The following is a 72,089-nucleotide window of genomic DNA, read 5'->3' as shown; positions in this document are numbered from 1 at the left end:
TTTATGTTTAAAAAGAACTTGAGAACCAAGAGAGTTACTTAAAGGCCTTTCTAACCAAAAAATGTCTTCTTTAGCAACATCTTTAGAAGAATAATAAGTGTTTGACCTTCCTAATGATCACATCAGTGTGTTCTGAGTGTGTACCTAGGAGGTGCAGTAAATTATTCTGCTATCCCATACAAATAACTTACCTCGTGCAATTTTATTTTCCACTGTCACTTCATGTATAAATGATCCTCATGGAATGAAGCGGAGGATAGCCAAATTGTGATAGAAGAATGGCAAAAATTGGGGGTGGTAGGAGACTTCATGTAGGAGATAAAATGAGGACAAAGAGTGCCTTCTATTAGCTATTGAAAATCTTGAGGGGAGGGGCCGCCTGGGTGGCTCAGTGGGTTAAAGCCTCTGCCTTCAGCTCAGGTCATGATCCCAGGGTCCTGGGATTGAGCCCCACATTGGGCTCTCTGCTCAGTGGGGAGCCTGCTTCCCCCTCTCTCTGCCTGCCTGTGATCTCTGTCTATCAAATAACTAAAAAAAGAAAAGAAAAGAAAATCCTGAGGGATTTCTAAAACATGAAGAAGGAGAATGGCAAAGATAGATTTTGACTAGATGCAGTTACCTAAAATTTTACCCAGGATATGAATTTAGAAAAAAAAAACTGTATGTACATAGGCAAATTTCTGTTGCCTGTGTTTGCTCACCTTATTTATAGTATATTAAGCAACTATGATCATTTCTAAACAATGACAATTCAGGTGTGGAAATTAATTAGATTCAGAATTTGTGAGAATTGTACGAATTTGATTTTATAGTCATTAGTCTGAAGTACAACTTTAAATTGAAACCAATTTTATTTTCCCCTGAATGTACTGCTGAGTTGAAATGGCTTATTTGAAACTTTATTAGGTTTTTTTTTTTTTTTTTTTGGTCTTGTTTTGTGGATTTTCATTTTTGTTTTGTTTTGTTTTATGGGAGGGTTTTAAAAATTTTATTATTTAAAAGAACATAATATAAATGCTTCAGCTATTTGAATTAGGGAATTTTATACTATTTGTCACTTAGTGGAATGTACCCTTGTATGTACATTGTATGTCATAGAAGCAGGCAGAATTATTGGCTAGGATAAGACAGAAACTGTTTTTCATCAAGGTGGGCTGAACTAGAAATGTGTCTGGTCAAAAGGTGATAAAATGAAAGATCAGAATTAGGACTCTCCTGGAGCTTGGTCATTGGGTCAAAAAAAGGAAATTCTACCTAGGGAAGCAGGAGGAAAGGAGAACTCTGCTGATGGAATGGAATGGAAGCCAAAGTAGGTGAGGCAGCTGCCCAGAAACGGGGGGTGGGGGGGTGGGGGGTAGGCAGCATGGCGTGAGGAAGCTTGGCCGTGTCTTGAGACTTTGTCCTTGATGGCGTTCTCAGTTTTCGTGAGTGGTGTCCGCGGACTGGGCAGGCACATGGATCTGATTTTAACTGACAGCATCAGTCAGCCTTATCCCATATACAGCTTAAGGAATGTTATCTCTTAATGAAATCCACCTGCTTAAAGAGGGGGGTTAAAAAAAAAACAACCCAAAACACCACCACAAAACAAAACAAAAAAATATGTTTATACATATCCCTTCCTTCCAATTAAAAACACACAAATGAAACAAAAAGATGAAGAGATTATTCTTGACAGTCACTAGCTGGATCTCATAATTTTGTGTCATTTCCTGCTCTCCACTCTCCAAACACAGTGAATTATGCCTTGGTGTGAAACAAATGTTTCATGTGTATCTAAAAGAAATAATTGAATTAAAATTGAATTCAATATTTATTATGTAGATGCTGGTTAAGAACAGAGGATTGGAGTCAGACATACCTAGTTTTTAATCTTGTCTGTTAATTTCTAAAATTATACATATTGGTAAAGCTAAGTAAACCCTTTGATCTTCATATCACTTTCTTATTCTTATTAATACTAATTATTGTTTTTATTGAAGTACCGTTGGCATGCAATATTATATTACGTTCAGGTGTACAACACAGTAATTCTATAATTGCATGTGTTACATAGTACCTCTACAGTAAGTATAATCACCACCTGTCACTATATGAATTTATTATAATATCATTGACTATAGTCCTTATGTGTTACTTTTCATCTATGTGACTTTATTTATTTTTATAACTGGAAGTCAGTAACTCTTAATCCCTTTCACCTGTTGTGCCCATCCCCTAGCCCCTTACCTCTGGCAACCACTACTTTGGTCTCTGTATTTATGTGTCCATTTCTTTTTGCTTGTTTTGTTTTTGTTTTTGTTTTTCTTTTTTCTAGATTATAGACTTTACTATATAATTCTGGAATTATATAATATTTGTCTTTCTCTGTCTGACCTGTGTTTCTTACCATCATAGCCTCTAGATCCATCCATGTTGTTTGGAGTGGCCATTCTTTTTATGGCTGAGTACTATTCCTTTGTGTATTTATGCCATATCTTTACCATTCATCTGTTGATACCTAGGTTGCTTTTGTATCTTGGATGTTGTAAATAATGCTGCAGTGAACATAGGGGTGCCTGTATCTTTTTGAATCAGTGATTTTTGTGTTGTTATTGGTCAATATCTAGAAGTAGAATTACTGGGTTATGTGGTATTCTGTTTTTAATTTTTTACAGAATCCCCATACTGTTTTCTACAGTGGCGGCACCAGTTTGCATTCCCACCAACAGTGCACAAAAGTTTCCTTTTCTCCACATCTTTGTCAACACTTGTTATTTGTTGTCCTTTTGATACTAGCCATTCTGGACTAGAGTGAGGTGATATCTCATTTCCCTAAAGATTAGTGATAATAAGCACTCTTGCATAACTCTGTTGACTGTCTCTGTGTCTTCTTTGTAAAAATGACTATCAGGTTCTTCTGTCTGTTTTTTAATTGGATTGATTGATTCATTCATTGATTTTTGGTGTTGAGTGGTATAAATTCTTTAAATTATTACTTACAAGAGGTTATAAGAATCAAAATAAGGTTGTGTGTATCAGACACTCAGGACAGGTCAATATAGAGCATGTTATCAACAAAACATAGATTCAGGTATTACTTTAGTTTTCAGGACAACTGTTCACTGGAGAAAAACTGGGTAGGAAAGGAAGTACTCCTGAGTCTCATTCCCAGAGTGTAGGTTCTACTCCCAACCAATGGTCTGTTTTTGGTTTTGTACCTCAGCCCCAGCAACTTTCTGTGATTTCCTCTCCTCTTGACACTTATGAAGACTTGAACCAAAGTTTTAACTCCCTCAGAGTTACCGAAAAGGCTTTAGGGCTTGTAGTTTTAGGTACTAAACTCATACCTGTTTGGTCTTATTTTTTTTTCCTATCTGATTTTCCTTTATGATAGTGTTCTACTTATATATTTGCTTATTTATATTTATATATCATATGATGTTTTTATTAGTTTTCTATTCTTATGTTAAATTATTTCCATTTTGATTGCTTTAAATTCTTTATCAATGTCAGTCAGAGTTTGGGATTTAGGAAATAAGTTATGTCTTACCTGAAAGTATAGAATATTGATTTTTTAAAAATAAACATTATCTGTAAGTACTGGGAAACAAGATTTACAAAATAGCTTATTTAACTCACTGGCCAACTGAGGATTCATATTTATTATTTGGTTAGCCATCTTGTGGTCTTGCTATATTCTGAGAAACTATAGAATTTAAAATCTACATATGTATATAAAACTCTTGAAGTATTTTATTCACCCATTTAAGGAAACAGTTCCTTCATAACAGCTTTACTTTATTAGTCTGGTTTGTATTCCTTAATAATATAAACTATGAATTTATTAATAATCCCTTCCAGAGTCTGAAATTTCTGTCCTGAATAAGATACTCTTGCCATAGTGAGGCTATGTTGTGTCAATATTGTTTTGCTCTCCTACTTGTGACTGTGCTGTTTGGAAGTTAGACCAGGACAAATGATAGTGATTCAACTTTGCATCAGTCAATGGACGAGTGATGCCAATTTACTGTAGTAATCATGTTGGCTCCTTGACTAACATAGCTGTCAACAATCAATCAAACGTAGAGCTTTCTAAAACTTATGTTTCTAGATCTTAGAAAAATTTCTATGGTTTATACTGACCATATTTCTATATAAAAATAAATAAATAATATTGATGTAAATTTGAGTATGTTTTCCCACTTTATATTAGATTGTTCTAATATATTTATAGAAATCAAGGATTAGTAATTTGATGATATTTCTTTTTTTAATTTTATTTATTTTAGAGAGAGAACATGTGGAAGTGGGGGGGATAGAGAGAGAGAGTGAGCAGACTCTGTGCTGAGCACAAGACCCAATGTGAGACTCGATCTTGTGACCCTGAGATCATGACTTGAGCCAAAACCAAGAATTGAACACTTAACCAACTGAGCCACCCAGGCACCCCAATTGTATTTCAAGTGTACTCAGAAAATTTATCGTTCAAACCATGTTTCAGGCTCTGATTTGTGTGAAATAAAGGCTTAAGAATTTCAAATGTACTTTTAAAGTTTTGTTTCATTATTATTACTTTTGTCAATGGTCTTGCTAGAATTCTGTAACTAAGGGCACACTAGTGTGTTAAAACAAATGTTAGGATACTATTTAAACTATAATGTTAGTTTATAAAAAGGAAAACTAATAATATGTGACGACATTTTGCCCGGAATAATCTTGCATTTGTTGATTAGGAGGTCAAATTACTTCTAGTTCTAAAAATCAGAACCCTTATAGCTAAAAATCTCTTTTTTCTCCAGTAACTAGCTCCGTTTTGTGAAAGGCACACTGGAGAATTTGGTTCACTAGTTCTTTCCTATGTATTTTTTTCCTATTTTTGTTTTTCGTTCACTTGTTTATTTTTACAGTGCAGTACATATGTAGTCTTTAATAAAGACTAGTCTTTATTTTTCTGTTTTCACTAGCTCTTCATACCTTAAAATACATAGGTCATTGTCCATTGAGCACTAATATATCATGAGATAAATTTTAATCATAGGGGCGCCTTGGTGGCTCAGTTGGTTAAGTGGCTGCCTTCAGCTCAGATCATGATCCCAGTGTCCTGGGATCGAGTCCCACATCGGGCTTCGTGCTCTGCGGGGAGCCTGCTCCTCCCTCCCTCTCCTTGCCTCTCTGCCTGCCTGTACTCTCTCTCATCTCTCTGATAAATAAATAAATAAAATCTTTAAAAAAATAAAAATAGAAAAATAAATTTTAATCATAAAATTTGAAGCTTTAGATTTTAGGCAAGAGTCACTACTTCCATGGCAGAATGTTGGATGGTCAGAAAGGTAACTTACCACAAAGTAGGTACCATCTTCTCAGTGTCTGCCCAGAGTTCTGTCATTTTCTGTAGTCACTCCATCACCCAGATAGCTAGAGCCATTGTTGTGTTCCCTAACTACATCATGCTTTCCTTCTAGCTTACTTGTCAAATATTGGGTGATGCCTGGTTCTGATTTTGCTTTCTTAGAATGCTGTTCTCATGGACTCTCCTATTTTTATCAGGTCTGTCCACCTTTACTTATGTTTCTTCAATAAGCTTTCACTACTCATGATTTTATTGAAAAAAGCCAGTCTTCTAAACTTCCATACAGATCCTCCCCATCCTTTATGATGCCTTCAGTTCATGGCCACATCCTTCTCATATGCCTCAGTTATAAACCGTTTTGTACTCTAAATCAATTTCTACTCTAATTGTCTCCTTTCTCTTTATGTCCAACCTCTACTTATTCTAGTGGATTATTCCCGGTAGATTTAAAGTATTTTTAAAACAATATGACACAATAAATAAAAACAACAGAAGTATTTGTTCTGTCTCTCATACCCACACCCCTCCAACTAACTGTGACTATGTCTGTATCTCTCAGGAGATATATGATACACTGTATGTAGCATATGATATATATGATATATTTTATTATGAAAATATATAGCATATCCATATTGCTACTATATACTATTCTGGATATATGGCATACCAAATACTAGAGATTATTTTGTGTTATGAGCCAAAGTGTTGATAAAATTTATCTTGATGGAATAAAAATTTAAAATTATGCATAGTATTAATAATGGAAAGAAGCACTGTTTTTTCCTTTTCTGTTTCAGACTTTATTTTGCTATCTTAGTTGTCTTTTGAATTGATGGAAGATACTTATCCAGTTGTGGGACTAATCTCTGAGATAAATTTCTTTACCTGTAAAAGGATCATTTTTGGTACATAAAAGCTCTATTTTGCTAGGATGATGAGATTTAAACTGTGGCAAGGCAAAATATATTTATGCTTTAATATTTTTGCCATGTACGTATTTTTCAGAAAATAGAGACTCTTCAAAGAGAGAATATGTCTATGTTTTGGGAAAGCATTAGAAAACTTAAGGACATAATTAGTTTATACTCTAGTAACTTCCCTTGGACCAAAGTGTCAGTCATACTGAATCAGGGTGTAGAAGAAATCTTAAGGAATCTTTACTATTTGTTAATTGATTTGTTTAATTCACTGTTTTTAAATTGCATTTAAAGCAACATTTGTAAGGAAATCTGTTAGAAGATTTTTTTATTTATTGAAATATACATATAAAATCATAATCTTAATTGCTGTATTTTAAAATCTAAGGCAAATTTAGATTTAGTTTTAAAGTGAATATTTCATTAGTGTCCAATTTTCAAAAGATAGCTTCTTTTAAACTTGGGTAGTACTTTGGCACTCTCTTCTAATTATAAATATATTAAGAATACTAATTAAAAAAAAACAAGTAGCACATCTGAATTACCCTTGCTGGATGTGTTCTTGTAAGTGAAATAAAACATCAAGTTCAAAAGGAAGTGTGAAAAAAAAAAAAGTTCAGTTATCTAGGTATTTGGAATAAAATGGTTAAGTCTTTATTAGTTGTGAACTGTAGTTTTCTCCTCGAGTCATCAGAGCACATCCTGTCAGAAGAGGGCTGGAGGAAGTCATAATCAATCTGTGATTTTGTATCAACCAAGAGATGACAGATCTGAAATAACTTTCCTTACACAGGGCTTAAGATACAAATATATGTATGCATCATTTTAGTGATAATGAAAACTGACTTCGTGACCTCAAGAAATCCTTCAAGGATATTTCCGTGGAAGTTCAGGAAATTGCAACACTATATAGAATGGGCTAAATGTGCCACATTTCTTTGGTTCATTTTTAGAGAATGGGTTCAGTTATGCTATTTACATTCTTATTTAAATTTTTACTTGAGAATGAGGTCTTGGCATTGGAATGTTACACATCCTATGTGAAATTTAGCCATTTTCTCTCTCAGCTTGACCTTCTGCTATTCTTTCTATTTACTGACTGGACATTTCACCTGTTCCTCTTAGTTTAGTAAAGCTATAAATAGGAAGAAGAAGTAGAAAGGTTAGCCAATCAAAATGCAGTCTCTGGATAAAGGTCAGGGTGGTAGGGCAAGCAATTCTAATTCTCAATATATATCAGACAATAAAAATCTGACACCTCATTCTTGTGGCAAAAATTGTAATAACGGAATTGAAAATACTGTGCAAATTATTTTTCATACAAGACCGTAGAGTTGAAATAGAGTAATGGTATTTGTCCATTTTCATTAAAATTTTAGAATTGTGCTCTGATGCTTATGAAAAAGAAGCCATACATACAAAATAGAAAAACAACAAATGTATATTTCAAAGCTGTAGGTTTTACACACTTCTTCTTTCTTCATTAATGAATTATAATTTGAATTATATATAGGCAAAACAAAGCATAGATGATATAAATCATAGAGACTTAGCAATCCAAAGTTTGAAATAAATGAAACTATGGCAAAGGTGGCTGATTACTAAATAAGTTAATTTTTCTTTTCACATAATTTATAGCATTTGCAGGTAGTTCTTGGCCTTTGTATAAGAGATTAGGAGACATGAAAGCCTGAATAAGGGGATCCCAAAAGATATCCACGTCCTAACACCTGGACCGAAATCTGTGTATATTACCTTATATGAGATAGATAGACACACTTTGCAGGTATGATTAAATTAAGGACCTTGAGATGGGAAGTTTATCACTGATTTTCCAAGTGAACCCTAAATACAATCATAGGTATCTTTATGAAAGGGAGGCAAAAAGAGATTTTACAAGCACACACAGGAAAAGACAATATGATCTTGGAGGCACAGGTCAGAGTGATGTGTCTACAGGCCAAGGAATGCCAGGAACTACCACTAGAAGCTGTTAGAGTCAAGAAATAAATTTTCCTGTAGCCCCTAGAGGGAGGATGGCCCTGAAAACACCTTGATCTAGCCCAGGGAGACTAATTTCAGATTTCTGGCATCCAGAATTATAAGAGAATAAATATATTTTAAGCTCATGATAATTTGTTACAGCAGCTATAGGAAACTGATAGAGGGGCATTCGTGGTAAAGGAGCAGAGCTCCTGGAACAATTTTGCTGAAAGCAAAATTCATCAATTCAATCTCAAACATTTTAGCTTATTTTCATATATATTAATATATTAGATAAGTCATCTGCTGTCTCAGAGTACAATAGCTTGAGGCTCACTCAACATAGTGCAAAAGACTAAGAATGGGTTGGGGAATGAAGAGGCCAGGAGATACATCCTAGCTGACTGAGAGTTTGAACTTTCTTACACCTTCATTTCCCCAACAGTTTAAAGGAGAGGAGTGCTCTATCAAAAGTCTCTTCCAGTAATTCAGGTCATGCATTCTGAAGGAAAGAAGGAATTGGAAAACATCAACATTTGGGAGTGATCAAGGAAGATAAACCTGGTGGGGTACCTTGGGGAGGATAATGGATATAAGAAAACTCTGGCCTTTCAGGAACATGAATGTCTGAATAGTCATTATAGAAGATAAGAGCAAGATGGGGTGGAAATGTGCCCAACACACAATTTTACAGTATTTTAAAGAGTGTGTCTCATTGTTCTTCCTGCCCGTATGCCCCAGGTGTTGTGTTAAAATCTGACAATGAATGAGATACCTAAAAATAGAGAGAAAACAGAAGGGATCTTCATAGTGAGCACTGGGGGTTTGCAACCCTTGAGAAGGAAAGATGCATAGAAAGAGCAAAGGAGACCCAGAGAAAGAGACAGTAAAGTGGAATGAAGGGCAGGAAAGTTATGGTGTCCTGGAAACCCAGTCAAGAAAATGATTCAAAGAAGAAAGACCAATGGTCGAAAGATGATAGGACAAGTAAGGTTAGGATAGATTATTCACCATGGATTTTAGTGAGGCGAGGGGTCACTGGTGACCATCAGGAAAGCAGTTTCAGTAGAATTGTTGCTTGGAGAGTTATTTTATAATGACCCTGAAACATTTTTTCTGAAGTATTTGTACAAACTGCTTTTATGAGATTGATAAGTAGTCCATGAAGTCAGATGGAATTCTGTTGATTGCCTTAAGATGTATCTCTTTCCCAAGACATTTGTTACTTAAAATCAAGACTTAGAGGGGGAATAAAAAGAGAAAGATCACAAAGAATTAGGCGAGACAACAATTTCCAAGAAGTTTTATCCTCAGGGGAAGGACAAAAATGGGGCAATGTCTGGAGGGAAGTCAAGTGAAGAGGTTTCCCCCCAAAATATGGGTGTGATAATAGGATGTTTATGTGACAATGGAAATGGAGTTATGGAAAGGAAAACATAAATAAAGGACCCTTGATACTGAAGAAGTGATGGGAGAGAAAGTGATGGAGCAAACCTTTGAGAAACAGAAAAGGGGGTGGGATCAAGGGCTCTGGAAGTTCACTAAGATCAGGGAACACATCAGCTCTGTAGCTATAACAGCCATCGAGAGTTATGGAAAAAATGGTGTTGCGGTGGGGGGCGGGGTCTGGTGATACCAGAGGCTAGACATTCACGTGTGGAGGGAGAGTGACCCAGATGTTGGTGGATGATCCCCAACCAAGGGTAGAGATGGAATTTGGGTGCCATGAGTCTACTCTGACATTTTTCAGGAAGGAAGAAGGCAGAATGATTTGGAAGAGTCAAATGAGCAAATAAGATAACCAGCTCCCTGAGAAACCAAGTGATATGTAGGTATGTGGGGGCCGAAGGGAACCCACACTAAAATGCAACAGAACTGCAAAGGAAATTGTGTCTACAGGGAAGAGCAAGAGAGTGACAAGAATGATTGGAGAAGATGAGAGTGCAGGTGTTTCATTAGTGACATACTATGAATTCAGAGGACTCATGGGAAGTTTCAGAATTGGAGGTTGGTGAGACATGATGTCTACCAAAGGGAATTAAACCAGATGACCAGGGCTTTGTTTGGTGACAGTCTAATGAATAGCATAGGGCAGAATGAGATGAGCTTCCTTGTTCTCAGTCACTTTGGAGGGCCAAGGCTGTGAGGGATGAGAAGGAAAGGCGAGTTAGGGGCCTATAAAGAGGGGACAGAGTTCTGGGGTATCCACCCGATGCTGCTGGGAAGGTGGAGATCACTAGAGAGGCCATCTTGCTCTGCCCTGGAGGGACTTCTGAGGTCTCTATTAGATCCAGTTAAGGCAGGAATGGAGGTCAGCAAAAAAAATTCATGTGCCTCACATCTCAGAGTTCCTACTCAGTCCCTATTATAAAAGGAGAGGGACTATTGGGGGGGTGATTATATACAAGGTCATTGAGATTCATATTTGTTAATCCTGCATCAGAGCCATGCAATTATGGAAGGTGACTGTGACAATTCTTGATTTATAGAATGGATTTGATTTTTTTTTTAAAGTTCTGTAATCTATTTGTTTTGGCTCGGCCAAGCTATCATGAAACCTGCTTAGGCAGTTATATTTTCTTGTTTACTAACCATGAATGATATTTCTTAGAGCTAAGGACTCTTAAGAATTGAGGAGCAGGGACACCTGGGTGGTTCAGTGGGTTAAAGCCTCTGCCTTCGGCTCAGGTCCTGGTCCCAGGGTCCTGGGATCGAGCTCCACATCGGGCTCTCTGCTCGGCAGGGAGCCTGCTTTCCATCTCTCTCTCTGTCTGCCTCTCTGCCTACTTGTGATATCTGTCTGTCAAATAAATAAATAAAATCTTAAAAAAAAAAAAGAATTGAGGAGCAATGCATAGCTATGCAACCTTGACAAAGGTGGCAGATCTGAAGTTTCACTTAAATGTTTACATCGATTCTAATTGCCAAGTATACTACCTGTGTCGTCAGAAACGCCCTCCAACCGCCCACCACCCAGTAAGCATTAGAAGAAGAGATACATTTAGGATATTCTTTTGTAACACAAAACTTCAACTGAGAAAGTCATTTTAAATAGTAGATATTACCTCCACTATTCCACTTACATGAATTCTGTCATTATGAGAGAAGATCAATCATATTTACTTTTTTTTTTTGGTCAGTTCACATACCCACATCCAGTAGCAGTAGATAACATAAGGCATGGGAACCTATAGTGCTTGACAGCTCTCTAATTCAGTTTGTATGCTATTTTTTGCCAACTGGAATAGCAAAGGGTGAAAATTATTCCTATAGTCAATATGTGGGAAAATCCGAGTGTGTAGGGACAGTCGTATGCAGACTTAAATAGTGGCCCAGTTTTCTTATATAATTTTAAAATATTTTATTCAGTTACAGACACAAAAAAGAGAGACTATTTTTCAACGTCATGCTGGATTATAACATAAAAAACAATGCAGGGTGAGAAAGTTTACCAAGTGCAACTTTGAGTGGTCAGAGAGATTTGGTTCCTAGAGACACAGAGCAACCAAGTGGAATACAGCGGATCAATGTAGCTGGGTGGTCCTTGCTCACGGGAACCCTGTCTGCCTCACAGGATCATCCTGCATAGGAAATGAGAGTCTGGGCAATGCTTTTCAGATTAAATTATTCTGAAAACATACTGAACATTAACCAAATGTGACATCTGTGTCTATATTTTTAAAATGAGGAGTTGCAAGTTAGCAGGGTTTCTCTTTACTGTATTTCACTGGGTCGAAATCATTGACTTATTTTAATTGGAGTATTTAAAGACTGAATACTAACCTGCCTTAAGTTTTGACTAAGGCTGTAGTGTTTTGAATTTGTAAGGGTTTGGCGTTGCCCCTGTCTAGTTAGGGATGCACACAGAAGAAGCAATGAAAGTAGCAAAACACAAATTACAAATGAGGAATTGTCGACTTTGAGAACTGGATAGAAAAGTAACTAAGGACACAAAGGCAAAGAAACCTTCCCTAAAATCAGCGGTTAAACAAACAACCAAACAATGGTTGAAAGCCAAATCGTATCAAATACCAGCCAAGCGATAACTATAGTGCCTTGGCTAAGTCAACAAACTATTGACAATCTAGAAACTCCAAAAGCAGTCCTAATAAGGGAAAGGTATTTCATTATACATTTCAACACCCCCTCCCCACCCAGGCGTTAATAAGAAGAATAAGAAAGGAGGAGAGACAAAATCCTGATGGTCTCATAAAATAACAATCACTAAGATAATAAAAAATACATTCCAAAATTACAGAAACTCATACAGATGTCAAGTCTCAGAGATAGAGAGAAAGCACCACATGGATAATACATTAAATATGCAAATAATGTTTCAGAATATGCATATGACTGAATATATTTTTAATATTTTCACACTTTAATATAAAGGCAATATTATATTTAAAAATTGCTATTATAGTTTCATATAATTGCCTCAAATATTTTTAAGTAGGTGAAGTATAAATAATCAAACGTATATTTAATGAATATATTTATAACATCGCAATCGAGGGATTTATGTAATAGTATGCAAGTAATATGCATATTTGTGTGCCTATTTGATCCCAAATGAAAAGAAAATATTTTTTAGAGCACAGGCTTGCAGACTTTGTCCGTCATTCTATATATTCTACTTTCTCTGTGGCTGTTTATATATATATATATTTTTTTTTAACTTTCATCTTATTTTGTAAATATATTGGAAGAGTTCCAAATCTTAACAGGTTTTGACTAAATACATAGTACTTGTAATTTCATGTGAAGATTTTGATTAGATTTTTAAAAATTGTAAAGATATACAGAGGAATGACTTATAAGGATAAGAAGGAGAAACTAGATTCTTTCGTAATTATATTTGTCGAAATTGTTGACTCAAGGTTAGGTTTACCATACAAAGAGGAATTAAGGAAGTTGAGTGTTCTGCCTCACTGAGGCAGAGAGGAGTGAGTGGGTAAGGAGAAAACTTGTAACAATGTAAGCAAAGTCACCATGTGTAATAAATGAGGTCAAGCATAGGTCAAGTCCTAATTACATTGTAGCTCATGTGTGCTCCATTGGAGACATTTCTCATCCAGTGCCCAGTTGGGGCATGTGTCCAAAAGGACCAAGTAGAGATGGAAGTCTAATATGAGGTTGTTGAGAAGGTAGAGGATTCAGCTTCCTCACCTGATGAGAGAGAACAAAAGAAAGCAAATGTCCAGGCAACACTATCAACTTCTTCAATCTCTTCACACTGGAGACTGAAAAATTTTCCCTGTGTTTGTGTGAGACTATGAACTTCCTTGAACTTTTTTTTTTTTTTTTAGAACTTGACACATCCTTTCATGATTTCCTGACATCACAGTCTCTAATGCCAAAGCTGTGTGGCAGAAATTAAGACAAGAATAGATTTTGCTGCTGTTATGCTAATGATGCTCTCTTTCAAGTTTTGTCAAGTAGGCAAGCAATTTAACTGTAGAGAAAAAAAAAATAATTTTTATAGTTCGAGTCCCAGAATCTGGACCCACTGCCACATATTTTTGCTTTTTCTCTTTGGGGTTGTGTTTGCTTATTTGAACAAAAAGGGCATCTCCTCATGTGTCAGAAATGAAGTGGCAAAGTTAGAATTTGGAAGTGGAGGTTGTACCTCGCTGGGGAAATTTTAATAATCACAAAACAAGTCTACCAACTCTGAGGCATCTGCTTTGTGTGGTCAAATAACTCGTAAGACCTGTGTACTTTCACTGGAGTTGAAAGCTTTTAAAAAATGGAGAAAAAAAAGAAAAAAAGACCTAGAACTTGTAGTGTTCAAACATATCCTATCAAGCCTAGGACTTAAATTCATCTCTGGGAAATTTTATATTCAATTTGTAGCATAAGCATGGAATAGATTACTTGTCAATATTCCATAATAGATAAAGGAAATCCTAAATGAGAACAATAATGGAATTAGCCGTACAGTAAAAATGAGAAAGTCAGACGAAGCTCTATTTGGGATCACTGCAATTTATATTCATTAAAATCACTCTGCTTGATAAGCTAGCTTTCTGAAATACTGTGAATGAGCTGTTAAAGAACGGTCGGTATACTCTTGCCTAGTTAGATAATCAGTTTCTTATTGTGGTAATAGAACTAGCCTCCTGGAATTGATTGAGTATCTGACTTTGTGGCTTGTGTGAGAAGTAATGTTGCAGGGTTCCAAGGGGTTCATTCTTGAATGATTTGGTGCATTCCCATACTTGTGTGGTCCAGAATCCAAACCCAGCCTTGATATAAGTTTCATGGGAGGTTGGGTTAAAGAGTATGGGTTAATTCTGGGGGATGAATTATTTTAAAAACCCATTTTTGACTAACAGTGGAACAGCCTGGCTATCTGTATATAAGACATACTCCATATTTGGCAATTTTTCAATTGCATTTTCTGGTTCCATGTAACTTTTAGATAGAGCAAGCCTAACCCTCATTGCATGGCTATGACTCCTCTTTTATTAGTAGTTGTAGGTACTGGTTCACCATGACACTTCTGAGTGTGAAAGAATTGGGAACTGTATGCATTTGTTCAACTATGAGTTCATTGCTGAATGTTTCCAATTGGCAGTTCTTCTCAGTTTATACTTTTGCATCTACTATGAGGAGGAATTGTTAATGCCCTCATGGGTGAGATAACAGATCTGCCAGAGCTCTCTCATCCAGAATGGAAGAGAGACTCTACCTCAAAATATGTCTTCCCACTTAGCATTTCATTTTCTTTTTTCCTAAAAATACTCTCCCATTTCCCCTTGAAAATAGACTAACTTTTGTGACTTAATCAGAGGAAATTTCCAGCATATGCACAGGGCAGTAAAGCCTAAATGAGCAACATGGAGTGCGTTTATATCCATTTATTCAATCATTTATTTAGCCATCATCCTAGAGACAGGTATTGGTGACTTACTATGTTTTAGACACTGTACTATTTGCTGGTGATTTAAAAACACCTGTTTAAACAGGGTCAACTTCTTTTGAGCTATGGACAAAATAGTTTGGATCCACCTAACATTTTTAACTTTGGATCAAGCCTCATTGATTCCACATAAATTTTAGGATTATTTATTCCATTTCTTTGAAAAAAATTGATGAGATTTTGATAGGGATTGCATTAAACATGTAGATTGCTTTATGCGGAGAAAGGGGAACCCTCCTACACTGTTGGTGGGAATGCAACCTGGTGCAACCACTCTGGAAAACAGCATGGAGGTTCCTCAAAAGGTTGAAAATAGAGCTACCCTATGACCCAGGAATTGCACTACTGGGTATTTACCCTAAAGTGATCCAAAAAGGCATTTGCACCCAAATGTCTATAGCAGCAATGTCCACAATAGCCAAACTAAGGAAAGAACCTAGATACCCATCAGCAGATGAGTGGATAAAGAAGATGTGGTATATATATCCAATGGAATACTATGCAGCCATCAAAAGAAATGAAATCTTGCCATTTGCAATGATGTAGATGGAACTAGAGGGTATTACACTTAGCGAAGTAAGTCAATCAGAGAAAGACAATTACCATATGATCTCCCTGATATGAGCAAGTGGAGAGGCAACATGGGATTTTGGGGGTAGGAAGAGAATAAATGAAACAAGATGGGATCGGGAGGGAGACAAACCATAAGAGACTCTTTATCTCACGAAACAAACTGAGAGTTGCATGGGGAGGGAGGTCCAGAGAGGAGGGTGGGGTTATGGACGTTGGGGAAGGTATGTGCTATGGTGAGTGCTGTGAAGTGTGTAAACCTGGCGATTCACAGACCTGTACTCCTGGGGCTAATAATACATTATATATTAATAAAAAATTAAAAAACAAACACACAAAAAACCCCACCTCATTGAGCATGGAGGAATGTATATGACAGGTTCAGGGAACTACTAGAAACCAAGACATTTGGTAAAATAGTGAATTAGCATGTGTTTAACAGCCATTTATTGGCACGTGTTTTGTTTTGGTCAAGGTGCTAAATGCTAAGGCTAAAAAAATAAATTAAAAATAAAACTGACATGAAAAATTTGCATCATTCCTAAATCTGACCTCTCTGGAAGCTATTTTAGGTAGAAAATGGGTTATGTGCTGTATCCTTAACCACTATTCTCTAAAATTCCTATGTTTCAGTAATAAGTGTGAAAATACTATTAAATATAGTCCAACTGAACAATATGGTTCTACCCTTAATTACTGGCTAACCTTTCTCTCTTCACACATTTCTGGAAATACTTGCACATAGGAAAATTTATTACTAAGACAGAAGTTAGTGTAAAAAGATTTTCCCCTACTGTTCTTTCTCATTGTTTCTGGGAAAAAGCTTCAGTTGACTGTTGTTGAGTTGAGGGTCTTTAACAAATCTTAAGGAAGCCTTAGTAGTAGCAGTTTCCACGCACGAGTAGTGAACAGGAGCTGGGGACAGGCCAACTACAAGAACCTTAATCCTTTCGGGTTGTGTGCACGTGTAGGGAGGGAACGAGGAGGAGTGGCTTCTTGAAGACTTACTACATTTTTACTCTTTGTACTTCACAGGCTTTCCTGCTCTGTGCACATAGAATTTTATTTATATAATTTTATTTATTTCTAATACCAGCTATTGGACTTACAGAATACTTACCAAACTCCATGATTTTCATAATTTTATTTTGCTCTGCCTTTTCAGTTCCAGTTTTATACCCCAAGTGTCACCTTGATTTTTTTAATCAGATCTTAATCTGAAGCTCCATTCCTAGGCCTTTGGAATTTTTTTCAAAGTGCTACTATTGTTAAACTATGAAACTTTACAGAATAAAAGCCTTGGCATCCAGAGCAGAAAGGTCTAAAGAAGATACCACATATGTTTAGTGATAAAGTATACACATAGGGTTACCAGATTTCTTTCTTTCTTTTTTTTTTTTTTTTAGATTTTATTATTTATTTGACAGACAAAGATCACAAGTAGCCAGAGGAGGAGGCAGAGAGAGAGGAGGAAGTAGGCTCACTGCTGAGCAGAGATCCCAGATGCGAGGCTGGATCCTAGGACCCTTAGATCATGACCTGAGCCGAAGGCAGGGGCTTTAACCCACTGAGCCACGCAGATGCCCCGGGTTGCCAGATTTTGCAAATGAAAATATATATTTTATGAGACATAGTTTCACTGAAAAAAAAAATTGTTGTTTATCTGTTATTTAAATTTAAATGGGCATCCTGTGTTTTCTCTGGCAACCATCACTAAGGACCTGAATGAAATACAGACATTCTCCTGACCATATACAAAACTATCAAAAGGAAAGTTACTAATTCATTAGTGAGTTTATTCTTATTTATTGAATCAGATCATGCAACTTAGAGTTGTAACACATCAAAAAAGCATATTCTGAATAGTTTCATGGGGAGATTAACTACTTTAAATTGCTTTTAATGTCAGAAAGGGCAGGACTTGCTCCCATGAAGCTTTCCATATGAAATTAGAAAAAAAAAAATTGTATCACCTGAATGCTTTAAGTAAATAATGTTTCATCCAAATTTTGAAAGATGTGATTCCATTATTAGGGGGAAAAAAAAAGCTGAAACGGTAACTGGTGGAAGGAAGTATAGCCAATTTTTACATTCCTTTTTCATTATTTATTTTCTAAATTTCCTACTTTAAAAATCAAAAATCTAACGAAAAAAGTAAATTAAAAAAGAAAACTTGCATGCTAAGACTTATTTATAGATGCACACATTTAGTTCTAATAGCAATAAACAATTAAGTATTTGTACCCTCTGCATACTTAAATTTTTATCCTTTACTACTTTAAACTTTCATTCTTTAGATCCTTTAGAAACTAAATGTGTCCGTTCAAAAGCAAGAAATTTCAGGCTAGATTGTTTTTTAGATTTTAGTGCTGGCCTTACCACTTCCTTTGTGTATGACCTTGGGCAAGTTAATCACCTTTTGATGCTTGAGTTCCTTTATCTGTCAGGTGGGGATGGTAATATCTAATTCAAAGGGTTGTTTTGAGCAGGAAATGAGGGAGGATAAAGTGCCTGACTCCGAGGAAGGGGCTGCACAGGTGTTAATGGCAGTAATTCCTGTTCTTACCAACGTGTGTTCCTGTGTGCTTGTGTGCAACAGGCTTTCTTCGCTTACTTTGTTTTTGTCCTTAGTCTGTTGATCTGGGGTTGCCTGATGAAGAAGATGAGATACAAAATTTTCTCCTGGCTCACTCTGGAAACAAACCCAGAGAGAAATTGTGGTCGTGGGAAAGCCCTAGAAAAAACAATTCAGAATCACAGCTGTGATTCCAAAAGCTCTTTTTAAAAGATGATGAGAAAATGCCATAACCAGATATTTAACTGACAGTAATGGACTTTATTATTATTTTTTTTAAGTGCACTAATCCCATCATGTGGGCCACGCCCTTCTGACCTCACATAAACCTAGTTATCCTCCTGCTAATACCATCCTGTAGGGAATTAGGGCTTCTACATAGGAATTTTAGCAGCACAGAAAAGTATAGTCCATAATACCAGCCAGTGTCATTTTGTCTAAATGTATTCATGCTAAACACCTTTGTACTCACAGCCTTGACCGGGAATGCCATCCTCAGAAAGAGAGCAGGGTATCTAAAATCTGCACTTCCTTTCTTCAGAAACAATGTCACCCTCAAGTTGAATTTTTTTTTTTTTTTTTGCCTATCTGCCCCTCCCCATTTATTTTCTTCTTAAAATTAAAAGTGAAAAGGAAGAATGATATTCAAAGTGATCGAGAGCAGCAGTTGTGCATTATAACTGAATCTGGTCTGCTGTTACATTCCTCTCTATAATCACATCAATATTGCCTCAAAAAAAATAGCATATGGCAGAGAGAAAAATGACTCACAATTGATATGCAAACCAGCTGTGGGTATGTGCTTTGTCTTCATATGGGGTTAAAAATAAATTCCTGATCAGGTTTAAACTGTATAGAGAAATACGTTTACCAGTGTCCCGGATGCATATATCTATTTTTTTTTCTCTGAACACACATATTCATATATTTTTCTTGGTAGTTACAGAATTTGAAGATTAATAAATAGGTGGGGAAAACAAACTTAATTTAAATTGAAAATAAAATGTTTGCTTTGAAGTTTGATAAAATACTCAATTCATCATATGAATGATGATCTAACAAATTATAATCTGTAACTGAAAACAGAATATTTACCACCCCTTTATAATTGACTTAAGTGACATAATCACAGAATAAAAAGACCAGATGCAAATAAGTGAATGTACTTCTATTAACAACATGCAACTATCAAAAAATATTAAAAGTATATATTGTTTAATTTTTAAGCAGATTATTACTTCTAAAAGGCATTTTTCTAGTGATTTCTATAAAAGGAGCTGTAAGAAGTTCATGAGTATATTTTTATAGGATTACATAATTGAACCTTCAATTTAAAACGTATTTGTAGGGTGCCTGGGTGGTTCAGTGGGTTAAGCCGCTGCCTTCGGCTCAGGTCATGATCTCAGGGTCCTGGGATCGAGTCCCGCATCGGGCTCTCTGCTCAGCAGGGAGCCTGCTTCCCTCTCTCTCTCTCTGCCTGCCTCTCCATCTACTTGTGATTTCTCTCTGTCAAATAAATAAATAAAATCTTTAAAAAAAAAAAAAAACGTATTTGTATTTAGCAAATTATAATGTGTGTGGAATAAAAACGTTTTCTTAGTCTTGAGGAAAATTACTTTTTTTTCTGGTTTGACATATTATGTTTATTTTAACTATCCTTTAAAATATTGAAAAACTAAAATGATACTTTATTAGGAGTAAATATTCAACTGGAAGGTAATTAGATTGAATTTTCTCCTTCATTAAGCATATGGGCAAATCAGATATGCATTTTCATTTCAAAAGTTTATTATGGGGAATATACATAAATGTGATTATAAGCATTCTCATTAATTTATCTTTGATTTCTTGTCATTCTGCATACATGTCCAATTTCACATCTATGCGGGCCATTATCTTGAATCAAAATCAAAATCTATTCGATGCTTTAGGGGATCTGAATCATCATTACATTTGGAAAGCTTTCTGACTTACAAATAGTCACAAAGGTAACATTGATGTTTGTCACCAGCATTTAAAAAAAATAAAGGCAAGTCATGGAGTGAGTGACTTAAAAAGTCCTTTCAAAGGTACTGATTAAGATTTGTAATTTGTCAATGTGAGTCACTCTTAAACATGTGGTGGGGACGACCTTATGACAAGACCTGAGTTACAACCAATTCAAAAGATACTAAGAAAGATGCTTTTTGGGTAAAGTCTGCCAAATATGGTTTCAAAGAGGAGTATCTGATTGCTCCTGGAAAGTGTGTTTACTTGAGGGCCTAGAGTATGTCTTTTACTCTGATCTCAGTACAATTTAATAAAATGTCAGGGTGATGACGTTTAGAATATAAGTGAGGTTCTGTGGGGTGAGGTCCCAAGCCGATGATCAAGAAAGAATTCTTCGACCATCTTTTGTGCAAAATGATGGTTTATTAAAGCACAGGGACAGGACCCGTGGGCAGAAAGACCTGCCGCACTGAGGTTGTGAGGAGTGCGTGCTCCATTATAAACTTGCAAGTTGGGAGGGGGTCAGAGATAGGGTAAGTCTCTAAGGAATTTCGGAAGCCAGGTTTCCAGGACCTTGTGGGGCTAGCTGTTGTTTGGAAAAGATCAATTATTACCGCCTAATAAAACCTTAGTCATGAGACCCTTCAGATGTATATCAGTGGGCCATATGCTCCGGGGTGATTGCCAACGCGTATCTTGGAGGGTTTAGAGATAAAGGAAGCTTCCAAAGTAATTTTTATATGTTAAAGTAGACTTACAGGATCCTGGTTGGGGTAGCAGAGGCAGTCAGGCTAGGATTGCCTCTTGCCCTTAGCAAAATATTAAGGTGGAGGGGGTTGAGTCTCTAGAGGAAAGTCACTCTGCCTGTGCCAAGGACTTGTCAATGGGCTCTAGGTAGTACGGAAATTTGATAGCTTTTCAACTCCTTCTGTTTCCCACATCAAGGGCACAGGATAGATCATTGGTAAATGCTTATTGAAAGAGAAATGCCACAGACTTAAAAATAAATACTGTTTTCCCAAACACTGCTATTAAACTTAGACGAAGTGTGAATTCAGATGATCCATGTCTCATTAATCTGAGAACCCTTTTCTTCCCCAGCAACTGTTCTTTCAGCCAAATACTTTCAACAATGAATAATCAATGAGCAAAACAAATATGGCCACCGTCTTCAAAAAACCTCTTTTAGTGACTTATTAAATAAGTACTTATACTTATAAAATATTACAAGTGCTTTGAGGAAAAAACACGTTCTGTAAGAGGGTATTTTGATACCAATGTCCCGATACTATATGCAAACTTTCAAAAGCAAATCAGAGTGATCTTTGATCCTGGGTATATAAGAGGAAACCATAAATAAAACAACAGTAAAACATGTTAGGTATGGGTATACATTAAAGAAAGCCAGAGCTTGACAGGATTTAAAGTGGTAAAACCAGATTTTATTCAGAAACTACGGTTCTAGGAGAAAAGAGACCTCAGTATACAAACTGAGCCCTGTTCTGCCCACGAAATGGACGGCAGAAGGTTCATAGCCAAGGAACAAGGTGATGATCAGTGGATAGAAAATTACTAAAGGGAAACATCCAGAGTGTTCTGATGAAATCAGCCTGTAAGGATTCTTGCAGATGGCAGGCTGGGGTAATGGGCCATCACCTGAGAGATAATGAGGGCTGAGACATTTTGATCAGAGATTGGGGGTAGAGGATTCTGCCTGAACTAATTCAGTGGGAGTTCTGTGAAAATTGGGCCATGCAAAGACAGACACAACAGTCCAAAGGCTGAGGTCTAGTTAAGAAGAAGGTTGAAAGGAGCTTGACTATCGTTAGGTCAAGGACAGTGTCTTTGTGGCACACTCCAGCCCAGGGTGCTCCTACCTATGGGGATCCCAGGGGAAAGAGGAAAGACATGCAGACTTTGACCTTATCTGTATTTCCAAAATTGTATACAACAGAAAACTGAAGCAGACATCACAAAATGTTAACTTTTGTTAGTAGTAATCTGTTGCCTTATTTAGTGAATCTTGAGACATTTTGTAACATATGAAATCTCTTTGAGAAAAGAAATGTTATTGGAGCTGAGCTCTGAAGATGAGTAGAAAGGACTTTCAAGGAGCGTGGATGAAGGGTGAGGTCCAGAGAGGGTGAAATTACTTAGCTTAAAGCAGGAGCATCAAGCTATTAGAAATAGATGTACCTTAGGTGTATTTATAGGTGCATCTATGTGTGTGAGGGTACCTATCACATTTATATATCATTTCTGATGCGTGTGCTAGCTACTTCTTTCATAAAAGTTTTTGATGAACTACTCAGCTTCAGTGATCAAAGAAATGCTCCCTAAAATGTTTACTGGCACAATAAATCTATATCATTAATTATATGCACTCAAAATTGTGAATGGATTATTTTGCAAGCTTGAATTTAATAAGAAAAAACATTACATTAATTAGAGAAATACCAGCTCTCTACTTTCACAAATTGAAGTATGGAAATCAGAGCATTCCTAGAGTTATTCTTTGTAGTTTATAGTACCTTAATGTTGGTGGAGTTTTCTTTGTTCTATAGTTTCCTTTAAGATGTGGACTGAATTTTTGCCTCCAGTTATCAATATGGTAGTAGAGTCAATGGGTGGAAGACAGTTTCTGAATCAATTATTCTCATTCAACCTTTTACTCTTCACATGGAATTTCTTTCCTCTGGAATGTAGGATTTGTCATGTCTTCAAGATCAACTTGCCACAATCAAAAATGATTTTTAAATAATTATAATAAATCTATCTATAATTGAAAATAGACTACATGAGTATGAGGGTAACCTTTAAATTAGACTGTGTGTCTCACTTATTTTATATATATATACATATATATGTATATGTATTTATTTTCTTAAAAATAAGAAAAAGATATATATAATTACATGTAATGTATAAGGAAATATAGTTCCTTATATACATATGTAAATTTTTAAAATATATTTATATTTTGATATATACTTATATATATATTTATATTTTTTTTCCTTAAAGACATTATTAATCACCCAATTGCAAGTAACCTGTAGGTTTCATCCAGATTCAAAATGGTCCTGTCTTGGATAAAAGCTTTATCAAAGTTGTTATAAACTTTGATGCATACATTTTAAAAGGTGATATGTTACCTACACACTGTTAATGGTTTTCAATGAAAACAAAAATCACTTCCTTACCCTATTAACTCCTAATTGGGTTAGTTAAATGTATTTACAGATCTGAGCTCTACTCATCTGTCTGGTCACCTCAGTTTCCAAATAAAATTCCTAAAATACATACCTTTAAACCCAATAGATGACTTATATTTTATAAGAAAAACAAAAACACTGATATATAGTAATATGAGACAATTTCTCTGGGATTTTATTTTATCAATGCCATGCCCTGGCTTATCCTTAAGCTCTAGTTTTTCTTCATTGCCCGAGGCAGCAGTTGACCTAGTCCAACTTCTAACCTCTTGAAACCCCATATCCACACCTTCAAAATAGGGACCCGCTCCTGCTTCTGTGGGTTGTGATCCCTGTGGGGTCCCTGGGAAGACCTGTATGAATGAGCTATTTCACTCTAGTGCCAGACAGAAAATAGACGTTCAGACAGTGTTGCTTTACTTCCTCTCTCCTGCTTCACATCCTGTCTTTGAAGCAATGCTTACCATAGGTTTTCCTTCAGTGTACTGTCATTGCAGCTTGCAATCCTATGAATCAACAGAAACAAATTGTTTAGGAAAAATGCATCCTGTGCTATACTGTACACTACATACTATACAATACACAGTATACTGAAAGTGTAATGTATATTGAAAATATACAATATTATGGTGATTTTATAATGTCTTGTGAAAATCGGGGCGCCTGGGTGGCTCAGTGGGTTAAAGCCTCTGCCTTCGGCTCAGGTCATGATCCCAGGGTCCTGGGATCGAGTCCCGCATCGGGCTCTCTGCACCATAGGGGGCCTGCTTCCTCCTCTCCCTCTGCCTGCCTCTCTTCCTGCTTGTGATCTCTCTCTCTCTGTCAAATAAATAAATAAAATCTTTAAAACAAAAATGTCTTGTGAAAAAAGCTGTCACATCTTCTATGCATGTTGTGTATCAGCTGAATGACATGCCTCTCTTCCTTCAGTCCACCAATTTCCAAGCATCTACATTGACGGCAGAGGAGCTAGTGAATCAGATGTACTCGTGCCTTTGGGGCTGGTTCCTCATTTCTTCAGTCTAAAACAATGATCCGGTTAAAACAGCACACTGAAGGAAACCCAAGACATACAGGCAGAAAGTATTAGCATATCATCATGTCTTACAGATTTACTTTATGACAATTATCACCTTAGTGAATTTGGTAGCTGAGTTAAAAAAAAAAATTAAATAACACATAGCAAGTACTAACAATGTTAAAGTTATTTTTAGTAGGAGGAGTTGAATATTCTAAATAGTATTAGAAATGAGAAGGAATGCAGAGGCTTCAGCGATGGAAGGGGATATTTTATTCATTATTCAGAGAAGAGTGAGAGATAAAAATGAAGGAAGTTTTAAAACATAAATAGAATTTCTATATGATCCAGCAGCCCCACTTCTAGTTACATACTCAGAAAAAGGAAAGAAGGGATGGAACAGATTCTTGGACATTAGTGTTTATAGCAGGATCGGGACCAGTGGTTAAAGGGTGGAAACAACCCAGATATCCACCGAACAGATGAAAGGATCGATAAAACGTGGTCTCTGCATACTACTGGACATGATTCAGCCCTAAAAAGAATGCGATTCTGCTACATGGTGCAATAGAGAGGAACCTTGAAAACAGTATGCTAAGTAAAATCAGAGACACAAAAGGAGAGATACTGTATGATTCCACTTGTGCAAGATATCTATTATGGGCAAATCCGCAGAGACCAAAGGAGAGTAAAGGTTAAAAGAGCCAGAGGCAGGGGAGAAAAACAATTTCTTGTGAAACCTGGACAATGTTTCTGTTTGGAATGTTGAGAAAAACCTGAAAATCTAATATGATGGTTGCACAACACTGTGAGTACTTAAAGTCATTGACTTATATACTAAAAAAATGGTTAAATTCATTTAAAAAAGAGAGAGAGAGAATTAGGCAAATCAAACATTTAAATTTGCCTGATGATAACCTTCAAGACGAATGCTATAACCAGAGTATGATTTCCGCACGTAAGAATGGAGGTGTGGAGTGTGAGAGGGTATCAGACTACATCCTTTTACATGTGTCCACACATTAGCAAAAGAATCATTATTCAAACAGTTGATACATTAAAGTGCATCCGTTTTAGGAATATGTTCATACCAGACAGGCGAAGATTCACATCCTACTCTATTTACTCAGACACTTTGTGACGTTGAACAAGTTGTTCTTGTTCTTGTTCTTGACATTGAATAAGTTATTCAAGTTTGTTTCTTTGTTTGAGAAAGAGAAAGAGAGAGACCACAAGCAAGGGAGTGGGTAATGAGGAGCAGAGGGAAAGGGACAAGCAGACCCCACACTGAGCGGGGAGCATGATGCAGGGCTGGATCCCATGACCCTGAGCTGATCATGACCTAACCTGAAATCAGGAGATGGAGGCTTAACTGACTGAGCCACCCAGACCCCAGTGACTCAAGTTCTCTCATTTCAGTTTCTTCATTTGGATGATAGAATAAACATAGGACCTACCTTGAGGTTATTGCAAAGAAGAAATGAGACAATGGTTTCCATTGTACGTATTTGGCATCTCTAGACAGATGAGGTTTGCAAGGAGCTAGTGTTACATTGCAGGGATGTGAGTTCTGAGTCTTTTCAGAGGTGGTGCTGATTAAAAACCACACGGCCAGTTTCAGGGTGAAACAAACATGTGCCTGTGCACACACTTTTCTGGAAAGAAGATGCACAGTGATGAGATACTTAAAATAGTTTAGAATAGTTTAAAATAGAATAGAATAGTTAAATAGAAATAGAAATAGAATAGAATAGAATAGAATAGAATAGAATAGAATAGAATAGAAATGTTATTCTATAAAATAGAATAGAATAGAATAGTTTAGAACTTTAAGTAGATACAGGTTGAATGCCTTTGCTTAATTAGTTAGGGCAACTCTGCTTATGGTATAATATGACTGAATGTGTGCATTTTTGTAATAACCAGACAACATAATGCATGATTCAGTGAGCCAGCAGTGAATCATATCATTTGAAATACTTTCTGTTTCCTGAACACCTTCTTTCTCCTCCAGATAGGGCACATGGCTACTCATTTCCATCTTGATCCTCGGTATCAAGCTCTGTAAACTCACAGGGAACCCATCAAATATTTGGGCAGCTTATATAAATTAAAATCTTCCAGCAAGCTCTGGGACATAGTAGGAAGCAGGAAAGTCTAAATTCAGAGCTGCTTGGAAGGAGGTTTGTGCAAATGTGGAAGGGTGCAGCTCCCCATGGCTGAACGAGGTCCCTGGTTGTTGTTTTTTTGTTTTGGTTTTTTTTTTTTTTTTGGTTCTTCTGGATTTAGTAAACCAGCACAGGACTCCATGGATTTCATAGTTTGTGCCTTACACGGAAGTTCACAGGTACAAGCTACTAGAACAACAATATTGTTAACTTCTGATTCAATATTTTACTCCGGTAATGAATAAATGTCAATATACAAAACTGAAAATAAATAAGTGTCATAAAAGATAAATACAGACATGGAATCTAATATTATCTGATTTGACATAGGGAAAAAGTTCTTCTACCTAGATCATGTGACTTTGGGTATATTATTTTACTTCTTTTTTTTTAAGATTTTTTTTTATTCATTTGACAGACAGAGATCTCAAGTAGGCAGAGAGGCAGGCAGAGAGAGAGAAAGAGGAGGAAGCAGGGCGGGAAGCAGGCTCCCTGCTGACCAGAGGGTCCGATGCGGGGCTTGATCCCAGGACCCTGGGATCATGACCTGTGCGGAAGGCAGAGGCTTTAACACACTGAGCCACCCAGGCGCCCCTATTATTTGACTTCTTTTGGCCTCATTTGTATAAGAAATTGGAGCAAAGCAATGCTTTTAAAAAGATTATTGGCTGTGAAACTCTTCAATCAAGGAAGAGCTGACAGGGAAGACGGATCTATAAAACCTACAAAACTAGATCCTTTCTGCTTGTGACTTCCTTCTTTGTTCATACTCCTCCACCTACATTCACCCTGTGGGGAATTTTTTAATGAAACATGTTTGGAAAACTCTTGGACTACAGAAATTTAAAGCAACTATTAAGGTTCTAAAATTTTGTGAAATTTAGTTTTTGGTTGTTTAGAGTTATAAATGGTACTCAGTAACAATTGGAACAAGAATTATAATAAACTGAAGAGCCATAGCATTTTGTAATCTAGATATCTATTTAAATCTCTATGTGAAAACACTCTTTTAAATTTGGGAATTTGGGGTTCAAACTGCACTCAAACTACTACTTTTTTTTTCCTTAAGATTTTATTTATTTATTTGAGATAGAGTGAGAGTGAGAGAGAGAGTGCAAGCAGGGAGAGAGGCAGAGGCAGAGGGAGAAGGAGACTCCCCACTGAGCAGAGAGCCTGATGCGGGGCTCCATCTCAGGACTCCGCGATCATGATTTGAGCCGAAAGCAGACACTTAACTGACTGAGCCACTCAGGCGCCCCTCAAACTATTTCCTGTTAGAAGTCTTACCAAATCATTGGAAGCTCTACTATACTATGTAGCATTAGACTCTACATATGAAAACCAGCTGGGTTACAAGGTACAAATTGGTTCTTTCAATAGTATATACTGGAACAGACAGTCTTAGAACAGAGAAATGAGTTATATAATTGTAATAAAATATCTTAAGTGCTTTAAAAATGAAAGAAGCTGCCTAGGCTGGCAAACAGGAGGACAGGAGATGACTCACGCTATAGGCAAGAATATGTTTAACAAGGATGGATATTTAAGCTCGTGTTTTTCTCACTGAAGCCTCTGATACACTTATCCTAAATATAGACAAGGTATTTGTTTTTATGGTTATCAGGAAGGGTGAAGACATAATCATTGTGCAATACTGTTCTACCTCTAAACCTATTCCTCCATGAAGCCCCTAGGTAAGCCTGTTACTTATAAATACTTGATAGTTTTCCCTTTAAAGAAGCATTTGTGATTATACAAAATACCATCTTCACTTTGAGCACTGAGATGTGGTATAATTTTCTCCTTGTTCATACAAAGGTAACCTATTAGCTCTGGGAATATGGAGAATATGGACATGGTAACATAATCATTTAACTGATGGGCGTGAAGCAAACTTAACATCCACAGAAACAGTGTTGGAAACAAGGAAATAAGACACTCTATTTCAGACTCTTGATGCAGTAATTTCTATATATATAACAATGCCTAATAAAATAACCAGCCTAATATTTCTACAAGAACTCTTCAAAAACAGCATGATACAGAGGCATGTAGGTGGCACAATTAGTTAAGCTTCTGACTTTTGACCAGTGGTGAGCTCAGGGTCATGAGTTTGAGCCCCACGTCAGTGCCAAGCTAAGCTCAGAGTTAGCTTAAGATTCTCTCTCCTTCTCCCACTTCCCCCGCCCTCCCCAAGATAGATATATAAATAAATAAATACAACATGATATAACCAAACCTGTTATTTAAAATACAAGAATAACTGCTATGCCAAAGTTATGAACTCGATGTGCATTTCTTGCTGAGAAGTATTCATGTAACAAATGTTCAGCTTTGGCTTTATTTAGTCTATTTTTCTAACAGTTTGAACACTTTTAACAATCTCCCTTTATTAAATCCCCTGTGTTGCCTTGCAGTTTACCAACCCTTTTTTTTTTTTAAAATGACAGATGTTTTATGAGTCTATTTTCCTGTACCTAGTGTATTTAAACAGTGCTTTTTTTAAAAAAACAAACTAGAACCACTGACTAAAATAAAAACAATATTTTGTTAGAATGCTTTGTATTTATACACTTACAGATTAGACCTTTTGGCAAACTGATAAAACCTATGGACGGACCCTTTCTTAGAAATATACAAATGGGGGCGCCTGGGTGGCTCAGTGGATTAAGCCTCTGCCTTCGGCTCAGGTCATGATCTCAGGGTTCTAGAATCAAGCCCCGCATCGGGCTCTCTGCTTGGCGGGGAGCCTGCTTCCCCCTTTCTCTCTGCCTGCCTGTCTGCCTACTTGTGATCACTCTCTCTAGCAAATAAATAAACAAAGTCTTTAAAAAAAAAAAAAAGAAATGTATAAATGCACAAGACCCTCAAAATTTTGCATATAATTTTAAGGTGTTCACGTATCCTAGGTTAAAGAAAACTAGAGTACATTTAATTTTTGATGTAACATTTTGCACATTTCTATGCTTTATTATTGCCCATTTGCATTAACTATTAAGAAGAGTGTTAGCGTTTGTATAACTCCTATGAAATTACTTTAATAATTTTATTTCTTATGAAGTGAATTTTCAGTCATTCCAATAATTATCTTGTCTGTATAATGTGCCTGTTGACCTATGTCTGTTCACTGTCTTAAACTGTTTCAGAAGAAAGATTAAATAGATTGTCTGTAAGTGCAAGTATTTATCTAACATCATGTGGTATAAATTAATCATAAAGATTTTCCTTGTGTAGCATATGCATATTTATGACACTGAGGTATGAAATCATAACTATTTCTCTGTCACTTCATCAGACCAATTGGAGTGTCTCAAGTGTTTATTTATCCTAGAAAACATCTTGCTTCTACAGGTCATTTTGTTTTCATTGTCATCTATGGTAGAGCTAAGAGATAGGGCTGCCTAGTTAATTATTTGCAGATGAAAATAACTATGTGAAAATACACCAGAGTTATTCTCGTTATGACCCAAGGTTCTAAACAGTTTAAACAACTACAAGGCAAGAGCAGATGGTACCTTCATTTTTTGGAAGTAATAAACATAAAGAAAGGTACTCCTAAGGAATATAGTCCCCCCGAAAGTGAACCGTGTGCATTGTCAGCATTGGGAAGAAGCCCAGTTCCCAAAACATTTTAAAAGTGGAAGATTGCTATGAATTGAACTATACTGACACCTTCAATCTATTTGTAATAAATAACTGAAATGCATTTGTCATTAAGAACCTGGGGGAAAGTGCAGAGAGAAGGAATTACAGCATGCCCATCTGTTTCTCGGTTAACTAAATTTTCTTAAGAATAATCCTCCTAAATGGATGCAGATATAAAAGGGAGATACTGTAAAGGTGTTGGGTACTTTAATGGCCTTTAGAACATACTGAGACTAAATTAAGCAAGCAGTCTTTTTCATTTTCCGCACTTTGATCCTTGGTTAGCGTTGTTTTCAGCAAGAAGGAATGATAATCCTGTGTTCTATTACTCTTTTAACCTCAAATGTGAGGCCCCATGGCAAAAAAAAATGCAGAAGTAATGTGAGAGTTCCTGCTTCTTTCTTTGCTATCTGCTTTTGATTATATATTAAAATGAATGTCTAAGAATATTTCAACAAAGCAATATTAAACAAATGAGCATTTCCTCATTAGTGAGAAGGCAATCATTTGTATTATTTTGGGGAAGTTTAATTTTTTTCAGCTCACTGAAATTGAAAACAGTAGGAACGAGAAAAACTTATCTCTGACCAATCTGTACTCATATTAATGGCAGTTAAACCTATCCACTTGCTGGTTTAAGGATAGGAACTTTGTTTTTTGTTTGTTTGTTTGTTTTTGGCGTTCTATTTGCTGCCTCTTTCTCTTTTCATATTTTCTGTCTTTGCATTCCTCAATAAGAACTTTGTTATTTCCATTATTATCCAAGCCACAAAGCTAAGTTACCTAATTAAATAAATCTTCTGTAAGGTTGTTATAAGAACAAAGTGTTGACCACCTATAACTGTAACCAACCCAGAAGAACCCTCCATTCATGCCTGTTCTTTTTTTTCTTCTTGTCTTGCATCCTCTGGCCAGATGCATTATTTAATGTCTGCATGTCTACTAATAATTCTGTTCAAATTAAATCTGGGATATGCTGCTGTCAGGAAGGTTGGGGATCACAATCACTCTTCAGCATTCTAAGACCTCTCTGGGCATATAAGATTCTCCTCAACACCATGGTTTTTTCTTCTGGGCTTTGGTTCTGCTGGTTTGGGCCTATAAACTTTGTCCTCTTGGGCTAAATCTGGCATCTGGTATACATATGGAAGAGATAGAAATGACTCTGGGGATATGATCCACCATATACCCTATGTGAGTGGTACCCCCTGGAGCTGTGCTCTTGAGTTGTTCTGTGCACCAGCTGAACAGCTGTGTGCTTAGTCCTGAAATCTTCTTGGTCAAAGGGCCGAGAGACCCAGTCTAATTGCTGACATTTTTAATTAAATGTGTATTTGAATGCCTGTCCATTGGTGGTGCCCATATATAGTGTAAAGTAGAGGGGCATCAGAAACTCTTCTGGAGCATGTTAAGGGACCTGATACGCACGACAAATAGAAAAATCCATGATTCCAATAAGAAGCGTCATTAGACTTCCATATTTCTAGGGAGGAATGTTGTAAATGTTCCTGTGCAATATGTTTATGTTTTAAAGTTTAGATGCCTGTTTTCTATGAAGAAGACTATTATGGAAACAAGCATGGTAAATTGCTATTTATTCCTCATAGCGAAACATGTTGGAAGAGCACAGGACTAAGATTATGAATGCAATTTCAAGAAATCATGCAGCAGCAAATGAAATATTCCTCAACAAATTGGGAAATCGGATTGACTATATCATAAAATACGGTAGTTTTGTGGCAGCTTGAAGATTTTAAAATGTGCTGTTTTTACACTTTGCTAATTATGCTTTGATATGCTTATAATTTGTTTCTGACATGTGGGCACCCAGAGTTATTGAAATTTAAAGTTGTTGCAAATGTGTGTTTCTGAGAGTATATCACCAGACAGAGCTAGGCTGGGCTGAGCAGGGTGGGGAACAACTTTTCCTGAGCAGTTACTTAGGATTTTACAGGCTGGAGTTATGACCCTACTCTGAAATTTCATGCATACATTCATGAAAGAAAAAAAAAATGTTAACATTCAAAGTCCTCTCAAGTAGCTAATGAACAAAATGTATTTCTGAAAAATAGCTTTTTGGAGAAGAATCTCTACCTTTTAACACAAATCTGAGGCATTCCATTGAACCTCTGAATATCCAGATAGGCAAAGGGAACAGTCCTTGGATAAATCTGACTACAAAGCTATCATGTCCCACAGCTCCAGTCAGGTAACGAAAACATTAGGAAATGAAAAGCTCACATAGGTGTTCAGGTTTTCCATGGTAGAATCATCAGAGAAAGCAATTTAAAATCTAGTAATTATGTTCTCTCAGAGTTATCAAACATGTGAGGACTAGTCCAAGTTTCAGGATGGACTAGTGAGTTCATCTAACTTAGTACCTTGTCTTCATAGAGAATCAGGGCTGTCATTACTCACAGACGTGTTTCTCTTCTGTGTATAACAGCCTTTTTGGAAGAAGATTCTAGAATTCTACAATAATTTATCAAAGCAACACTGCAAGTCTACTTAGAAAGATCACACAAACCTATTGCAGAAAATCCTGAAAACACATGTAAACTAAAATAGAAAAAATTAAATATGAAGCACCCATCAATCTCTACGCAGAGATAAATATTGTTAAGATATCTTGTGTAATGTTTTATACTCTGTAGTTTTTGTATCTCTTTTTTCCCATTTAGCAATACATTGCGAACACTTCTGTGATTTTAAATATTCTTCTGTTATGTTGAGGTGTTGAGGGGGTAATATAGAGCACGTCTCTTCCTTGTCCAATTTCTGAAAATGGCGGCATAAGACAAAATATTGGCAGAAAAGGACCAAAATTTCATCTTTAATATTGATATAGATGAGTTTGGGAGATGTAGTTTATAAGAAGGGTACATTTTAATACTGACCCCAAATTTAAACAGCATACCCACAGTCTCCAATACTCCTATCTAGATAATTTTACGTAAGAGTAAGCTGCCGCTTGTTACCTGCAGGAAAGTTCACGTCCAAGAGGAAATGGCAGGGTCCTCATACCCTTTCCCTGTCCCCAAATTCACAAATCAGATTCAGTCATTTCTCCATGACGAGATGTGACAAGATGTAGAGAAGGCAGGAGTGTCCACTAATTAAATTACCTGGAAGGAAACAGAACCAAGAATGGAAATTGCCCTGATACCTCCGCAAAAATATAGCGCTGCTTTTAATGGCTGTGTAGTATTTTGGTATGCAAATATAAGGTCGGTGTCTAAATTAATCCTTTCTTGTGGAATACTTCAGCTGTTTCCAAACATTCATGACTAAAGACAGTATTCTGATCTGTATCTTCATATGTATATTTTTACATTTCTTCATTATTTCATGAAGATTAATTACTAGACACTGATTGCTAAATATTCATAATTCTTCTTCCAGAGTGGCAGCCAACATGCAAATGCCCATAAGTATTTAAAATAACCCACTTATGAGACATTTTTAGATTCCTAGTAACCTCTGTACTGCACTATAGTCATAATCTTAATCAGTTTATTGAACAGAGAGGACCTGATGTAATTTCTTTACTCATTACTTGATTACTGTTGATATTTAACATTATATTTAATGGTCCTTTACATGTCTTCTTTTGTGAATTACCTGTTTGCGTTAACCTTCCTTTTCTTTAAATAGTTAATATACTGTTTATTTGCTAAAATTTTCATTATATAAAACACTATATAGTAATGAGTCTTGCAAGATGTGAAATAGCATATAAATATTCCATTTCAAAACTGACTCAGAGAAATTGTTACATTTTCTTTTAAGTGCAATATGTTCAGTTTCCCTTTTTCTTTTTTTTTAAAGATTTATTTATTTATCAGAGAGAGAGGGAGAGAAAGCGAGCACAGGCAGACAGAGAGGCAGGCAGAGGCAGAGGGAGAAGCAGGTTCCCTGCCAAGCAAGGAGCCCGATGTAGGACTTGATCCCAGGACACTGAGATCATGACCTGAGCCGAAGGCAGCTTCTTAACCAACTGAGCCACCCAGGCGTCCCATATGTTCAGTTTCCAACCTGAGTGCTAAAGGTGCTTATTTACATGTTGTCACTTCTAAAATTCTCAAACTAAGTTGTGTTTTGTATTTTTTTTGTTGTTGTTGTTTTTTCTGAAATAGATCTGGAACCTATTAGAAACCAAACTTTTCAGTAAGATTGATTTTATAAACAGCCCGTGCTAATTTTTAATGAATTAAAATACACAACGTTGTACTCCATTTAAAGTTTTTAGCTGTCTATAACTTTCTTTTAATGCCTCGAACACCAGTGTTTAGTTCCTCTTATCTGAGAATTTCTCCCAAGAACTAAAGTCAATTTCAACATATGAAATCTGGGCGATGTATTACACCACCATCAGAAAATACTGTGATCTCTTCACCTGGTCCTTGAACTTTGAGGTGATATAGCTTGTGGGAAGAGTATTTTCGCTTTCTAATCCTTTGTGGGAAAATCTTATTTATGGCTTCCATCAACCAGAATGCTCTGGTTCTATTTCCTTTCACATCAGAAATAAATATTTCTCAAAGCATTGCCTATCATTGAGTTGAGTCCCCTTTGGCTACCATGGAAAATAATGTCGCCATATCTATTATACGTGATCCGGCATGACCTTCCTGCATTAATGCACGGCCTCATTACAAACGCTAAGCATTTTGTTTCCTCTTTAATTCTCAGTGGGGCACAAATATATTAACCCGTGACATTTTTCGTAATAGAGATGAGAGAACGAAAGCAATGCGTTGAGCCTTACATTAGCGTTCCGTGCGCCGCTTGGCTTCCGAAAGGCAAGTCATTATTTTATAGTAGTCTGTTGTTGTTAGTGTTGTTTGAAATTTGTCCCTAGAAAATGAAATTATGCAAATCAATACCTAAGTTTGGTACCATTGGTGTTTGTGTAATATGATCACTAATCATCCAGTTTCAGAGGAGTCTTTGAGCTCCGGGTCAGGTCCCAGCAATGGCGCTCCCCTGCAGACCAAAGGGATGTTGCTGATGTGGACGCAGCCCAGAAGCATATTCCAAGCAAGCCCACCTCAGATCAGTGAGTTTATGGATAAGGCAGAAAATAATGTAGAACGGCGTGAACACGATTTGGATACCAAACAATTCAGGAGGACAGAGCTGCAGTTATCTATGATCACCTTCAGAGGTCTTGGCTTTGAAATACTGTCCCATTTCTTTTTCCCTCTCAGTCACTAGCTGAGCTACCAGGAGGAAAGTAATACTCATCTCTCCGAGGCCTCTGGGGCTTATTCATTCTTTTAAAAGTGGGAGCTTTGGAGGAAAATCATTAGTCATTGCCTGGATTCTAAAGAGAGGAAACCCCATCCGCTACACAATGACCATTTTGCCTGTTTGCAATGAACCATTCAATGGGGATTTTTTTGTTGTTGTTTCTTTGAGCTGAATGAGGTTCTTCATCCCTTTATCTGCCCCCAGGGCTAGTGACTTGGGAGCTTGCTGAATAAAAGAAAAGAAACAGAAAAGAGGGCGGGGAGAGTGTGGTATTTTCACCAGCCTCCTAATTACAATGATTTGTGAGTTACTAAACAGAAGCAGTATCAAATATGTGTGCCACATGAATCAGTATATTAGTTTGGAGGTATATTGGACTCTGTGTAGATGAACTTTGGTCTTCTAAGGGATGGCTATGCTCCAACGGTTTCCCATTCAGCTTGAAGTATAATGACTCCCTCACCCTCACGGTGGTTACAGAGCTCTGTGTAATCGGGCCCCTTGCCTCATATCTCAGCGTTCCAGTCACACCACCTTTTCTGCCCCTGGAATACACCAACTTGGGTCTTTTCGGAAACCGCTTCCCCCTTTGAAATTTGCATGTGGGGAAGAAAAATAAGAAGAAATTTGCATGTGTCGATCCATGCTGTGGGATCGCAAACACAGTTCCTCCATTCCTTGGGCAGGCAGGAAAAGCCTTCCCTGACCCTTCCCCATGGAAATGTTCCTCTCCCAGATGCTCTATCATCATACCCGGTCTTCGTTTCCTTAGAGGACCTTTACTTATCAGAAATGATCTTCTTGTTGTTTCACTTCATTTTGTTTTGTTTCTGTGTGTACTTGTTCATTGTCTCCCTAAGGACTATGTAAGATCAGAGTGAGATCCTACCCGCCCCCCCAAACCAGCACCTGGAAGAGTGTTTGGCGTGTAGTTGGGCCTCGGCGCAGAACTGCTGAATGAAGTAGTCCTCGCTTAACCTGTACAACAGCATAATTGTTTTATCCAGATCTCATCCACTATTGGAAGACTACCCCTGATACATTCAAGCGACCTAGGACAAATAATCCCTCTGTCTGTAACCACACCAACACCAACACGTCCGATCTAAGATTGAGGTGACATCCTGAGATTCAGGGTCGAATCCCTTCCTTCTGTTCATTCATTCATTCATTCATTCATTCCTGCAAGATTTTATTTATTTATTTATACAAGATCTCATTTATTTATTTATTTATTTATTTATGCGCGATTTTATTTATTTATTTGACAGATCACAAGTAGGCAGAGAGACGGGGGGGGGGGGAAGCAGGCTCCCTGCTGAGCAGAGAGCCCAATGTGGGGCTCCATCCCAGGACCCTGGCACCATGACCTGAGCCGAAGGCAGAGGCTTTAACCCACTGAGCCACCCAGGCGCCCCCCCCCTTCCTTCTTTTAACAATTTATGTTAAGTTGAGTATTTACATATGCTAGGCTCTGGAGGCCCAGTAATGAATAAGACAAACATGTTCTTTGACTTAAGAGTGCTTAGAATCCTATTAGGAGCAGAGATATAATTAAGCAAACAAATATAATGCAATGCGTTTTTAAAAGTTCTGTAGCCGGAGCACCCAGGGCAGTTCTGGGAGATTGGTAAAGACTTCTTGGAAGAAGTACCTGTAGTCACTTATTTATTTATTTATTTATTTATTTATTTATTTAAGATCTATTTATTTGAGAGAATGCATACATGGAAGGAATGTCAGAGGGAGAGAGAATCACAACCAGACTCCTTGCTGAGCTGAGGAGCCCATGCAGGGCTGGATCCCAGGACCCCAAGATCATGTACCTAAGCTGAAATCAAGAGTTGGACTCTTAACCAACTCAGCCACCCAGGTGCCCCTCTAAGCAGACACTTTGAATAGATAAAGAAGTCAGGGAAAGACAAGGCTGAAAAAAAAAAAAAAAACATTAGAAGCATGGGAAAGGAACACTACAGACACTGCAGGGAAATGAACCCTGCAGACTTTTAAGTTGGGGGATGGATAGATTTGTATTTTAAAGACATCACCTAACTGCATTATTACAAACAAATTTACTGAAGTTAGACCTGAAGTAGCAAGTTAGAAGCAGTTGTATTGATCCAGGAAGGGACAGTGAGAAGAGGTGGCGTGTTCTTTTAGAAAAATTATCAGTGGGGCTTTGTTATGGATTAGATGTTGGCATTTAAAGGGGGATAGAGCTTAAAACACACCCCAGTTTCTGATGTTGCCACCGGGTGGTGGTACTTTCCAGTCTTTGGTTCAGTAAATATTTTCTAAACACTGACAAGCATGAGCCAATGCAAAGGTCCTGAGGCTCAGAATGTTTGAGGAACAGCCAGGTTGGCATGGCACATCAGAGGAAGCAAGAAACCAGTATTTTAAGCTAAAAAAGATAACATTAGAGACTAAGCAAGAGCCTGATGATGATGAGACATTCCTTGAGTTGCCTAACATTTCAACAATCAGCAAAGCATTCAACCACCAGGTCAATGACATCTTCATAGAGATGTTGTAGAAGTCCATAGACTATATTTCTGGAATCATTGATCTTTACTCCTACAAACTCTGTGATTCTATAATGCTATTATTCCCAGTCAAGCCCAACCTTCATGAAGCCCATTTGTGGGCATCCTGCGTTTGCATTCCTTCCTTCAAGGAGAGGCAGGTTTCTGTAGACAGACCCATCTGAGGGAGTGCGATGCCTTTGTGACCTAGACTAGCTGAATAATTAGTGTCAGGTTCTCAGGCACTATCAAAATTATTTTATGATATATTAATATTAGTATTCCTTAATAATAACAATGTGAGCTTTACTGCTTAAAATAAGTGAATGAATGAATGAATGAATGAATGAATATATGGATAGTAGGTGAGTAGACCAATATGGTATTAGCTCAAAGCTAGCCTTAAGCAAAACCAAGAAGCAGGAAGAGATTTTTCTTGAACGTTTTTCTTTCCTTCTGATGCACCTTCTTTTTTTCCCACTTTAGACAGCGCTCCGAGTGTTTGAAGCCCCCAGCCCAGAGCTGACCGCTCTCTCTACACATGCCCCATGCCCACCAGTACAACACAAACCTACCCATTCAGTTCCCTCTGGATATTGTCACTTTCCAACGTGAAAGCCAGCTGATCTGATAAATTTATCTGTATGGTTTTGCTAATGGAAAGGCTAGCTCACTGTCTTTACTTCTGTGTATTATATCAACAACCCATAGTTACCTTTTCCAGAAATCGCATCTTGGGTTTATTTTTTCGGGCTTACAGTTGATAGTTCAAGATATTTAGGGCAGATGGGGTCATGTGATGTCTTAAGTAAAAAGTACAAAGGTATCCATTCACAGTGACTACTAACAGAATTTACCTTTTCTAGAGACATATTTTCAGCCTTTTAATAGAACATATAATGAACTCAAGGCAAATAGCAGGAGAAGAGAAAGAATTAGACTCTTGTGCTAAGAAACCATGACATGATCAGGATCTGGCCTGTGGATGAAACTCCAAAAGACTTTCCTGTGTCCTAGAGAGGCTCCATGACAGATTTTCTATTGGATGTTACCCAACAGTCACATCATTACTTGAACAGATCCAAGTGCTTACTTAGCCTCCTTAACCAAAAGAATGAAATAAATACATAAACAAAAATAAACATAAATAAAAAATAAAAATCCAATTAAACATTTTTATCAGTCTTCATAGAGCCTAGATGGTAAATAAGCTATGATAGTTAAATCCTATGTACATGAAATATGAACTATAACTTTATGGTATGGCATTGGTTAAACCTGTTATTCTCTTTAATGAGGAGTTGGGCTGTTGATATACTTAATTAATAAATTTTTTGTTTTTATGTGCATTCCCAAAGGCCTTAAGGCAATGAGTACATTTTTAATAAATTGCATTTGAAATAAATAAATAATAGTGGTTCATTACACTAGGATTTTTTTCATCATAGAATCAAAGTGAATTGATATTTAACATTGTTTTAAGTCATTTAAACACGAATTTATGGGTTCTTTTTCTCCTAAAAATGCCAATACATATTATGAAATGTTCCTTTTAGAAGGCTAATTTTAGATATTCAGTTGAGAGTAACATTTAAGTAGAAAAATTTTCTGAGACCACTTTTTTCCAAATTATTTATGTGTGAAAATCCACTACCACTTATTTATATTTGTGTCTATTGTAAGTTTTAAGCCAAAAATTCCAATATTTTTCTAATTTATCCAATAAAAATATCCAGTGTATATATAATACAACACATTAGAATTTTCATGAGATTAAAGATAGGTATTCGAATTACTAAAGATTAAAAAGTTAGCCCCAGTTTTTACAAAATTGTTCTTTTAGACGTCAGCAACTTTTTTATTCTCTTTCAAGATAATATGTATGCTTCTTACATCCCCACCACCTTTAGAGAAATAAGTTTTGCATAGTTCCTAGAGTAAGAATGAAGTAGATATAATGTGTATTCTAAAACATTAAGATGAGGGGGGGCACCTGAGTGCCTCAGTGGGTTAGTCCTCTGCCTTCTGCTCCAGTCATGATCTCAGGATCCTGGGATCGAGCCCCACATCGGGCTCTCTGCTCAGCACAGAGCCTGCTTCCCCCCACTCTCTGCCTGCCTCTCTGCCTACTTGTGATCTCTCTCTCTCTGTGTCAAATAAATAAATAAAATCTTAAAAAAAAAAAAAGTTAAAACACTAAGATGGGCATATCTTCAGCAAATGGATTTGGTATCTGAATACCAAGATACTTCAGTTGCTTATTAACAACATTTTAAACCATGTGATTAGTACATATTTTAAAATTATTTTTAAAATCATTTTTATGATTAAAAAAACACTATAATTGTCCACTTAAGATCTATCTGGTAACATTGGGTATACATTTTAAATAGACTTATCCTTTGAAATAGAATATACTCTATATTATATCCATATATAATAAAGAAGTCCCAATACTAAATATGGGCAAAATTGGAAAATGTGCTCCTTTTCTGCTTTAGCAACTATTAAATCATTCATTGTAGGTATGTGTGCCTCTGCAGTGCTAATTTGGAATACCTTTATCATATATCCATGAAAGCCATATATTTCCCCTTATAAGGAGCACAGACATATAATTTCCAGTGCTTGCAAAGTTAGGTTTTGCTATAGAATTTTAGAATTCCTTATCGTAGACTTTTGACTAGATGCTCAATTGTCTTCAAATTTGAATCCTTACAAGCAGAAAGAATCTTTTCTTATTGATACATAAAAATTACTGGAGTTAGATTCTTAAAGAATTTCTGGGAAGTGTCACCTTTTTTTTTTTTAGAATTTTTGTCCACATAGATCCATGCAAGTTGGACAAAAACTGTTGACCATCACTCATAAGTCATTGATGTTTATGGAGTAATCCCTGCGTGCAGAACTGTAGGGATTGGTCAGCAAGTCATGGGACTGGTCGCTGCCTACTTTATGTGGTGAGTCTGGACACAGCATGCAACTGCAGTTCGTCACTGAAGGACATTTAAATCTACCCAGAGTTTTGTAGAGTGGGGGAAGCAGAGGAAGGCTGTGGAATCAGATGGCCTGTCAGTCCTGTTCACTATCACTTTGTGTTGTAAATTATGAATGGGGTATTTTTTCTCGCCGTGCCTCAGTTTCCTCTTATATAAAATGAAGATGGTAGTGTATATGGAAGTGGTAGTTGTGAGTTTTGAATAATTCAATTCATGGAATCGGTATTCAGTAACTATGATCATCTTTCTAGGTGCCCTTAAATATTTGGGTGAGGAATATAAAGATTTATTAAAATAGTTGAGTAAACTAGGAAAATTATTTTAAAGTAAATGAGCTAAACAGACAAAAAAGGTAAGATGGCATGATTCTCATAGACCCTTAGATTAATAGGAAGGTAGAGTTTGACTTCAATTTGCAAAGAATAAGAAAGCTTGGTCAACCATTTTTCTATAGATATTGATGAGGTCATGAAAGGTATAACCCAAAGTCTCCTTGATAAAGCTGCTTATTAGTCCTGGGACATTCTGTGGTCTTGAGGCAGCTGGGGAAGGGCTTGTCTCAGAAGGAACCCTCTGAGTCTTGTGGACCCCCCGCCCCACCCACGTCCACAGAGAACAGAGTCAGAGTGGAGGAGAGACATTCTCAGTCGGGATAAGAACAGTTGTGAGAATTAAATAAAACAGTGCAATTAAATCTCTTAGTGCTGGTGTAAGATAAACAATCCATGTTGACTGGTATAGCTACTATCTTTGTCATTTACCTTACAAATTGCAGTAGAAATTAGAACAGAAAGACACGCAAGAAAGACACTTGTCTCAGCATTCCTGAAGGACAGACAAGTGATGTCAAGTAAGATTTTCCAGAAAAGATAAGAACTTAGTTGAATGGTGTAGAACTAGTTCAAGTCACATCATTAAGATACAGAAGCATATTCTGGGCCTGGGAGCAAAGTCTAAAGCCCCCCACCTTGCTGAGTTTTTTGTGGCTTGCTGATTTCTATGATGCCTTACCCAGGACGAGAGCTCAGCAGAGCGAGCAGAGGTCTGAGTGGATACATTCCCTGGAACGGAGAATGAGTTTTGACCTATGAGTCCTGTTATCCTTTCTGAGAGCCAGTGAAGTTTCAGGAGCTACTTCCCTTGTGGAGACAGGAAGGGAATACCGCCTGGCAAGCACAGCTGGTTTTCAGGCTGGTTGTTCCCTTAGATCCCCAGGCACCCAAACTGCTCCCTATAAATGTTATCGTGTGAGCAGCCATCTTAGCCCACGGCCCATGAGTAGCGTTGGCTACATTGTGGTTATCGTATATTAATTGTTGTCTGTAAAGACCCATGATTCTGAAAGGTGGGAAACCCCTGATAGCCTTGGAAAGTCTGTTTCATTATATTGGATACTTTAGAAGAGTGATTCTAACATTAGTATTCTTATGACTCATTTTAATGTCTGCGTTTTCCCTTTGTAAATTTATTGAGATATGAATGTCTGCTTCTATAGCATTTATTTTAAACTTTGTAATATCAGAATGGACCCTTGCTGCACTAGAGGAACTGCCTCTGGCTGTATTCCAGTCATCTGATTTTTTTTTTCTTTCTCAGCTGCTGGACTATCGATCTGGTCACCTAAGGTGATGAAAAAAAAACAAGCTCAACAAAAATTGTATTCAAAGCTCCTGTGATCACTTTTTCCCCTTTCGTGGCCGCAGGAGGGCAGCGGGGGAGGGGATATTTCTCCCTCTTGTGGGAGAAAATGAGAAAATCACAGCCACACACAATTTATGTAGGTCATGCTACTCCTGAAAGGAGAAAAGTCTATATCCATTTCCTATAAAAAGAAAGCAAAATTGGCCCACTCCAAAATTTAGCCTTTTGTCTATTTCAAACACACTCTCTATAACCGAAAATCAAGCTCTTGCTGTCATGTTGTACTGAACAGTAGTATTTGCACAAATGAAACAAGAAAATTATGTAAAATAGACAAGTAGTTTACAGTTCCGTGGCCAAATTTCTTGGCAAGTGAAGGCGTCATTGGCATGGGTTGCCACTGATTTTGAATAAATCAAAGTTACAAAGCGATGAGAAAAATAAAAACATTTGACAATTACCTAAAGCTATAATTACCAAATACACTATGATGAGATAGTTTTGGAAAGTGAATTTTAACCCTCATAGATTAATTTGTGTCGTTTAATATCTTACCACTCTTTCATGTAAATACAACATTCATCAAGCGCTCACTAATAACACATTCACGACAAAAATTAGAAACATTATTCTTATGGCATTTTGGCTTTATTTTGTGAAGCACCGCCTCTGTGTATTTCTTTTTCCTTGATATAAGCTATTTTGGATAAAACAAGATTATTTTCATTCGCTTCAAGTGGGATCTTTAGCTTTCTCTCAGACAGCGGGGTTGGAGGTCATGGCAGAAGACAGTGGAGAAATATATATGTGAGTGGAAAGCACCAGAGGGGAAAGCCAGGGAGACAAAGGGCAGGAAATTAGGGTGGTCAGAGGCGCAGAAGCAGACAGAGAAGGGCAGGGGATTAAAACGGATAGCACCCAAGTGACCCGAGAGCTCAGGCATGAGACAGGATGGGTCAAAGAGCACCTCAGGAGGGCGAAGGACACCACACAGAAGCTCTGACTTAGAACCCGAAAAAGAATTCTAAGGAGAAGCAAAAAAGAGAACTTCTCTTACAAACTCCCAATGACGCCCACTTACCTGTCATTCTTACCAAATGCCCTCTGCCCTCTCCGACTTTGCGGGAGATATAAAGGCCCCTAGGAGTCAAGATGCTCTCAGCTTCAGGAATACAGTTTCCCCAGCTTTTCCCCAAACCTCAAACAGGTCTACCCACCAGTTCCCCCGTCTCTGTCAGCTGTCTCTCTGTCTTGCGCTGTTAGTCCCATTGGCGCCTGTTGTCTCCGTGGTTTTATTCCCTTGATCTTGGGGTCTTTTTTTCTACTGTTGATGTTTTCCTCCCTCACCTGCTCTGTTAGCATAGAAACATGATCAAATCGCACAGAACAGTAGTTAAAAGAACCAAACACAAAAGCACAATGTTACCGAGTTGCTGTGTGTCATTCCCCTTTAGCTGCTAACGATTGTGAGCTCTTCTGCTGCGTGGTCATGAGGGGACCCTCCTGGTTGCCTACACAACCTACTGTCCCTCCCTCATCTTCTCTGATAGAAACTAACTTTGTTCAACCGCCCACCTGACCCAACCTCAGGTAAATTTTGTTTGACACCACCTTGATTTTTTTTGCCCATTATTTTTATCAGTCCAGGATACCTTTTGTGTCTAAGTTTGCCTAATAAAATGGACAGATGTGACCTTTCGTGCATGCTAGTAGGCGGGCTTCTCTCTCTTCTCTTTCTGGAATGTAAACATACAAAGGTGCACCTATAGTCTGTGATCAAGCTACAGGAGAACCAGTCTGGGGATGAAGCTTGCTGAAGATGGCCGAGACCAAAGCAAAGAGAAATCCCCTGATTACTTTCAGTTACTGACTTAAGTAATCCTGGAGCCTGTTTTCCCTCTGAATTTCTGTTATGAAATATCGTAAGTCAGTTTAGACAAAAGCTGATTTGACTTGGGTTTCTGTTGCTTTCATCACTAGTTTCAGCATCCTAGTTTGATGGTAGGTCTGTTGGACCTGATTTTTCATTTCTTAATCAGTCGACTGCCTGTGCTCCCAAAGAAACAGTCCTGGCTAAGACGACCGGTGAATTTTTGGTAGGCCCCACACAGACCATCTCCTTCTTTTATTAACTGATTCCTCATTGACGCTCCTTGCTTCTTGAAATATTACTTTCTATTGGGATTTTTAACAATATTTTCCTGGTATTTTCTTAACCTTAAAATGATTATTTCCTTTAAGCTATTCTGTAGTACGGCACTCCTACCAAAGTCCTATAGTTCAGAATTTCCATTGGATATCTCCCTTTGGATGGTTTTTAGTACCTTAAAGTCGTCTTGTCCAACGTGGTATTTTCCATGCTCCTGCTCCTCACCCTGCGTCTCGGATTTTGTCCTTCCGTGTTAATGGTTTAACTGACCACTCGGTTTCTCATGGCACAAACCTGTCAACCTAGATTCTTTCTTCCATTCCAGGTGTGTACTAGATATCTAAGTTAATTAAAAGCTTCTCTGCTTCTCTGTTAATCCGTTCCTCTTCATCCCTACTATTTCTGCCCAAGCTGAAACTGTATCTCTTCTCTAGATGGTTACAGTAACTTCTGACATATTCCCAGCCTCTGTTCTTATTTCCCTGATAGGGATCTTTCATGAACTTGCCAATGAATTTTAAAAATTAAAATCTGATTATGTTAGCTCCTCTTCCTCGAACACTCTTTACTAAATGCCACTTCCTACAGTACAGCGGAATGACTCCCCCGATGTCCTACAACTCTGGCTATCACTTTTGACTAGGCTTCATTTCTGTCCCTCGTATGCTGTGTTGCTGTCATATTAGCAATACCAAATTATGCATCTGGATGCGTTACTCTTAGGTATTGTCTATATATACTCACTTCCTTTTGGCCCAATTAATTAATTGTTTCTCATATCTAATGTTAATTCTGTGAAGTCTTCTGCTGTTTGTTCTCTCTTCTGATCATCTCTTCATTGAAATGTATATGGCAGAGCATTTCACGTGCCATGTCGCATGGGGCTTTTTACCCGTCTTCTCCCATACGTCAGGTTCCTTCAGGAAAACGGCCGTCTTACTCATTGCTGATCTCCCCAATTTTTAAAAATAAGTGGTAAAAGAGTACAGTTTCTTTTCCCACAACTGTTCCATTAATCTCAGTAATTTCAAAGTGTCTACCTGCAATATCTTCCAAAGGGAAGAGAAAGGGCTTATCTCACAGACCAATTTTAATCAATGTACAGTAGCCACTTGGAATGTGTATAGAGAAATGCTCTGAAACTCTACCCAAGGTCAGCTTGAGGGGGTTCTGGTAAATTAGCACAGGCATGAGAACTCTTCTGTTGTATAGCTTTTACTCCATAAGGATAGTTAATGTTTTATATAGACTGCCTGTCTCTAATGAGAATTAAGTTAAATATTAGAATCAGGAGGGACACGCAATTGCCTTGAATGTTGAGTTAGAACAACTTTAGAGATCATGATTTTGTTTTATATTAAAGGAATCTCAAGAGCAATGTGGGGGAAGTATTTTTCCTGGAGTGATACAGTTAGTTTAGAACTCAGTTTTTCTAATGTCCAACTGACGCTTATGCTACAGTTGCCCATGAAAGAAAGAAGAAAGAAAGGAAGGAAGGAAGGAAGGAAGGAAGGAAGAAAAGAAAAGAAAAGAAAAGAAAAGAAAAGGAAAGAAAGACAGTATCCTGTTGGAATCCCCAAAACCTCAAACATGCATCATATTCTTAGGGTTGAAAAAGTGCATAGGTATTTGCATCTGAATGTAGAAATATCGAACAGTCCTATTTCTTTTTCAAGCAGAGACATAACTGCTCTACCTTCTAGTGTGATATGTATGAATTACAGGGTTGCTAATGACTACACGAATAGCATCTGTGGTAGAGGAGAACAATGTACAGTTCATTAGATGTAACTCAGAGCGGCTAAGACAAGCTCTTAGTTTAGCTTCATGGATAAGGATTTATTTGACCTTGGGGACAGTTCCTCATTTCTTTTTGCTTCGGTTTTCTACCTGAAAAGTCCTATCTCATAGGCTTGTTGGCTTCTTGTTTATCTTCTGAAAACACATGCAACAGACTTGTAAAGAAACCTTAGTTAAAAATATCAGCTAAGGGGCGCCTGGGTGGCTCAGTGGGTTAAGCCTCTGCCTTCGGCTCAGGTCATGATCCCAGGGTCCTGAGATTGAGCCCTGCATCGGGCTCTCTGCTCAGCAGGGAGCCTGCTTCCCTTACTCTCTCCCTGCCTGCCTCTTGGCTTACTTGTGATCTTTCTCTGTCAAATAAATAAGTAAAAATCTTTAATATATATATATATATATATATATATATATATATATATATATATATATCAGCTAATGACCTGATTTTAAGAGACCATTCTCCATGGGTTTATTGTGTCTCTGCCCGTCTTGTAAGCCAACGTCACCTGTGTTGGTTCTGGATTAACTTTTCTAGGATGGTCCATAGGTCAGGGGTCTTGGAAACCTGAGATCACGTCTCCAGGTAGAGCAGAAGACAGGTTTGCTTACTTCCCATTGTAAAAGATTCAGGTTCCCTAAGTTCAGGGATTCTTTCTAGGAATACAGCATCTGAACATGGAGAGGGCAGTAGGCCTTCTCTCCATTTTCCATCCCCCTGTGAGAATTTGGGTTCAGGGAACCAGATCAGATGTTGATACATAAGCTACTGCTGTTCTTATGAGTGATAAGCTGTCCTTTGTTTCTGACCCGGAGGCCTGTCTTTCTGATCACTGCCTGTAAGCCCTAGCTCACTGACCTCTTAGTTTGCAGGGGTGGTGAGGTCTCAGACCCTTCACATTTCTGGACATCTGAATTCTGTTTATGTTACTGACGTTAACTGTAAACCTCTGTTGATTTTAAGGAGTTGGTTTTTCTCCCCCCCCCCGCTTCAACTGAATGAATATTTTTTCCCAGGATAATGATCATTAATTTGAATTTGAAAATGAGCAGATTTAAGAGCAAAGACCCAGGGTCAGCCAAAGATTACACAGACGTTTTTAGTCCAATTATTGGTTCTTGATTAAATGGGGTGATGTTTAGAAGCTAATTCAGCTATTTTGAATTTTCATTTCTGTTGTAGATGTTAAGTACCATGACAAATTATATTAATAAATGTCTCTACTTTGTGGAATGTCCTTCTTCAAACTATGTATTGATTTAAGCACTACTCTTCAGGCTCAACTCCTCTGTGCACATAAGGCTTTCCAGATGCATGGTAAACATACCATTCTGTGACATTTTGTTTAATCATCCGAGTTACTCATTAAGAACTTGCCATACGGTTTCGTATGTTCTCTATACCGTTTCTTAAATCACAGGGTACAGAAGAATAAGGGACATTTAAAAACAAATACAAATCACATCTATAATTCTAACACATTCTAGGCAATCGATGATGAATATTATAAACATGTTCACTCTAAATGATATGATTATCTATGGTTATGTGCTTTTACTTTAAAAAAAAACAACTAAAATTTAAGAGTTGGACACAATTTAAAAATCTGGCTATTTTTCCTTAAGATTATAATTCCAAAATCATTCTATAAAAATATGAATGCAGAAAGAATAAAAATAACATACTCAACTCCTTGATTTAATTACTTTTGAATGCTTACTCATCACAAGTGAGAATCACGATAAAGGTCACCATTCAGTAAAATAGGAGAAGAAAATATCTTTATTCTAAACTCGGTTGCACTCTTAGGTTTACTATGGATGAAAGACTGCCTATAAAACTGGTGCTAAGACCCTGGGGCAATAAAAACTCTAGAGGCTGCTTAGAGGAAACTCCATGAAGCTAGAGTTTTATTAACTTAAGAAGTAGACAATGACACTTTGCCCCAAGCTGCTGCCCTGAGGCTACTCTTTTGGCTATGTTGTAATGAGAACACCTTCCTATCTAAAACCAGGAGCTGGGAAGCTCTCAACTCTGTCCCTTACAAGTATTTCTCACTGGAAGATAAACATAACCCTAGGCCTTTCTCATAAGGGGTATGTCACAGTAGGAGACACTGATACCATGCCCTACTCCCATGTCTACCGAATGATGGTTTCAGAGTCTAAGATGTGAAGGGAAATCTAGATCAGTAATTAGATTCTAAATAGGAGTCTTCAAAGACTGTGATGAGGACAAAGCAGAAACTGGCACCCTATACCCCCCATACAACCACCCCACCCCTGCCTTGTGATATGTGTGACATTCCTCAGGCTCTCCTGGCTTCCCTACAGGAAGAACAGATGGTTAACAGACAGAGATCACAGTCCTGCAGGACAGAAGTCTCCCTCAGTTTACAGATGTCCCAGTGATTTTCAGTAGCCTGACTTCCAGAAGACTCTCAACCATTTTCATGTTGGTCCCTCATTAGAGAGAAAACAAACAAAAAAAGCCTTGCTTGACAGAAACTCAGACTCCATTATCCTGAGTGTCTTCTTTAGCATATGAGAGCCCTTCTAAGCACCCCCTTTGTCCTCACCTCCCCAACTCCTGAGTATATAATCAACCACTCCTTGGGATCACAGGGCAGCAGCTCTCTCTGCCCAGGGCTCCTGTCCCCCCCTGCTTTAATAAAATCACCTTTTTGCACCAGAGACATTTTAAGAATTCTTTCTTGGTCCTCAGCTCCAGACCTCACTTAAATTCTAAAACGTTATCAGTGTCGAGCAGTTTTCTTAAATTCATGAAACAGTAACTCTGCCCTCATTGTTCTATTCCAGATAATATATGTTCTTACGAGCTTGATATGCAAAGATAGAGATTCTGAAGAGTTCATAATCCCCCATTGTCTGGTTTTCTTATCAATCTTTATCAAATTTTTATCAAATAATTTTTTTTAAGATTTTATTATCTATTTGACAGAGAGAGAGAGAGAGATCACAAGTAGGCAGAGAGGCAGGCAGAGAGAGAGAGGGGGAAGCAGGCTCCCTGCTGAGCAGAGAGCCCGATGCAGGGCTTGATCCCATGACCTTGGGATCATCACCCGAGCCACAGGCAGAGGCTTTAACCCACTGAGCCACCCAGGTGCCCCTCCAATAAATTTTTTTTGTAAAGACTTCTACAGAATCTACCTAGGTATAATGTTATAGCTGAGGTATCTTTCCTTTAAAAAGAAGTGACATTATAATCAGTGTCAATAAATCGAAGCAAACCTCAAACCTGTGCCACACTCCTTATGAAGGGGAGGTGTGGCAAAAATCTTCCCAGAAAATAAAGACTAAGAGAGATGCCTTTAAATATTGTGGAGGGAACATTATGTGAAAACATCCTGAAAAGTTAATTACTAAAGGAATTGGGTGCATTAAGATGATCAAAATATATATTAAAATTTATTTACTTATCATCTCCATGTTTAATGTGATGACTTCACAGAAATATTACTGAAAACAAAACAAAACAATGAATTCAGTAGTAGCAGTTTGAAAACTGGTATCTCTTACCCACCAGGACACCTAGAGTGGAGCTACATAATGGACACTTGATAGTGGGTGATCATAATTAGCACCTAAAGACCTACCAATGTGGGAAAAATGCCAAGTTAACAACAATTAGCAGGTGAACTTGACTCAATGAGCAGTGAAAATTCTCAGCAAAATGGTCCCGTTCCCTATCATTGATTTTCACTGTCTGTTGAGCCATGCATTAAATTTATTTTCTGTTGCATTTTCCTGGTTGTGGGTAGGTCCCTTCATCCAGCAGATTCTGTGTTGCTCTCAATTCCTCAATTACTCCAAAATTCTGGAGAACTACTGAGGGATGTTCTGAGATTCTGTATGTATATATATGCTTGTATGTATGTATGTGTACACACACACACACACACACACACACACACACACACACAGATGGACTGGCGCTAAATCTGGGGAAGAACTCTCCTTGGAGGTCCCAGAGCTCATACTGCCATTATGAGGACTATTTCAAATGGAGATATGTTTATTTTATGTTCTGGAGCTAGCATATTTTAACATCATATAATACTAACTGGATTTTATTTTGTTTTCTCATAAAAACAAAATATGTTTCTATTGCTATTCTCACCAAAAGGTCCTAGAGGTCCTTAGGTAGCTCTAAATATTGCCAATTCATTGATCACCAAAGAGAAGAGCGAGTGTATATCTAGGAGCTGGGGTAGAAAGGAAGGGAACATTTGAAACATTTCATTTTGGTACATGGAATGAAATTGGAAAAAGTATAGAAAAAAAAACAATAAACAGAAGAGGAAGTGGCTGCCATCTTTAAGTAAACATTACTAATGATCTTAAATTAGAAGATAGTTATGCTGACATCACAATGATTATCTGTACCTCTAGGCTATAAATTCTACAGGGTAGTGATTTTTCCATATTTTTTCCAGTGGACACGAGTAGTGAGCACAAAACCCAGAACATGGTTCTTTCTCAATTCATTCTATTTGAACACATTAAAAAAAAAAAAAAATCCCACTAATCTATGCAGGTATGATTGGACCAGAGTCAAATTTGAAAATGTAAATCCCTTTGAAACATTATTTATAGGTAATGACAAAAGCAACAGAAAAGGCAAAGTCAGCTGAGTTATTGATATTGCAATACATATTATCCCAGTTAATAAGCATTGATTTAGTGCTGAGTTTTTGCCCAGACATCTCTTGGAACTGTTAGGGAACAGACTGGATCCTGGAGGAAGAACCAAGTGGCACTTGGAGACTTTGGAGGTTCGGAGGTTTATTTAACACCGGCGGGCCCAGAGGAGATCGTTCTCCTCTTTATACACTTCTGCTTCTGCATACTTGATACTTTTGTGGCATGCAGGAAAAGGGGTAGGAAGGAAGAATCTGGAAGGGCTTTGAGACAGGGACTGGAGTTCCCTTGATTTGGCTGGCCATCTTAGAGTACAGTCGTTCCCCTATCAGAACCACGAGAAACTCACAGATATTCCCTCAAGCAAATACTCATGCACACACGTGCACACGTGTAGATGACGCTTAGGTTTTGCTTTTGTAGTTTTACATCTCACCAGGTATTTTTTATTTAAATCCTCTCATTGATGAATTGAGTTCTTTTCACACATTTACATTTCTTCATTATGCCAAACAGATGTAGTCTTACCCCAAATCACATTTGCTCAATAAATCAGAACATCACAAAAATTTAGACCTGATAATGCTTCAGACTTTTTTTTTTAATGCTTAAAGTTTTTTGTTCTTTATAGGCTTATACCTTAAAGTCATGTTGATAGGAATTGTTACACTCACAAGGGAGACATTATGTACACTTTTGTTAATTAAACAGGCACCCATACCCTTTGCTTTTATGTTTTAAATGGTGTCACTTACTCAGTTTTTATTTATGCCCATGAGCTTAGAAAGGTGACGTGAATGGAATCTTAAAATATAATATAGAATTTGGTATAGAATGGAGGATTGACTTGACTATAGTAGAAGTGAAGGAAAAAAGACAGGGGGTGTGATTTTATTATATTTGTCTGAATTTTAGAAATGTAGTAATTATAATACACCCTAATGAAGTTGGTGTTCAGATAGAGGGAAAATTCCCACGAATTCTCTGTTAATAAAGCGTATACCTAAGAATTATCTGTGCTCAGTGCATACCTGGTTAATAGTCTCAATCAGTGATTTTTGACCAGAAGACATTGGCAATGAGCTAATGAATGGAGGCTAGATAGGCTGCTAAGCAACCTGCAACGTGTAGCAGAGTTTTCTACAGCAAAGAAATATCCCCCCTGAAATGTGAATCATGCCGAAGATGAGAAATGTTTGTCTAGAACAGAGGGTGGCAAAATACAGCTCTCTGGCCAAATCTGACCGTTTCCTGTTTTGATAAGACCCGGGAGCTAATGATTTTATTAGTTTTAGATGGCTGAAAGAATTATTTTTTTTTTGTCAAGTACTACTTATGACACATGAAAACTATATAAATACAAATTTCGGTTTCTATAAATAAAGTCGAATTTTAACATAGCCATACAGATGATCTGTGGCTACATTTTGCTACAACAGCAGAGTTAAGACATTTCAGCAGAAACGCTATGGCCCACACAGCTTAAAATATATTTACTGTCTGGCCCTTTACAAAGTAAATTTATTAACCCATCTTTTAGTAAATGCAGGGAAGAAAAAGAAGGGATGAAGGGAGAGGGGGAGGGTAAGAGAAAGACAATGTATTCATTGTCAAGTGACCAGAATACTTAGAGGTCTGGAAACTATGAGATAGTGCGGTGTCTTATTGCTTTTACTTCATCATTAGTTTTATTGATAAAGTAAAAATGAAACTTTGTTTTCTATATCCATACTTTCTTCAGTTCATTTTTTAAAGATTAATTAATTTATTTATTTGAGAGAAAGGAGCACAGGACAGGTGCACGGACAGGTGTGGGAGGAAGGGGCAGACGGAGAGAGTCTCAAGCAGACTCTGCATTGAACATAGAGTCCGATGTGTGACTCGGTCCCACAACCCCGAGATCAAAATCCTGAGATCATGATCTAAGCCAAAACCAAGAGTCAGCTGCTCAACCCACTGCACCACCCAAATGTTCCCTTTCTTCTTTACTTTTAGTTTTCTGTGCAAATGAGGTTGATGTTCACAACTAGTGTTGAGGTGGTGGCCTTTGGTTCTATGCATGACCTGGTGTTTCAAGAACGGCTCATGGGTATCACCGTACCTTGTTGTTGTGTTTTTCCTGTTATGTTTGCAACAATCTGATTGCTGTCCCTGCTACTTTTGGTTAGATAAAATATTACCACATCACACTTTCTGACTGAAGTGTTATGCCAAACTCATGGTAACCTGATTCTTCTCCCCAACCCCATCCTTTGTGAGCAACGTGTTTTCCATACAGGAATGAATAAATGTATTTATTCATTAATCCTTGAGGTGAAATAAATTACCTCACAGATTGCTGTTGTTCATTGTTCTATTGAAAAGTTCCCTACTATAATGCATAACTGTGATCTTCACATCCACTTTTCTCTGGATTTCATGAAAATGTTCATTTCTTATACTTTTGATTACTATTTTCTTCCTTCTTCTAGTGTTTGTACTTCAAGGACACCACTTCTTCTGTTTCAGCCTCTTCATTCTCTGTTTCTATTATATATTTTGTGGTTGCTTTAGTTCTGTGGCTTTCCTCTTCATTGACTTGGATTTTAGGCTCTCCTTTCCAGGATTCCAGTTACCACACATCTCTATCATATTTCTGGTGTTTCTAAATCACAGGTTCTCAATCCTGGCTGCACATACGAATCACCTTTAAAGATTTAAAAAATCTCAAGACCCAGGCTGCACCTCAGAACTACTAAATCAATAAATACTGAGGCAACCAAAACATTAGTATCTTTATACTCCTGACATAGTTTCAGTGAGAATCACCATTTTATTCTCTTTGATGTTATGTTTGCTTATGTTATTTCATTTTAAGTAAGCTCTACACCCAGTGTGTGGCTTAAACTCATGACCCTGAGATCAAGAGTTATATCTTCCACTGACTGAGCCAGCCAGGCTTCCAAAGAGATCCACTATTTTCATGAAATCAGATACATGAAGATTTTACTTGTGTTTTATCTGTGCTTTGCAATCTCTTATTTCCTCTTCTTTGGTGTTGTCTCATCCTTTATCCCTTCTTATTACATTTGTATTGCTGTTAAACCCTTCCAGAGCTCAAAGCTCACCTGGATAATTTCTTTCTTTCTTTTTTTTTTTTTTTTTTTTTGATAGATTTTTCCTTCCAGAATAGGAAGTATTTTGCTTGCTGTGTTTGTCTTTTCTGTTCTCTCTTCTTTCCTTCACTTCTTCTAGTCGTACCATTTCTCTTTGGTTGTGCCTTACTGGGTCATATCTGCTGTGCTTCTTCTTGTTGACGAGGGCAACATTACCCAGATTTTCAATCTGATATAATAGATAATAGGTGCCCTTTTCCCTGAGCCTTATTATTACTATTTATTATTATTATTATTATTTTAAGAATAATTGGTTTCTTAATTCTAGTGTGTCTTCGCAGTCTGGGTTTGGTTTTCCATCTATTTTTCTGACCTGTGGCGATGGAGATATGGACTGGGTCTACTGAGTTCAGCCCTTGGCCATAGAGGTTTGGATTCTGCTGTGCCTTCTAGCCAATGCTAATGACCAAATGCTCCGCTCCATCCACTCAGGAATGTGTCCCATTGTGGTTGATTTTGTTATCATTCTTCCCCTCCATGGACACCTCCCAGTGGACCGTAATGTCTTCAGAAACTTTTACTGTTTTTTTTTCATTGGTGCTGATGTCCTAGGGAGGTACCTATAGATTTTCTCTCAGAAATTCCCTCTTGACTCTCAAGGCTGCATAGTTATTCCTCAATCCACATCTTTCTAAATTGGAGAGAAAATGATTCATTAAATTCTTAGGATTTCAGGAACTCACTTGTGTTCCTCCATTCTGTGTTCCGGGCTGGGGCTGGGTAAACGGATGGGGGAACTGGTTGGGAATTGTAGGGCATAGAGTTAGAATTTTGTGTCTCTTCACTTGCTGACCTTCCTTTGTCCTCTTCACTTCAACATCTTTGCCTGAAGTATTTGACTTTTGAGACACCCTTTGCAGTATAACTTTGTAAATCCTTCAGAACAGAAGTGTTCTTGCAAATACTTAGCTTGAAACAGTTGCCAATTAGCTTGTCAAAACAATGGCATTGAAAGTTCAAGCAGAATCATTGTGTTGCATCAATCAATAAGTCTGTGCTTAGCAGCCTTCTTGTTAGTGGCTGTTAAGCCTTAATGTTCTCTGGGAATTATTTGGGGTTCTTATTAGGAATTCTAATTTCTATGACTCAAGTGGTCTAGAATGAAACTTAGTAACCTAAACTTTGAACAACATATTAGATGGTTCAGGTGGAGGTGTTCCATGAATTACACTTTGAGAAAAAAAAAAAAAAAAAAGCTTGTGTGCTTAACATTCTGCTTACAAATATGAGGGAAATAAAATAAGTATATAGTTTGGTTTCAGCTCTTAGGATACTTATAGACCTGTCCTTTGTTGCATGTGTGTAATGATTCTAGGACAATAGAAAACATACTATAGAAAAAGGTCAAATATCTGTAGAACTATTAAAAGTCCTTCGTAAAAGTTGTATCACTACTAAAATCCAAACTCACATTGAAAAAAATAAGTTTTTGAGTCTGTGTATTTTAAAATGCACTACCAGAATGGACTCATTTTAGGAATCTTTCCAGGTCCCACAAAAATTACACCTACTCCATGAGACCTACTTGGTATGCTTTTCTACTACTACAACCTATACAACATGTCAAGTAATCCTAACATTCTTTTATGTTCTTTTGTCACTCATTGTTCTTTCTCTTGTGTTTCTACCAATTTAAGCACTGAGTTTATATTCCACCAGAGAGCACATAATTCTACTGGAAAGTTCGGGACGTTATTTGTCTTTTCTTTTTCTTTTTTTTTTAATTATTTCAAAGAAAAACAAATGGCTCTTCGCAAATGGTAGATCCTCAACTGAAGTTTGTAATAGTAAAGAGAAAAAAGTCCAACAAAAATCAATGTATGTCATAACAATGACTCGCATACAATATTGTATATTCTCTGTGAACTGTTTCAAGTTTCTCATGACCGATAGTATTTGTGCCTTTGGGAGCTCTGTATTTCTAATTGTTCTGTGATAACTAAGAATAGGGGTAAAGGTAATATTTATTTTTTATAAAGAATTTAGTGAGCATGTAGAATGCATTAAAAAAAATAGATATTTTTTCAAGACACATAGGGCATGTCCCCTCTCTTAAAAAAAAAAATGCCAAAAGCAAAGTGTTTAAATAGAGTTAAAAGGAGGAAAATATAAAGCACATATTATTAGTTTGAACATAGAGCAAAGAATTTATTAATATAAAATAACTCGATCAATGAAAAGTGTTCTTGGGGGAGACTTTTTAACTCAGATTTTAAGAAAAATTATTGACAGGCAATGGTGGTAAAGAAACAGAGATTCCCTCCAGGTGGTAGAAAAAACTGTGAGAAAAGATTTCGATGGGAAGGATCATTATTAATAAACTAGTAGCTGTGCACTGATTATATTTGGGGATTGTAGGAAGCCTACTGGTCTACCCAAACTGTGTGTACTATCTATGAGAAAGTCCTCTTCCTGGCACCCAAAGGTCGATGGAGGTTTAGATAATAGTCTCGACTCTATAGGAGGGTCAACCTACTTAGGAGAAAGGATATTCAAAACAGGGAGAGAAAAGGGTGAAGTCAGGGTTTCAAAGGAATATTTGGTAGCTTAAGTATCAAACTTGGATGATCATACAATGAAGTAATCACAAGAAATAGGTAAGTTGGAGGGAAGTAGCACTGGGGACAGATAGGTACTATTTTAAAAATGTTTCAAAGTGAATGGCAGCAAATATCAATATGGTAATACTGATATTACTATATTGAACAAATAGAGCATTGGAGGTTGTATCACATCTATTGGTACAGATTTGAGGTTTATCAGTCTTGCTTATTTTGAAGCTCAGATGAGACCAATTGAAAAAAAGAGCATACAGAAGAATTGTGTTTTTGTTTTGTTTCATTTTTTCCCCACCTGTCTCTTCTTTCCATAGTCAAGATGTTTTTGTTTATTTGTTTGTTTGTTTTTATTCAACTTTTGTACCCTAACTTTTGGTATCCTTAGCCATCAAGGGACTTAACAATACCAGACCTGTTCAGTGATGAAGTAATTGACAGGCACACACGCATGTGCACACACTGATGCACACATCTGCTTGCACATATATTTTTATTCTAAACACAGGCCCGCTTTATTGAGAAACTTCATGTGATATGCAAAGGGGAAAAGTGAATTTAGAATCTTACCTTCCCCACTTACTGGGTTTATAGAAGTCAGCAAGACACTATTCTCTCTACGTCTATTTTTGTGCTTGGAAAAATATCCATATCTATCACACCCAGAAGTGAAGAAGCTGAAAAGGTTTATAGGAAGTGTTTTTCCAGCTGTAAAGTTATAAGCATAAGATGGCTGTTGTGAGTCACACAAGAGTACCATCAGACATCAATCAATCCATTTTTCACTTTAGGCTCTTCCCTCCTGTACCAATAACAGTAGTTGATTTAAATCTCATTTTCTGCAGTTCCTTTGTCTTTTGTTCTACTGAGCCAAAATAATTACAAAGATCTAAGAACATCAATAGGAGACCTCTAGATTTATAAATCAGAAACCCAGACCTTTTCTAAATGAGTAAATGCACAAAGTATATTAGGTTTTTTTTTTTTTTTTAATTTGACAGAGAGAAATCACAAGTAGTCGGAGAGGCAGGCAGAGAGAGAGAGAGAGAGGGAAGCAGGCTCCCTGCTGAGCAGAGAGCCCGATGCGGGACTCGATCCCAGGACCCTGAGATCACGACCTGAGCCGAAGGCAGCGGCTTAACCCACTGAGCCACCGAGGTGCACAAGTATATTAGTTTTATTAAAAAATAATTATAAACATCACTTACAATCTTTTGTGACTAGATACTGGGAAACCACATTTATTTTATGACTGTTCTATCAGGAGACATATATGCTTCTTATTGGATAAAGCTTCAAACTGACAAAACATTTTTATTTATGGAGCATTTTACATACTATTTCCCTTTATGACTTTAATCCCTTTCCATTAGCTACTTTCTCTTATGTGGATGTTCTCTTAACTAATAATGATTGAGTGACATCCACTATGGCCAACTCTTGGAATACAGACTCTGGAGAAACAAAGAAAATAAGTAGGACTTCTACACTTAGGAAAATTTTATTATGTTAATTTCTTAATTGTTTATTGAAATCATTTGTATTTATTTGGGACCTACTTGGAGTTGTTATATTTAAAAGACATTATATTGCTATAAATATTCAAATGTCTAAGAATTTTTAAAAATCAATATTTCCAATAAACTATGTTTCTGGTTTTTTTCCACTAAAATTGATAAGCAGGTTTATTCAATTAAATATCAGGCATTCTGGGGCGCCTGGGTGGCTCAGTGGGTTAAGCCGCTGCCTTCGGCTCAGGTCATGATCTCAGGGTCCTGGGATTGAGTCCCGCATTGGGCTCTCTGCTCAGCGGGAAGCCTGCTTCCTCCTCTCTCTCTCTCTCTCTGCCTGCCTCTCTGCCTACTTGTGATCTCTCTCTGTCAAATAAATAAATAAAATCTTTAAAAAAAAAATCAGGCATTCTATGTTATCCTATTTTTTTTTCCTTAAAATAATGTAATTGCATGTGGGATTTTATTATGTCCTAACTTAGGTCACATTAGATTTTGTTCGGTTTAAGAATTATCTATAAGAAAATAAAAGACAGTATTTCCTATCTTTAGTTGGTTTAAATGGAGAAAGCGACTACCATTTCTGAAGAAGGGAAGCTCTATACATTATAAGTTTTATGATTTAACATTTTTGTAAATGAACCCTGGGATGGTAAACAGTATAAACAGTTATTTTAAAAGATTCGTGGATCTTTGGTGGGGGGAAGAGGGAATAGATATTTTATCTGATTTCTTATCTTGGCTTTTGTGCTTACCTAAATTATTAAATATACAACTTAACATAAACCAGAGAAGTGCTTAAAATTGCATAGGCATGCTAATCATGGGAAAAAAAATACCTTTCAAGGCTGAGACAATAAACACAATATTTGAGAATTGCTTTTTAAAATTTTATGTCACATTTCTCATAACCAGTGTTGTAATGAAGCTTTTATTACTAAAACTTAAAACAGAATTAGGTCATTCATATATAAATCCATTGCAATTAATGTTTCAAGACATAATCAAAATGAAAATCTGTGGTTCTTTTAATAAATACCCAAAGTATAAAATATTTCTACTCTAACTCTATTCTTAATGACAAAATCTGTTATATGTCTACAAACAACTATCTCAGTAATATTTGGATTATTATATAAAAGCTATATTTATTCAAATTTCATACATATTTTTCCTATAAAATCTCTTGGATAACTAAAGTAAAAAAAATAACATTTATACTTACTCAGCATTTAATTAAAAATGTACTAGATTGTAAAATACTGAATAACCAAATCATCCCTGTTTCTTCTACAAGTAGAATACCAGAGATATTTTGTCTTGAGATAATGTTTTTGGATGAATGAATGAAACAAATGAAAAAAGATATGCATCTATTACCAACAGATGAAAGGAATTTATTGGTATAATTATAGGACATGCATTCATTTTTCAACTGGAAGGCCAATCTACAAGTTGCATATTTTTAAAAATGTTATGAACACTAGTCTGATAAGCAACTCTAATTTCCAGTTGTATGATAAAATTTTCCTTGAATCAGAAAAAGAAATATCATACCATTTTAAAAAGTTTTTCCAACCCACATTTTTGATATCCATATAAAAAGTAATTTAAGGGTGCTTGGGTGGCTCAGTTGGTTAAACGACTGCCTTTGGCTCAGGCCATGACCCTGGAGTCCCAGGATCAAGTCCTGCATTAGGCTCCCTGCTCAGCGGGGAGTCTGCTTCTTCCTCTGACCCTCCCTCTTCTCATTCTCTCACTCTCTCTATATATATCACAAATAAATAAATAAAATCTTTACAAAATGTAATTTCAGTATCTAGATCAGTAAGGTCAATAACTTTGTCTTCATGGATCAAATTTTGCAGTGTTAGTATATTTTCTAATCATATTTCATCTTATCAATTTTTTAAAGCTTTTACTTATTTATTTGAGAGAGAGAGACCATGAGCAGGGGAAGAGCCAGAGGGAGAGGAATAAGCTCAGCAGAGATTCCAATGGGTAGCTCCATCCTTAGGACCCTGAGATCATGCCCTGAGATAAAAGCAAATGCTTGACTGACTGAGCCACCCAGGCATCCATCATTTTTTTTTTTCCTTTTATTTAAACTATAACATTGCTCTGCTTCAGAGTTCCCAATAGTTGGAATTGGAATGCCAGGTAAGAAAAGCAATCTCTGGGATCATCTATATATACAGTAAAAGCCAATTTTGGGATCTAACTTATAGAAAAAAAATGTTAAAGCATGAAGGATTTTATGGACTATAAAGAAGATTCCTAAGACCAAAAAGAGACTTTTTAGAAGTCAACATTTTAAATAGAAAGAACCAGAAGAAAAATTATCTGAAATATATCATAAGCAAAATATCCTCTCTTGGCTTGTTTCCTCAGGGGAGAGCACTGAGATAATAACTGCGGTGCACAGCCAGCTGGGTGGCTCAGTTGGTTAAGCGTTAGACTCCGGGTTTTAGCTTCGCTGGTGGTCTCAGGGTCCTGAAATGGAGCCCTGCTTGGGGTCCACACACAGTGGGAAGTCTGCTTGTGATTCTCTGTCACCCTTTTCCTTGGTCCCTCCCTTGACTTGTACTTGTGCTCACAGTCTCTCTCAAACAAATGTCTTTAAAAAAAGAAGAATTGAGGGGTGCCTGGATGGCTCAGTCCTTTAATCAGCACCTTTGTCTCAGATCCTGATCCCAGAGTCCTGAAATCAAGTCTTGAGTCAGGCTCCCTGCTCCAGGCGGAGCCTCCTTCTCCCTCTGCCTCTGCCTCTTTCTCTCTCTGTCTCTCATGAATAAATAAATAAAATATTTTTTAAAAATATATGTGACCCTGGGAATTAACAGTGTAGGAGGAGAGTAAGGGAGGAGAAGGTAGCAAAGGGTATGCTATCAACCAGGATGCCCTTGTAGACAACTGGGGTCTGTCTGGATAGGAGGACAAGGTAGAACACACCTCAGAGACTGAGTGTAAAAAAGCCACAACCAGTGGGGGCATTTATGCACAGATTCACATCCACGCTTGTTCAGAGCTGCTTCTGCAGGCATTAACATTCTGGCAGAGTTGACTGGTGCTTTAGCAGCCAGGAACACAAAACAAAACAGAAACAATGGACCTGGGAAGCATCGCAAGTGTCACATTGGACATCTTCCTTGTGTAGAAGGGGCGGGGCGAGGCGCTGACCAGGGTACTGACTGCATACATCTTCAAAACCTCCTCTGGCTGATTGCATGACCATCTTCCGGGTCTCCAGCTTCAAACAGTCTGGGGGAAAAGTGGTATCACATGTTTTCTCATATGAGCAAGTTCTGTATCCTTGATTATCCTTTCTACCTTTTTTTTGGTGATCGTTTATCTTTTAGCAGATTCAGTTAAAGGGTATTTTGGCATGGAGTTAAAGTTTTTGTTTTGTTTTGTTTTGTTTAAATTTTGAAGGAATAATTTAGATTACATATCTTACTTTGGAACCTTAGAAGGATGGACAGTTCAGCATACTTATTTTATATGTGTTAGCTGAAACAAATTTGTTGTGCTCAAATGTATCAGATTGGATTTCCCTACCCCAATTTAAAACACAAGAGGGCTGGCCTCTTTCATTGGCTGAGTGTAAAACGGCTGGGAGGGAAATCTAGGAAGGACTTAATTCCTGCTCTCAATAAGTCTACAATTCAGTTTTTGGGAGAAAACTCCCATTCATTCAACTGAGAAGTAGTACAGTATGTGCTAGGCACATGTTAGCAAGGAAAAATGTGCTGTGAGAAGTTGGACGCAATTTCTCACTGTAAAATCAAGGAAGAGCTTAATTCAGAAAGTAATGTTTGATCTTAGTCTTCAAGAATAGGTAGAAATGAAATATATACTGGGGAAAGGCTTTCCAAGGAGAGACAATAGAATAAACAAATCATGGATATTTACTTGAGGAGATGTTCACGGTTAAGCCCGAAGAACTAATATCATTTTCAGTTCCTCCCTTCAAATTTATCATAACAGAGTTTTATTGTGGTTGCTATTGTTTGATTTTGTTTTGTTTAAGAATTTCTTCTTCTTCTTCTTCTTTTTTTTTTTATCAAGGGTTTCTTCATTAAAGTGATTTAAGTTTGAACGAAAATAAGTAAATCAAATAATGAATAAAACCTCTCCAGTAATAAATATAGAGGTCAAAACTGCACATAAAATTATCATGACATACTCAGAGAATGCTGTACTTGTCAGTAGACCTAAATTCTAGTCCTAACTCAGACACTAATTAACTTAACCCTCTGGTCTCAGCTTTCAGTTGTAGAAGATTAGAATGGCTGTGTATCAGGAAAGTCCACTAAATCTCCAAATCACTGAGAAACTGGGAGGTATTTCAGAACATATAAAGAAAACAAATACAGAGGTATTTCTATTCACTACATATCAAAATGTTTGATCAGAACATTTGTCTAAATGGCAAGAACTAAGAAACACAAAGTTATGTCAATACAGAAAAGTTGAAGTTTCAACATGTAAGGAATAAATATAGAAAACATGGAAGAAATTGTGAATGGTATTTATATTAATCTGTCATTTATGGTTCATGTATCATGGTTTTCCTACTAAAATTGTTTTTAATTTTGTATTTACTTCAGCACTCTATGTGTGTGTGTGTGTGTGTGTGTGCATGTGCACACATGTGTAAAAGAAAAATCCTCATACACATACACATTTCTAATGTGGTCATTCTAATTTTAGTAGTGATGTAGGGGAAGATAATTGGAAGAGAAGCCTGTTATTCTTATTATAAATTTTACTTATACCCTATACATTAAAAATACCATTCCTTAAAATAATTATTCATTGAAAATATTATATACAGCATGCTATGATGTATGATTCCATATTAATCAACATTACAGATATATAATCCACACTTTCTTAAGTAGATACGGGTTTTTAAAGCTGGGGAGTTATATTTTGTTACAGACAAAGAGAACAGACTAAGAGAATATGAAAGCTATTACTTGAACATGTTTCTTACAAGAATTCTGTGTTTGGTATTTTATTCGTAAGAGACCTATACTATTTTTGCATTGCATTTGAAGTTTAGACAATGCCAGTCAACACTAGAAAAAAATTCAGTATGGAAGCTGACTAGAAAAAAATTCAGTATGGAAGCTGTAAGAGACGTGGCCACTGCCTTCAAAATCAAGTTTCGGAGCTGGAATGGTACAGTGAGGGTAAATCCCTCGATTTAGGAAGGAGGAGTGAGGGCCTATGCGCTCTCATTCACCAGTGTAGCAGCCTTGCAAACTGAGCTGAATTGCTCTAATTCTCATTAGCCTAAATGGTGAAGAAAGAAATCTGGATAGCATCTAAGGTGTGCCTGGATGGCTCAGGCAGTTAAGCCTCTTAATCTTGGTTTCAGCTCAGGTCATGATTTCAGAGTCCTGGCATCTAGCCTTGGTGTGGGATCCATGTTCAGTGGGGAATCTGTACGTCTACCTCCCTGTACCTCTCCCTCCCCCTCTGCTCCTCTCCCTGCTGGTACACTTGCTCTCTCTCTCTCTCTCTCAAATAAATAACTAAATAAAATATTTGGGGGCACCTGGGTGGCTAAGTCAGTTAAGTGTCTGCCTTTGACTCAGGTCTTGATTTCAGGTCTGGGGATTGAGCCCCATGTCAGGCTTCCTACTCAGTGGGGAGTCTACTTCTTCCTCTCCTTCTGGCCCCTACCTTTCACCCCTGCTCCTGCCCCTGAGCTCTCTCTCTCTCTCTCTTTCTCTGTCTTAAATAAATTAAAAAAAAAAAATCCTTAAAAAAAAAAAAAGAAATTTGGATGACATCTAAAATTCCATTCAGCTTGAATATGTTATGGAATGTTTCACTATATCTAAAACAACTTTGGGGTCACCAACTTGGAATCCATATACCGTATGCCAAATTTAACATTGTTTTACATATGGGGACTTATGCATTTAAAGTGGTGACAGTTTGAATCTTGCTCCATTGTACATAGAGATAAATATCCAAACTGTTTTCAGTGTCTACAAAGAGACGCCTGACAATACCACTCAGAATCCCCCTGCCTGTTGCCCACCACCCACAAAAATTTCAAAATGTCATATTTTTTTTCAAGAGAAGCTAAACCCTTTTATTTTTTTTAAAGATTTTATTTATTTATTTGACAGGCAGAGATTACAAGTAGGCTGAGAGGCAGGCAGAGAGAGAGGAGGAAGCAGGCTCCCTGCTGAGCAGAGAGCCCGATGCGGGGCTCAATCCCAGGACGCTGGGATCATGACCTGAGCTGAAGGCAGAGGCTTTAACCCACTGAGCCACCCACGTGCCCCAGAACGTCATATTTTGATAAAAGAAAAGTCAGCTACCCTCTTGCCTGTAATTATGGCACACCTTGCTTTTCGGTTATGTCATGTTGAGCTGGAGCTGTGCCCTGCTTTATGCAGACAAGATCACATTTTTCCCTTACAGCCATATTGTAGGTACTTAATTATCTTCATCTTATACACAAGAAATGGAGGCTGAGAGGTGTGTAATAAGTCGCCTCTAATCACAGAACCGATTTGTCTGTTTCCCAAATCTCCTGATCTTTTGAGGAAAGGACTTAAGGATCACTCGCGTTTTAAGCCTAAGTAATTAGAAAGATGGCCATGTCATTAACAATTTACAGGGAGTGCCAGGTTTCAAATGGGGCATTTTGGTTTCTGTTACACATGTTGAAACACAGCTGCTGATAGCGTGTTCAAGAGAAGAACTCTTAGAGTAACTCGGAAATAAAGAATTTGGTTGTAACTAGAGAAGCAATCAGTTTACATACAATTTTCAATCCATTCTTATCACCGGGATCAAATACATCTGGGTGCGATTGCTAGGTTTTATTAACGATTCTGTTCATAAGTTTATGCATACATACATAAAATAAAGAACAATGAATTACAGCTCTTATCCTTGGTAAATGACGATGGCTTGCCAAATTGAATAAAATTTTATTTTATCAAGGAATCTATTCCTCAGTTTCAGAGGCTGAAAATCTTGATTATATCCACACAATGAAAAGTCCCATCACTCAAAACTGAAGAGACTGATAGATACACTGGCATAATAAATTATTGATTTTAATTGACCCCTGTCTGTCATATGCATTTTATCATACATATAGGAGCTTCCTGGTATATATTTTCCTTTTGGGCCAAATGACATGGAAAATCAAATTTTATAAATTAGATAGTTGTTGGGTTAGTATGGTATTAAAGCAAGGACTGCCAACCAGATGATCCAAATATTTAATAACTCTGTTTTCATTTCCACAAGGCAACATACGTGTCACAGTGTCCTAAGTGCTAAAGTCCATTTGTTAGGACGGCCATTTTCCTTCAAGAGTTCTGAACTGGACATCGGAAAAGCACTCTTCATGAACCCTCACATTCAGGTCTTGGATATTTTCAGGGTCCATGCAGAGCTGTGTTTCCTTATTTTCCATTAACTGAAGAGTTCCCTTTGGCAATTTCCTTCCTTTGAACCAAGAATCTGGTCTCTTGGGGGAATAACCTAGACTAGCCATAGTAGGCAACTGTGATCTCCATCGTAAAGTGGGCAATGGATGATTATAGCCAGATAGCTTTCCAGGCATACACTTTGATTCTTGTTTTTCTCTTTTGTTTTTTTTTTTTTTCCTAAGTCAAGAGGACGAAGGTGCTCACGTGCTTAGCGCATTTCTCAGTTACTGTTAATAGTAGTAAAAATAGGGATTTTCTTTTTCTCAATTCTTACTCTTACTTGTTATTCATTCTGTCTGTAATACTACAGTTTGAAAATTTATGATCTGGGGCGTGTGTGTGTGTGTGTGTGTGCATACATGTGTATTATTAGACTGTGAGAAGATCAATAGTTCTCTTTATTCCCATACCTGGACGAGTACTATATCATAGTCACATCCTTGTCCATACCAGAAACTGTCCAAATACTAAGAAAAACTAAGTGGTGATACCAAATCTTGAATTCATGTAAAAGAATCTGCTGACCTTTTGGAGTGTCCATTCATTCTTGTTAAATGAAATACATGCTTATGTAAAATTTAAGGAGAAAATGTTTAGATTTGTTCATACTTTGTTTCACATCTTGTTGAAAAATATTTTTAAAAAAGTCTGCGATGCATCTATCATGTCAACAAGCATTCTAGAAATCATGGGATAAAAATAAGAAAAATAAATATATCAAAATTATGTTTAAGGAGTTCTCTCTGTGTTAAAGACAAATATGAACAGAAGGACAGGAAATGCAATGTGGGCTCTAGCTGTGCATGTAAATAATTGCAGAAAAAAGGAAAAGTTTAGTAAATTGAAAGTGGGAGGGGGCGCCTGGGTGGCTCAGTGGGTTAAGCCGCTGCCTTTGGCTCAGGTCATGATCTCAAGGTCCTGGGATCAAGTCCCGCATGGGGCTCTCTGCTCAGCAGGGAGCCTGCTTCCTCCTCTCTCTCTGCCTGCCTCTCCAACTACTTGTGATTTCTCTCTGTCAAATGAATAAATAAAATCTTAAAAAAAAAAATAAAGTGGGAGGGAATGCCTGCGTCAGAATTGTCAGGGAAGCCCTAATGGGTAAAGGGAAATGATGTTCTTGCTCTTTGAATTCTGGTTAGTTGAAGTTCTGAAAATTGTGAGATCTAGTGTTCTACCACTTTTCTCTCAGTTGAGTCGTGTGTGTATCTGTGTGTGTATTTGATGATTTTACAATAAGAGCTTGGCGGTTGTTTATATATACAAAATGAAACTCAAACAATAAAATAGTTTAGGTTCCTCGGATAAATGCTTTTGATCATGATATTTTATAATTTTTCTAATAGAGCATTAAAAAAAAAGATGAAAAAAACTTTATCACCATACATTGTTCTTGAATAACTATAAGCATTGCAAAATGAATTGTCAAGACATAATTGGATTGAAACATAAAATCCTACTTTCAAAATGTGAAACAGGAACATGACTCCATAGTTGGCCCTAATTTTTGTTGTAACTAACTAAGAGTATTCTCTTCAATCTGTTATTCATTTCTTGTCTTCCATCCCTTCAAATTATGAGTTATCCTCTCAGAAGTAGCAAGAAGAAAATGTATAGCTAGTTTTAGGGGACTCTAAGGGCTTTAGTAATAAACACTTTCTATATAAAATTATCGTGCAGGTGGGAAAAAAGAATTCATTTCTATTCATTATTGCATCATTTTTTAAAAATTTACTGTGCAGGTTGTAGAAATAAGCCATAAAACTTTACACGTTTGCAATTGTTAAAATGTTTTATTAGGGCATATATTTGGCATGCAACCCCATTTTATTTTAGTGACTGAAGACTGTTGCTTAAAAGAACATTCTGTTTCCCTAACTAAGAGTGGTTTCTAGCTATGTCTTAAATAGTGGTGGAGGGACATTGCCCCCAGCAGGGAAAAAAGAGAATAGAAATAGAGATCTATTCTAGCAAATCAGCTGAAAGGTAATGAATTGGTGTATGAGAAACTGCACAGATTGATGAAAATAATATTATTTACATATATATATGTAAAAGCACCAGCTATTGAGTTAGTGTTATTTAAAAAAAAAAAAATCGACATTTTAAGGCCAAACCCCCCCCCCCAAAAAAAAAACCCTTAAAGAAAAATCCTTTTACATGGGCATTATTTAAAATTAATTTAGAACAGCTCGTGGTTAACATTTATGCTCAAAACATCATCAATGTTTTATGGTAGTTAAAAATAGCATAAGATTGTTCTAGTTCTGTTAACTGACAGAAGTGGATATAAACTCATAGCTTTTAAATTAATTTTTTGGCCTCTAAACCTTATGAAATCAGAAGTAAGTGTGCTTATTTGAACATCTTAGGCCTTATTTCACTTCTAAAATATTGATAGATGGCTTTCATTTAAATTTGTGGTGTTCCTTCTCTTTAAATATAAAGGAATTGTATTGCAAACACAGAAGGAAGTGGTATTTGATGTTTCCTTCTCTGTGACATTGTTCTGAAACATTGTGCCACAATTACAATGGGCGATTCAAAATTTATGATGCATTGCATAATTTATTGCCACATTTTAAGTTGGCTTGTTTATTTTTTATTTATTTTTTTATTTTTTAACTTACAGAAAAGATGAACATTTTAAGGCATTTCCAGATACAGGCTTCTAAAGTTATTCTTTCTCTCTTTTTTTCTCTCTTTCTCTCTGGCCTGATCCCCTGCACCCCCCCATCTAAACTGAGAACTTTTGAACATCTCAGTGTCTGTAACGAGATTGAATTTATGTATGGTTGACATTTAAAATAAAATGTTATTGCAGAAAATGTCAAAAAGTGTAAAAGTTAAGTCATCTGTTAGAGGACTTAATATACTTTATAACCTTGTAATTTTTATCAGATTTGTACGACTTATTCTGTCATAAATAAATGATGTTATCCGTAAACTTGAACTTTCTCTTGGAGTAAATAATAGTCATTGAAGAAAATAAATTGAAAGGTAAGGAATTTAAAAAGTCTGTTTAAATGCTAGAGGATAGATAATAGGAATACTACTTTTGTTTGGAAAATTTTGGAAGTTCCAATATAGGGTGATCACAACTTACATTTAGAGTGATCAATTCACCCACATATCCTTTAAACATAAGAAATCGCTGATGGATTGAAAAATATGCATTTTCACTACAAAGCCATTTACATTTTCACATGGTTGAATTTCTGCATCAAAAAGGGATGCATTTACATGATTACTAACATTCAACATGGAGGAGCTTTCTACTCTCATCTCCCTACCCTTAGCTCCAGTGGGAGATACAATGAACACAAGTCCTCACTCTCAATGTACTGAATAATTGAGCTGGGAAGACTCAACATACATAAACAAATTGCTTAAAAGTATCGTTTTCTAGCGCTGATGCCTAGATACGAAACATCTAGCTGGTAAACAAGTAGGATATAAGTCTGTAAACATTGCCAACAATATTCTTTTTTTCTTATTTGACACCATACATCTCATAAAGGAGAGTCTTTGCCAATTTCATTTGCTTATTGAATCTTTCAAATAGTTATAAGTGATAAGAAGAATAAAAGTCTTTCTAAGAATAAATATTTTTATTTTAAACATCGGTAGACAATTCTAAAATGACTACCACATTACTTAAATATTATGTAAATATTCAAATAAATAACATTTGTTACTGTTTCTTGCTTTTTTTTTTTTGGTAGAGGGACTGGAGGTTAAGACTTCAAGGTGTTTTGTGTGTGTGTGTGTGTGTATGTGTGTGTGTGTGTTTTACCTTTATTGTAGCTGAGGAAAAAGATTCTTTCTACCATCTAAGTTTATTTCAGCTGGTTTAGAGATTAAGTGGATACAAAACAGGGCGCCTGGGTGGCTCAGTGGGTTAAGCCGCTGCCTTCGGCTCAGGTCATGATCTCAAGGTCCTGGGATCGAGTCCCACATCAGGCTCTCTGCTCAGCAGGGGGCCTGCTTCCCTTCCTCTCTCTCTGCCTGCTTCTCTGTCTACTTGTAATCTCTGTCTGTCAAATAAATAAATAAAATCTTTAAAAAAAAAAAAATTTAAAAAAAAAAAAAAGTGGATACAAAACAGATTAACAGCTGAAAAAGGAAATTTTAATTGCCTGCACATGGAGGCCAGTGATGAAATTGGGACCTAAAGCAATGACCAATGACAGGCATTTTCTTTCTTTCTTTGCTTTTTTTTTTTTTTTTTAACCTCTTAAACAAAGCGACAATAAACTTGTGAGGAATTGAAAGGATAAAGAAAACAGATATTTAGGAGTTTTAATTAGTAAGGAACTCGAAGCGGTATTTGGGCTGAAGTAGTATATTAGTATAATGTGGTTTGTTTTTATAGCTGTCTCCACTTTAGAGTTCTTACATATGGTAGTAGGTATGTCTTTTAACTTCTTCAGGGTGGACACCTTTCAAAATAGAGGTTGACTTCCTGCCTTCAGAGAGACAGAGGAGGATCTGAGTGTCTTTGGGCCTAAGTGGCTTCAATTCAAAATAATCAGTATGCCATTGTGGTATATTTTCAGGCAACCTGCCCTGGGCCCCTACATTATCAAGTTTATGTTCTCTAGAAAAGTACACAGACATGTCCATCTATGAACATTGTATTCCATAGGAGGCCAGTATAATATGACTGCGTCTATACACAGCGAACAAGCCTTAGATCAGCTCATACATACTTCATACTGTTAAGTTTCCCTAACGCTGTTCAGATTCCTTGACACAACTGTCAAATCATTGGGTAATTCTGATCCTACCAACATGGGAACTTTGAGATTTGGGTTTATTGCCTTAGTGTTTTCATTTCCTTATGTGATAAGCTCACTGAAGCTTGTTCTTTTTTTTTTTTTTTCCTTTTTAAGATTCTATTTATTTATTTGACACAGAGAGGGAGGGCACAAGCAGGGAGAGCAGCAGGCAAAGGGAGAGAGAGAAGCAGGACCCCCTTGGGGCAGAGAACCCGACAGTCCTGGTCATGCTCGACCCTGGCTCAATCCCGGGACCCCAGGATCATGACCTGAGCTGAAGACAGACACTTAACCAACTGAGCCACCCAGGGGCCCCGCTGAAGTTTATTCTAAATGCTGGGAAATGTTATGATCCTCAAAATGGACAAGAAGAGTTTTGACATCTCCTGAGCTAGAGAGGAGAGAATTGATTTTAACTATGACAGACCAGCAAACAAAACTCCTTAACGTGCTTTTGAGAGTGTAGGAAAGGCCATTCCTGAAACTGCCCGGGTGGTTGATAGGCATCATGCAGGCCTCTGTATCTCAGAACCTGGTTTGGTCCTTCATTACTCTCTGGTTCACGTGTATTACCTGGTTTCCCATGAATGCATGAATTCACTAGGGTGTTGAGAAGGAAGCAATGAGGCAAGGTATTTAACAAAACCAATTTAACATGAAATGATCCAAGATATAGAGAAGAAATGGCACGAAAGCATCACCACCGTGAACTGAATTTCTCTTCTCTCCCAGTCAACGGGTCCAGTCATCAGCCTATAAAACATTTGTGTATGTCTCCTCTGTTTCTTGTTTGACATTGTCCCCATTGCTCCCAGGAGACTCAGAGACTTCTGTAGCTCTATTCAGGATAAAATTTATGTAATTTATCTTTTAAATAATGACTAGAGATGTGTTTGGCCACCAGGAAACGCTTTATATTTCACCAAAAGTGCTAAATTCTGATACATCATAGGGCACGGATTTTGGCCCCTTGAAGAGAAAGAAGAGTGAAAGTAAGTTTTGGGAGTCATCATTCAGCAATATAGTACACTTAATTAAAGGAGAAATTTCCCTTGGCAGTGATACATTTGTGGGGAAAAGAACTTTGCCCCCTCATGAATGAAAAATGTTTGAATTAGGACACTACCGCAACAGCCTGTGAAATCTTAAAGTGTCCAAATAAATTTCTAATTATAGAAAGATTCTCATTAAATAGTGAACATGTATAATTACAGAAAGGTAATTAGAATCTCATCAGAACTTCCATCTGCATTGA

Source organism: Mustela lutreola, chromosome 18 (genome assembly GCF_030435805.1).
Source record: "Mustela lutreola isolate mMusLut2 chromosome 18, mMusLut2.pri, whole genome shotgun sequence".
NCBI classification, from domain to species: domain Eukaryota; kingdom Metazoa; phylum Chordata; class Mammalia; order Carnivora; family Mustelidae; genus Mustela; species Mustela lutreola.
Note: the sequence above shows the minus strand (reverse complement) of the source record.